Raw genomic sequence first — 72089 nt, forward strand, 5'->3', positions numbered from 1 at the left:
GAGATCTCAGGGGTCCAGGTCAGTGGAGAGTGCTGGTCTTCCCATGGGGTTGGCCTCCTCCTCAGCTTTATCCATCTTTTCCCCAATTCAACCACAGATGTCCCCATTTTCTGTCCATTAGTTGGATGCTTGTATCTGCATGTGACTCTTTCAGATGCTTGTTGGGGCTCTCAGATGGCTGCCATGCTGGACTCCTGTGTGCAAGTACACCACAGCATTAATAACAGTCTCAGGTCTCCCCTTGAGCTGGATCCCAATATGGGTATGTTACTGGACCTGCTTTCTCTCACAGTCTCCATTTTTGTCCTTGCAGAAACAATACTGGGTCAAGGCTTTTGACTGGGATAGCAACCTCATCCCTCCACTTTATGCCCTGTCCTTCCACTGGAGGTAGATTCTGCAACTCCCCCCTCCCCATTGTAGAGCACAATCTCTAAGGTCACTCACTTTGAGTTCTAAGAGTCTCTCATCTCTTTGGTCTCTGGTACATTCTAGAGGGTTCCTGCACCTCCTACCTCTTGAGGGTGCCTGGTACCTTTCTTTCTGCTGGTTCTCAGGGCTTTAGTCCTATTTCCCTAATGCAATATCTGATCATGTTCCCCCTTCCCATCCCTGTTCTGATTTTCATCCAGGTCCCTCCCTCCCTCTGCTCCCTGTGATTGATTGCTTCTCACTTCCAAGTGGGACTGAGGTACCCTCACTTGAATCTTTTGGCTTGTTAACTTTATTGAGTTCTGTGGATTGTGTCTTGTTTATTGTGTACTTTTTTGTCTAAAATACACTTGCTACTGAGTAAATATCATGCATGTCCTTTTGGGTCTGAGTTGCGTCACTGAGGATGATATTTTCTAATTCCATCCATTTGCCTGCAAAACTCATGATGCCCTTATCCTCAATAGCTAAGTATTATTCCATTGTGTACATGAGTCACATTTTCTGTATCCATTCTTCTGTTGTGGAACACCTGGGTTGTTTCCAGCTTCTGGCTATCACAAATAAGGCTGATATGAACATGTGGCACACATGACAACGTGGCCTGTTGGTCATCTTTTGAATATATGCCCAAAAGTGGAATAGCTGGATCTTCATATATATATATGTATATGTATATATATATATATATATATATATATATATATATATATATATATATTGAATTTTCAGAGGAAGCTCTAGATTGATTTCCAATCTGCTGGTATTCAGTGTTCTACCAGTTTACAATCCTACCAGCAATGGAGGAGTGTTCCTAATTCTCCACACCCTTGACAACATCTTCTGTCATCTGAGTTTTTGACCTTAGCCATTCTGATTGGTGTAAGGTAGAATCTCATGGTTGTTTTGATTTGCATTTCCCTGATGACTAAGGATGTTAAACATTTCTGTAGGTGCTTCTCAGCCATTTGCGATTTCTCAGTTGAGAATTCTTTGTTTAGCTCTGTACCTCATTTTAATAGGGTTATTTGGTTCTCTGGAGCCTAATTCTTGGAATTCTTTATATATTTTGGATATTAGTCCTCTGATAAATGTGGGGTTAGTGAAGATTTTTCCCAATCTGTAGGTTGCTGATTTTTCTTATTGAATATGTCCTTTGCCTTACCAAAGTTCTCCAGTTTCATGAGGTCCCATTTATCAGTTCTTGATCATAGAGCCTGAAGCCTTAAAGTTCTGTTTAGGAAATTTCTCCCTGTGCCAATGTGTTCAAGGCTCTTTGCCACTCTCTTTTCTATTAGATTCAGTGTATCTGGTTTTATGTTGAGGTCTCTGATCCACTTGGCCTTGAGCTTTGTGCAAGGTGACAAATATGTATCTATTTTCATTTTTCTACATATAGACTGCCAGTTAGGCCAGCACCATTTATTGAAGATGCTTTCTTTTTTCCATTGTATATTTTTGGCTTCTTTATCAAAGAACAAGTTTCTGTAAGTGTGTGGTTTTTTCTGGGTCTTCAGTTGTATTCCATTGATCAACCTGTCTGTCTCTGTACCAATACCATGAAGTTTTTATTACTATTTATTTATATATATTATAATAATATATTATTATATTAGTATATATTATATAATATGTTATTTTAATAATATATACTATATTATTTATATACTCTGTAGTATAGCTTGAGATCAGGGATGGTGATTTTTCCAGTAGTTCCTTTATTTTCAATATATATCTGTAAGACCTGGAGGAGTCTTAACTTACTGAAGAGACCCCCTGAGTGGACCATGAAGAGATGGGAATCCGATGCAAACCACAAGAGGAATATTTACTTAATATTCAGTATGCTGAGGTCACCCTGCACATGGAGAGAGAATGACCCATGGAGTCTATGCAGTGGACCTTTTATACAGTCCTCAGGGCAGCCACCATTAGGTTCAATGTGATTGGCAGAATAGTGTTAACTTTAAACAGATTGTTTTCTAGGTTTGGAGGTAAGTGGCCAATGGGACACTCCTTTGAAATGTGTCCCTACACTTAGGTTGGTCTCTCCATACCCCACCTCGTGGTATGAAGAATGTAAGTTAGCCTCTGACCTTTTTAAAGTTTCTGAATTAATCTTTTATCCTTTCCTTTCCTTTGTGCATGCTTCAATCCTGAAACAATTGCTGGAATTCTGATAGCTCATACTCCTGATCTTCTGTATCTAGTTCTTTGCATCTCTGCCATAAGATCATTAGCTGTACTGTGCCTTTGTGTTTCTTAACAATAGTAACCAAGCAGTCTAAAATGTAGGGTCCAAAGGTCAACAAGATTAGGAGAACAATTAAGAGTCCTAACAGGGTAGATATGTAGGTGATTAAATAAGGGAAGGAGTTAGACCAACCCTGACTCTATTTTTTCTCTTTTCTGCTTGGCTAGCCCTTTCTTCACCTTAGCCATTGACTATTTAAGAACTCTGGAATGGTCTATATAAAAGCAACAGCACTCAACTAAGGCAGCACATAGCCCTCCTATTCTGTAGTACTATTTCTGATAATGAAGTCAGTGATTCTTGAAGGTGACTGATGGGAGTTTCTATGTTCTACATCTAAATCAATGGCTGTCCTTGGACTGTCATAATTTTCCCCTATAAGATCATAGTGGAAGTACTGGTGCTTGCCCCAGCCGTTCCCAATTCCAACAGAAAGGAGACAGTAAGTGCTGTAACAGGTTTGGCGAATGGGCACATAGGATGGGGGAAAGGAAACAGAATCCAAGGGCACCACCAAGCAGTCATAATCAAGGTCAAGTGATTTTGAGATTGAGCAGATTATCTATCTTCTGTACCATCCAGCAGGGGTCTCTGGAGAGCCAGGAATCTTCAGGTTTCACATGGGAAGCATACACCCAGGCCATAGTACTGTTTACCTTGAGGTCTGTGGGAGTGACTTGTAGAGCCAGGAAGGGTCCCTTCCATCAGGGCCTGTTACCTGAAGTTTTCCTACACACATCCAGTCACCAGTCTGGAAGTAGTGTGAGGAGTCTCTGGCATCCCTGGAGCAGTTAAGGCAGACAGTTTGGGCCAAATCTCATGTTGTGGAATACCTTTTAGGAGGGCCCAGTGGACACCAAAGGAGTAGGGGTACCAAACAGGATCTCAAAAGGGGTCAGGTTAAAAATGGTAGGGGCTGTTCTTGGCTCAGAACAGGGCCAAGGGGAGTGGCACCATACAGCCTGAGCCAGTCTCCAAGGTCAATTTAATTAAGGTCTCTCATATAGTTTTATTTTCTTTAACTGCTCTGATCTCTGGGGACAGTATGCCCAATAGTGCTTCTAATTAGTCCCCAATATCTCTGCTAATCCCTGACTTACCTTAAGAGACAAAAGTAGGACCATTGTCTGATCCAATTACCTTGGGCACTTACCTATGAAAATTTCTTCTAGTATCTTCTTTAGCTACCATGGCAACTGTTTTCTGCTTGGTAGGAAAAGCCCCACCCCATCTACACAAAGTATCTACAAACACTAGAAGATATTTGTAACCGTATTTTCCTGCCGTAATTTTTATAAAATCTCTCAGTATACTCTAGACAATCTCTTCTAGGTCTTTTGCCCTGTTTACTCTTTGCTGCATAAGCATTCACTTACTGGCATACACTGTTCTATTATTTCTCTGGCCTAAAACCTGAATCATAAATGTATACTTTAGGTCCCTTAACTACCTGGACAAGCTTTTTATTCCCTAAATGAGTCTATTTGTATATTTGGCCTAGTAAGTCTTTGCTTACTTTCTGGGAAGTATAATTCTTTCTTCTTGTGTATGCCTTCCCTTGGTAATAGTTGGTAGGGTGGCTAGCAATCTGAGTCCTTTTTTCCTCTAGCATATCTTAAGTGAGGCAATCTCCTAATTCAGTCTCATTTCCCAGTGGGTGTCTCTTGCAGGCCCAAAACCAGTATAGGCTCCTGCATAGCCACCTCTGGAGCTACTTAATCTACCTTGTTATTGTCTGCTGAGTCTTTGCCCTTATGACATCCTGGTCAGTGAATAATATGCACAGTTGCTGGCTACATTAGGTCATCCAAGAGGTCCAAGATTTCTCTGATATGAGCAGTCCTCTCTCTTGGCATATAGCCCTGTGGACATGGGCTGTGGCAGAGGCATACTTACTATCCACATAGATGTTAATTTTCTTCCTGGCTCCAAGTTCCAAGGCCTTGGTGAGGGCAATTAGCTCCACTTTCTGTGTTGAGTGCCAGGGGTGGATGTTCTGACTGGTGACATTTGTGCTGTCCACCAGAGCAGAACCTGCTCGGTCTGACCTTCATGGAGAAAACTGGTCTCGTTTGTAGCTTCGACTTTTGGCAGAAGTCAGTCTCTCTTTTTGGGACAGCTAGCTAAGGCCCATTGAGCAGGAAGTGTATCTGGGTCCTCATTTTGGAGAGTATGTCTTGCTCCAACAGAGGGTAGGGACAGTTTGGGGGTGACCCTAAATGAATGAGCTACATATCTCATCCCTAGGTTCACTGTTCTTGGGTACTCAGTGAATACATTTTGGTGACAGTGTCTTCTTGGGCCCAAGATGTTTTTTTGGAAACAGGCCAGTGGCTCGGAGGACTGAGTGTTGAGCCCTTGTGTCCACTGAGAACTGAGTGGGTTTCCCCTCCAGTCACAGAGTTACTCTGGGTTGGGGGAGGTGGTCAGAACTCCATCTCCCCTTGTCACTGTCTTCACCCAGTGGCCTCTACTTTTAGTATGAGCACTGGTTCTTTTCTGTCTCTCTTTTCTGCTTTTTTAACTACTATATTCAGGACTCTCTGCAGCTTCCTTCTCTGTTATTTTTTCTTTTTCTTTTCTTTTTTGTTCCCTTTTTTGTTCTTTCTCCTGCAATGTTAAACTTTCTCAGCACTAAATCATTCTATAGACTTTGTTAGCAACCTGTACTAAATCTCTCTACAGACATTCTCAGCAATCTGCACTAAATCTCTCAATGGCTTATATTTTCTCTAGCTTCTGAATCTTTTTCCTGATATCTCTCCTAGTCTGGTATATAAAAGTCTTTATCCCATTAATTTTATATTCCTTGTCTCTAGGGTCATAGGTTGTATATTGGTTGTATGCCTCTTGATCAGCTCTAGAAAGGGTGTGGTCTCTGTTTAACCTCACATACCTTGGTCAAATTTTTGGGTTGCCATGCAGTCCCCTTGAGGCCTGTCCATGGAATATGGTGGTGGACCTTCAGGTGCCCCTTACCTTTTGCCATATTAAAGTCTCAATCAGGTCTAGTCAGGGAAAGCCCACTGTTCATGACAGCCTGGTCAATTGATAGCACCCCAAAGTCTAAGGGGGTATTCTTTTTAGATTCCTGTATTATAAATAAAACAATCTCAAAGAGATTAATCAGTCTCTTGGGAAATACATCCTTAGTGAGAGAGCCACTGTAGTATCAGGAGAAGTAGTCTCAGGTCTCCTCCTGCTCTGCTCACGCAGTCCTCTCTTCCTCCCTCTTTCTAGCTCTTTCTCTTCTCTCTCCTCTAATCACTGGCATCTCACTGCCTCACTGTTAATGGACAGGAAATCTTGTAACATTTCACAATTTCTGCTTAATATAAACTCTCTCTAAATATAAACTGAATATAACTATTACCATTTTGTAAATTATAAAGTATAGATAGACCAAAACCCAGTCTATTATCTCTGTCAATCAAACAAAACCTTTGGCATCTGTACTATCTTAGAAGACTATAAGAATTAACACCTGACTCATGTGGCTACAAATTTTATGTCATCTGAAAACCATCTATTTAAATCTATATCAGCTTTCTCAAAGTTAAACAGCTTGGGATTTTCTGAAACTAACCATCTTTAACCTCGTCAGAAATCTGAGAGTGACTAATATTAACTGAAAATATATAGGAAGCTTAAAACAGGTTCTAAGACTTAGTCAAATGATAGAGACGACTAAACACCTGAACAGTTTATACTTCAAAACTTTGAGGCATTGGTCTTTAGCCTTCTAACCCATGAACTTCTGACAGACATAAGAGAAACAGGAATATTAAATACTTGCCTGCTCTGTCTCGGCAGATTTAAGCTGTCCTAAGCCTGTATGTGTGTCCTTTCTTTGGACAGTATTTGTAGATGAAGAGAGACAACTTTTGCCTAGTGGCTGTCTTGCTACAGCTGGAATAACTCACAGATGCGCAATCTCTTCTTTGAATCTAAAACAGTGACGCTGTCAGGAGCAGACTAGTTTCAACAAATGATATGAATACCATAAAATATCATGTTCTGTGGAGTTCTGACACCTTTGAAGACTATCTATCTAAAGCATCTCTGAATTGTTAAGCCTTGACAACTATCAGCTGTTTTGATTAAAATCTTGAAAACACCCTAACAATAAACTCGGAGCCTTTATTTGTTATTTTGCCCTAAACTCACAGGTTTAAACATCTCAGACATGTTATAATAACAGCAAAAAAAAAAAAGGACTGGGTCTAATCTTTGTATTTTTAAATTTGCAGTATCAAAAGAAGAAATTTATACCAATGAAAACCTTGATTTTGTATCAAAATAAACCCCATACCAAATAAGAATTTATGACTTGAACTTAATAACAATTACAAAGATTTTTAACCAAACAAAATTATGTCTATATAGTCAATTCTATTTCTCCCCTGTTCTAAATACGATCCTTTCTATAGTCTCTAGAAAGACAACTTAATAATAACAACCCTCTCTAGCCCCAAATTCCAGGGAAATGAGTTGATGACTCTTCATAACTTCTTCAAGCTGAATACAGGCATTGAAATATAAAGGGGGGTGGGGAAGGGTAGAAAATCAGGACCAATCAGTCTCTGATGTCTGTGATTTGACTGAAGTCTAGGACATCAGGATTTCCATGTCAGTTTTGCATTTCTGACAAGGAAATTTACCAAGACTGTATTTTCTGTAATATATAAATCTCAAAACAAATTTTAGTATCACAAATACAGATTTTTTTTCGTTAGATATTCTGTCATCTAGTCCTCCAGAGGTCTCTTATTTCTGATCTAAATAGCTCTGGAAGATGTTCAGAGACTAATCACCCTTTTTAATAACATAAGATAAAACCTTTTCTCAAATCAGCCTATCCCGAGCCAGTAACCAGAAAAACCTTTATTTTGACTCTCTTCCAGAGGAATATTAACACAAAACTTAACATCATACCCATCATGAAAATCAAGACAATCTAAAACAAATGAAATAAACTATCTTTATTTTAACTTAACACAATTGATTTACTTTTCCATCTGTACCCACTTATAATCAGGTAGCTAGTCCAAGCAAGATTTAAACCCAGAATTCCCACAGTGCCCAAGTTAGGTAGAATTTGAAGATCTTGCTAAGACCTATATTTCCCACCAGGGGTACTCAGTATTCTCAGTCTTTGTTTCAACTTGGAATGCTTAAGTCATGTGACCCGATTTTGGCCCTCTTAGTAGATTTTTCTAGATAACTATAAAACCTTTTTTTTCCTACTGTGTTTATCACCTACAAGTCAAAGGTCCTTACCGGTAGGTCATTTGGAGAAGCAGGGAGTAACTAACTTGCTTTTCAGTCTGTCTCATATCCAAACAATGCCATCAGTCTAAGCCCCAAAACACAGAATGAGATTCCAAGAGACACAGAGAAAACCATCAGCACACAGACAGCCTTACACTGCCACGGGCCGGCAGTCACAGTTCACCCCTTGTGCTCTTGCCCATGTGACAGGAACCAGAAAACAGAAAACAGATCATAGCAAGACTCAGCTCCTGCCAATTACTCTTTTCCCATTTCTAGAAGGAGCAGAGCTTTCTTGGCTCTCTCCTGGGGCCTGGAGCATCCTCCAGTCTCCAGCGGTCTCAAGCTTTAGCAAGTCTGCCAGTCGAGCTCACTGCACCAGATACTGTAGGCTCTCCAAGCTTCCAGCCTCCCAGATGCCTCCAAGCACACAGAAAGTTCAGACAGGCTTCTGGACTCAGACATTGACAAACAGTGAAACAGACAGAAATCAAACTGTGGTACCTGCTTGTGACCTCTGATTCACTACTCCAGCATGTTCCCACAGGAGGTCAGGTTCCCGGCCAATGCACCAAATGTAAGAAAGACTCTTGGGAGTGGTAACTTACTGGAGAGACCCCCTGAGTGGACCATGCAGAGATGGGGATTGATGCAAACTGCAAGAGGAATTTTTATTTAATATCCAGCATGCTGGTGTCACCCTGCACATGGAGAGAGAATGACCTTTGCAGTTCATGCAGCAGACCTTTTATACAGTCCTCAGGGCAGCTGCTATTAGGTAAAATGTGATTGGCCGAACAGTGTTACCTTTAAACAGGTTGGTCTCTAGGGGATGAGGTAAGTGGCCAACAGATTGTCCTTCAGAATATATTCCCCCACCCTTAGGTAGGTCTCCCCCCTTTTGGTCTGAGGAATGTAATTTAGACTCTGACCTTTTTAAAGTTTCTAAATTACCCCTTTCATATCTATTTTAATTAAGCCATTAAAATATGAGAAATTAATATCATAACATGACTATGCAGCATCTCATAATTTTCTGTATTTAATGTACCTTGTTTTCTTTTTTCATTGAAATGTTGATATGGTTTTACTTGATAGTTTAATATGAATATTTTCATTTGGGTAGACACTATAAAGCATCTTCAAACCCTAATAATTTTACCACATCTCAGTGGGGACAACAGTTGGAATCTGAGTTTAGCTTTCAGGTATCTAAGTGGCTTCCAGACAAATTGTTGATATTAATTTCAATATATAATTATGTTAAAGAAAGAATTTAAAGTATATACTGGAAATCAATCCATTTCCCAGTATTTGTCCACCATAGATATATTTGTATATAGTTTTTCCGAAAGACTGATAAAGTGTACCATTGAGTATATCCCTTATATCATTTTCAGTGCCTAAATCACTTTAGTAATTATCATGGAAATTATAAACACAGAACATAGAAGAGAAAATCAAGAGACTTAAATACATACTAGTCTGGAGAAAATGTTTCATATTTATAAGGTCAGGTTCTTACAGATATTTTCTCACATGTGAATTTGGGGAAGATTTTAAGGATGGTAGATTTTTTATAGAAATTGAATATACAAATAGAGATTGTAGAAGCAGGTCCTGTTTGTTCCATTCTAAACTTACAACTTAGGGCCACGAGTGTGATGATCTAAATAACTACTCAGTAAAGGTACTTATAAAAGAAAGTTAATGATATCACTTCCCTCATGTTATTGTGTTTATATACAGGATACATTTAGAGTGAAGATGGCACACAATCATGTAAATTTTTGTTGGCTACATGAATTTTGAAAAAGAAAGATTTCTTGATATCTGTAGGAATTATGTACTAGTAATAATTATTAGAATAGTTTTAAATACTTCCAGACAGCTTCCAAATTATACACAAGTGTACAAATGAGATTCAGAATAGCCAAATAAGATATTAACTTAAGTGTCATGTGGTAGACACTGAAAGTAACATGAATAAATGAACTATTTTTAAGATCTTCAAAGAACAGATTCTATGGAAAATATTTGCTTTTTAGAGGGCCTCTTTTACATCTTTCTTTTTCAGAATATAAATGAAGCGATTCAGGATGGAGATCACCACTCTGTAGAACAGATACCACTCTGTTCTACTTAGTTGAGTAGCTGGACTTGGGCATCAAATAAATGAAAGCAATCATTCTACACTAGACCCTGACTGCAATAATGCTAGACGTGCAGGAGGACAATGCATTATGAAAGCTGTCATTGGAGCACATCTTCAGAATGGTGATGAGGATATAAATATAGGAGGTAGCTAAGACAAAAACGGATTCTACAATGATGGATCCAGCAGAGATGGATGGGATGATTGCAACAATGGAGACATCTGAGTTAAACATGTTCAAAATAAGGAGAAGTCACAGGAGAGATCTATCTGATTTCTGTATTTGATACACAGAAGTACAGACTTAAGAACAGGTAAGCTTTCAAGCACTCACACTGCCAGCTACACTAGAAGCCCAATTAAAGAGGGGGCAGATTTGTGAGACTTATGTTTGGTGTAGTTTAGGGGTAGGAAAATGGCCAAATAGAGGTCATGTTAGGTAACACAAAGCACTCTGCTGTACCAAAAGGTACCACAGAACAGACTGGAGCTTCATCATCATGCACAGGGAGTGCTGTTCCATGTACAATAAATACCATCAGCATTATTGATGTAATTGCTTTGGAATAAGTAGGGTTCAAAAGGCAGATGGCTAAGAAACAAGAGAATGATGCTGAGGAGCTGGTACAATTTCTTACTAAATTGATTATACTAGTAAAGTGACAATGTGTATTCCAAAAAAAGACACAAAGATGATGACAAAGCATAAGATTGTCTGTTAACCAGAAAAGGATGAACTCTGCCAAGGTTGTGTGAATTCTAGGCTCCATCTCTTGTGTGCTCCATCTCTGTTGAGGAAAATGATAAATTCATTTGTTTAATATACTCATTACATATGTTCAGAGTTGTAGAGAAATTTTCCTCAGTATCAATCAGGTGTTTTTGCTGAGCCCTGTATGGCAATGGTGGGGATGGAGTAACATGCCTGGGAAAGAGCCTTAGTGTAAGCTTCCATGAGTATTGAGAGCTGCTCTGGGCATAAGGCTTGTTTGTGTAATAATGTACATATTTTCACATTCCTCCAAGGAATATCCTGTTAAGGTTAATGGCTGTATAATAATCTAAGACATCAGGAGTCCAGTAGCTGAAGGTGTGATTAATGTCTCAGCAAAATGGTAAATATTGGGACCTTCAGAACAACAATTAAGGCTATTGGAAAGAGCTCTAAATACATGTATTGAAAATAGATATAACTGCTCAACTATGCAAAAGGATGCAATAAGAATTATGAGAGACTTCATGAATCTAATGGAACAAAGGAAGCTACACTATGAGGCAACATGTCAGAAAGATACAAGGGCAGTCAGATACCTAAATTCAAAGTCAGTGTAGGACAGAGCAAGGTTAGGCCCAAGTGTCATAGAAATGGTAATTTTAGGGCAGAATTCCACCCAACTAGCTCATTGTCTGTGTTTAACAAAGGCAGACAGATCTCTAAATTCTTTCCCATTGTTAAGAAAAAAGTGTCATGCTTGCTGACTCCTTAAAAGTAAAGGGTTTGGATCATGGAATAGTGATTCATAAGATAATCAAAAGAAACCTGCAGTATATGCCTGGACTGATAGGTAAAATCAAAGACTAAACTGGTGTTCTACAGGAGATAAGCTATCTAGAGAATTTTTTAGGATATATAAGAGAGAACTGGGAGTTCTGATACCACCAGGTTCCCAGGTCCACAAATGCTCCCTGGATCAGATATTGTGCTCCAGACCCTATCCTCCTCACCCACACCCAGAGACAATCTGACCACCTCTCCTTAGAAGCGTTCTGGGAGAAACAGAATCCCTGACCCCAAATTGTATTACAGGGCAATAGTGATACAAACCACATGGTATAGATACAGGTTGGTAGATCAATGGAATATAATTAAAGACCCAGAAATAAACCCACATACCCATGGTCACCTGATCTTTGACAAAGAAGCTAAAACCTTCCAGTGGAAAAAAGACAGCATTTTTAATGACTGGTGCTGGATCAACTGATGATTAACATGTAGAAGATTGCAAATTGATCCATTCTTATCTTCTTGTACAAAGCTCAAGTCCAGGTGGATCAAGGACCTCCACATAAAACCAGATACACTGAAACTAAGAGATGAGAAAATGGGGAAGAGCCTCAACACGTTGGCACAGAGGAAATTTTATGGGACAGAACATCAATGTCTCTGGCTCTAAGATGACTATAGGCAAATGTACATCATAAAATTGAAAAGTTTCTTTAGGACAAAAGACACTGTCAATAGGACAAAACAGCAATCCACAGGTTTGGAAAAGGTCTTTACCAACCCTACATCTGAACAAAGTCAACACATTGTATTTAATAAGAGATACATAGACAATTGAACAGTATAGTATATTTTCTATGGGCATTTTATATGGAGAGGTATTTAAACACACTTAGAATTCTTTGCTTTTTCAGTTCCTAAATTATTAAAAACTTTAAATCCTGAATTAGAGCTCAGGAATGGCATGAATGACAATGAAATACAAATGATTAAGTTGCCCTCATGTAGGCAATTACCTCAGCTGGGTATACAGTATGCATTTCTTTCCTGAAATAAAGTATACTAGGAAGAGAGATTATTCACCCAACCCTTTTAGCATCCAGGTAGATGCTGATGGTGGATAAAAAGATCAAAGTTTGATGCTGTCAGAGTATATGCCAGAAATACAGTCAACTGGTATCAAAGATAAGGACATCAGACAAGATCATAACACTGTTCCCCTCATCCTGATCTATATTAAGCAAACCGAGCTAATCTTTATAAGGCCTTGGAAATAGAAGGATGAGCATCCATCCCATGGCAACAGGACTATACAGGATGAAGAGATCAAATAGCTCATGAAAATTAATTGTGGACTAAAGATGAGGTAAAGGCTGCCATGCATGCTACTTTAGTAAATATCTATCCAGTAGCAGAGCAATTTAGAGAATTGACATGAGATCTTTCCATACAGTATTAGATCATAACAACATTTCTTTCATTTTGCTTTATATTTTTCATTATTTTTGTTTGTTTGTACCTTCTTAGCTGCCCATGCTTTATAAATAAATGAACATGTACTTGGAATGCATGATGGCATCATTTAGAGGTCCTGTCCACCATTTGTAGAAAGTTTATTGTATAAGGTTGAGTTTTCCATTTCTTACACATGTGTAAATTCATTGGAAAAAGTAAAGATGAGGTAAGGAGTTTAGACAAAGTCACCAGGCAGGAGTAGAAAATGGAATCCCAGAAGCCAAATAAATGCAAGCTAGTACAACTACCCTGAAAACCAGTCTGGCAGTTCCTCAGAAAAGTAGACATTGTACTTCCTGAGGACCTAGATATACCATTCCTGGGCATATAACCAGAAGATTATCTAACATGTAATAAGGACACATGCTCCACTATGTTCATAGCAGCCTTATTTAGAAGCTGGAAAGAACCAGGATGTCCCTTAACAGAGTGATGAATACAGTAAATGTGGTATATTTATACAATGGAGTACTAGTCAGCAATTAAAGACATTGAATTCATGAAACTCTTAGATAAATGGATGGAACTAGAAAATATCATCCTTAGTGAGGTAGCCCAATCACAAAAGAACACATGTGGTATGTACTCCTTGATAAGTAGATTTTATTCCAGATGCTTGGAATACCCAAGATATAATCCAGAGACCACACCAAGCTTAAGAAGGAAGACCAAAGTGTAGATACTTTGGTACTTCTTACATAGAGTACAAAATACCCATGTGAGGAAATACAGAGACAATATGTAGAGCAGAGAGTGAAGGAAAGATCATCCAGAAATTGCCCCACCTGGGGATCCTTCCCATATACAGTTACCAAACACAGACACTATTGTGATTTCCAACAAGTGCTTATTGGCAGGAACCTAATAAAGCTGTTTACAGAGAGGCCATGCCAGTGTGTGACAAATACAGAGGGGTATTCCTACCCTCTGTATCCACGTGGATGTCCTCACTCCCCACACCACTTGACCTCCAAACTCCATGGGTCCTCCAGTCTCTTGAGGGTTAGATGAATCATCTCTGAATGAGTAGGGACAAGGCATTCCTCTATTATATGTGTATTTGGTTCCTCATATCAGCTGGTATATGCTGCCTGTTTGGTGATCCAGTGTTTGAGAGATCTTGGGGACTCAGTTTAATTGAGACTGTTGTCCCTCCTACAGAATTGCCTTTCCCCTCACCTTCTTTCAGCATTCCCTGAGCCAGCAACAGGGGTCAGCTGTTTGTATCTTTTGGTTGGGTGCAAATATCTACATCTGACTCTTTCATCCGCTTGATGAATCAATCTTCAGAGTGTGGTCATGCTAGGTCCCTTTTTGTGGGCCCTCCATAACCTCAGTAATAGTGTCAGACCTTGGGAACTTCCCATGAGCTGGATCCCACTTTGAGCCCGTCTCTGGAACTTCTTTTACTTGGGCTCCTCTCCATTTCCATCCCTGCAATTTTTTCAGACAGGAACAATTATGGGTCAGAGTTGTGACTGTGGGATGCTCCCTCCCTCATTTGATGCCCTGTTTTCTTGCTGAAGGTGGGTTTTATAAGTTCCCTCTTTCTACTGATGGGCATTTCATCTAAGGGTCTTACCTTTGAGGCCTGAGAGTCTCTCACCTACCAGGTCTCTGGTGCATCCTGGAGGATCCTCCCAACTTCCTATCTTCTGAGGTGGCCTGTTTCCATTCTTTCTGCTGGCCCTCAAGGCCTTAGTCCTTTCCACTCACTCAATACCAGATCAGGTTCCCTTCTCTACTCCACTCCATCCTCCCCCAGTCTACTTTTCCTCCCAGGTCCCTTCCTCCATCCCCACTTGTTATTGCTTTGTTCTCCCTCCACTGTGAGACTTGGGCACTTCAGCTTTTTGATCCTTTTGAGTTCTGTGGACTGTATCTTGGGTCCTCTGTAGTTTTTTTTCTTTACTAACATTCACTTTTTAATGAGTACATATCATGCATGTCCTTTTGGGTCTGAGTTACCTGACTCAGGATGATATTTTTTAGTTCCATCCATTTGCCCGTGTAACTCAGAATGTCCTTGTTCTTAATAGCCAATTAGTATTCCATTGTGAAAATAAAGCACATTTTCTGTATCCATTTGTCTGTCATGGGACATCTGGGCAGTTTCCAGCTTCTTACTATCACAAATAAGGCTGTTATGAACATAGTGGAAAACATGCATACTCCCATGGCATGGTGGGGCATCTTTTGGGTATAGTCCCAAGAGTGGTATAGCTGGGTCTTCAGGATCTATTTCCAATTTTCTGAGGGACCTCCAGACTGATTTCCAGAGTGGTTGTACCAGTTTGCAATCCCACCAGCAGTGGAAGTGTGTTCCTCTTTCTCCACATCCTCTCCAACACATGTTGTCACCTTGGGGTTTGATCTTAGCTGTTCTGATTGGTGTAAGGTGGAACCTCAGGGTTGTTTTGATTTGCATTTCTCTGATCACTAAGGACTTTGAACATTTCTTTAGGTGCCTCTGAGCCATTCCAGATTCCTCAGTTGTGCAATCTCAGTTTAGTTCTATACCCCATTTTTTATTGCATTGTTTGATTTTTTGGTGGTTAACTTCTTGGGATCATTATATATTTTATATAATTGTGGGGCTAGTGAAGAATTTTTCCCAGTCTGTAGGATGCAGATTTGTTTTATTGACTATTTCCTTTTCCTTACAAAAGCCTTCCTGTTTCATGAGGTCCCATTTATCAATTCTTGATCTTAGAGCATGAGCCATTGGAGTTCTGTTTAGGAAATTTCCCGCTGTGCCAATGAGTTCTAGGCTCTTTCCCACTTCCTCTTCTAATATATTCAGTGTATCTGGTTTTATGTTGAGGTCTTTGATCCACTTGAACTTGAGCTTTGTGCAAGGTGACAAATATGGGTCTATTTTCATTTTTCTACATACAGACAGCCAGTTAGACAAACACCATTTATTGAAGATGCCTTTTTTCCCAATGTATATTTTTGGCTTCTTTGTCAAAGATCAAGTGTCCATAAGTGTGTGGCTTTATTCCTCAGTCTTCAATTTTATTTCATTGATTAATGTGCCTGTCTCTATACAAATATGATGCAGTTTTTAATCACTATTGCTCTGTAGTAAAGCTTGAAGTCAGGGATGGTGATTTTTTGTTAAGAATTGTTTTCACTATTCTGGGATTTTTTTCTCTAATAACCTCTCAAGTATTTAACTGAGAAGTGTCTAATACTCAGTTTATGTGGTGTTGGGGAACTAGCAGCTGACTATAAGTATTTAAGGCAAGGACTATATCAATTGGGTTATTTTAATAAGCTAGTATCTTATCTTAGATTAATAATTTGTTTATACACATATGCACATACATTCATACATGCAGTTTTCTTTGTGTATGGGAGAGTAAGTAGAGGTTGAAATTAAACTTCTTTTCTAAATATATTCATGGGCCATATTGGATGCTAGATTTTATAGTGTGGATGGCTGACACCAAGGAGTCTTCATGAATAGCTATGAGAAAATCATTCATTCATCCATTTCTTTCAAAGATATTTGTTGAATATTTTTTGTATTCTAGAAATGGGGTGAACACTTTAGATAGGCTAAGGAAAGTGAAACTCTTAGGAAATTTAGACTTCAGTGAAGGAGCCACAAGAAAATAAATAGCCAACATGGAAAGTAGTATAGAAGAAGGATTGCACTGATAAATTACTCAGGAGCAATAGATACCATGCCATTGTAGAACTGAGACTGGCATTCACCATCATGCTATTGAAATTAATATCCGGCATATTGATTCCCCCTGAAAGACAGTTCCTTTAATTTGAGGTCATATGGACTAGCGAAGCAGTACTTCTGCTCCACAGTCTCCTGACAGTTACTTTTGAGATGCAAGAGGAAGCTACATTCCATGCTCTCATTTGTAATTAATTTGGTATTTTATGACACTTTTTCCAAGTATATTTTTTTAAATAAAAAATATGATTACATCACATCCCTCTCTTCTTTTTCCTCCCTCTGACAACTTCAGTGCCTTCCTTTTTTTTCAAACTGACCATCTGTTTCTCTTTTATTTTTGTTTTTAGTTATATTTAAGTGTATAAGTATGTAAATACAATACATACCAGCAGCCTGAATGACCAGGAAGCAAATTATACCTGATATTAAAAACATAACCAGATATCAAGTTATTCATCTTAGAGGACAACTTCCTACTGGACCTTTGCTAGAGCAGCATATATCCTAATTGCTTTCTAAAGATTATCTTTATAAATGCCAGAGAGCTGCCCCTCATCTCACTTTGGTAGCACAACAAAGAAGGCCCTGGCAGCAAAAACATGGGTGAGCTGCACTCAATCATGAGAGCAGGAGAACTGGTGCTCCCTCTTCCTGGCATGAGATTGCTGGGGCAGTGCTGGAGAGCTTACCCTGCTGGTATGGGTGTGAGAGACGTGGCAGACTGCCTAGGTTAGCTACCACCCAGGCCCAGATCAAGGGTTTGATTTGGCTTACCTACTCCAACATCTAACATATTTATATATGAACTGTTGCAGCAAGTGAAGGGACCATTTCTGTAGATTCAAAACTACAGGACTTCCATGAGACAAGGAAACAACAGGATAGCCAAAAAGAGTTTCAGTGAGAATCTAGTATTGACAGTGTAGCAGAAACCAGAGTCTTTAAACCAGATGAATGACTCATTGCAATGAACATTTGCAAATAAAAATATGTGGACTGTTTGAGACAATGTGACACACTAAAGCTTCTGCACTGTATGTATGTGTGTGCATGCATGCATTCGTGTGTGTGTGTGTGTGTGTGTGTGTGCGCGTGGATTGCAGGGATCTTGCAAGGATGAAAATTAATATGAAGAATGGGTAGAGGAGTGAGTGGGTTTGGAGTACATGATATAAAATTCACAATCAATAAAATGTTAAAAAATTGAGAAGTCATCTTGGTGGATTTTGTCATAAGAGGAGAATTTATTGTCCTTCTATATCTCTTATGATTATTTTTGGTTTGATCTCTATTTTGTTAGGTATTAAAGTAGCTACAACCGGTTACTTCTTAGGTCAGTTTGCTTGAAATATCTTACCATCCCTTTACCCTAAGGTACGTCTCTCCTAGATGTTAAGGTGTATTTTTTATGTGACAGGAATGATCCTATTTCCCCATCCATTCTCTGTCTTTTTTGTGAAGTGAGAACTTTAAGATCTACCAATGATCAATTATTTGTTAATTTCTGTTATTTTGTTTTTCCTGTTGCTGCTGCTTCTGATGGTGGTGGTGATGTACATGTGCTTCTCTTCTTTTGATATTTCTTGTATAATATTATGCATTTTCTGTGTTTTCATGGTTGCAGTTAACCTCTTTGGCTTGGCCGTTTCCTTCTAGCACCTCTGTATGGCTGGATTTGTAGAGCAATATTGCTTCATTGTAGAGTATCCTGCTTCTTCCATCCACAGTGATTGAAAATATTCCAGGACATTGTAGTCTTGTCTGGCATTTGTGGTATTTTAGAATCTTCAGAACATCTTTCTAGACATTTAAGAGTCTCCACTGACAAATCAGATCTAATTCTAATTGTTCTGCATTTATATGTTACTTGCTCTTCATCCTTACAGCTTTTAATATTCTTTCTGTAAACTTTGTGTTTTGATTATTGTGTGCAGAGTGAAAGTTCTATTCTGATAATAATCAGTATATTGGGTGTTTTATGCATTTTATGCCTCTATAAGCCTCTCTTTCATTTGGTTATGAAATATTTTCTGCCATAATTTTGATGACAACAATTTTTGGGTCTATGAACTGGGTTTCTTCTCTTGCTTCCATTCCTATTATTCTTAGACTTAAAGTTTTCATACTGTTCTAGATTTCCTGGATTTTTTTCACATTTTTTTGAGTTATAATGGTAAAAACGTGCCTTTGTTTCTCAGATATGGCTTAACTACACACACAGTGTTACTAAGCCAGTTTGAAATTCATTTTGCAGCATTGACAAAGCAGAGGAATAGTCAGGGCACTCCTCAAATATTTCAACCAATAGAGATTTTCTTCAGTTGTTTTTGATGTTTGGAGTGTCATTTTGGATTGTTCCATATGACAGATAGTTTAGACTTGGGCAAGGATCAGTAACACCCATCCTTGTTGTTATGGCCTTGATAATATGGCCTGGCTTGGTAACAGTCTTCTGAGCAGTCAGCTTTTGGAATGCTGTTTGTGTCTTCCATGTGGATCCTATAGGATTCTTCTGGATGGTCCTTTCAAATTGCTTATGGTGGGTTAATGGATATGGAAGCAGACACATATGGAGAGCTGCAGCATGGATGTTTTACTTCTCACTAATAATCACATTGGGCAAATTCTTATTTATTCTTGGAGGACTTTCAGAGGCTTTAATAAGAAACTGGCATCTTTTCTTGGCACTGGGCTTCAGGTCCATCCCACCCCACTCTCCCCAGCCAGGAAAGGTCAGATTCAAATACTTTGGCTTATTGGCCTGGATAGCCCCTCTCTTCTCTTTTTAAGAACTCTTTAATGACATCATCGCCAGCAAAAGTTTCCTTTATCATTTGCTTTTGGTCTCTTGCCACTTCATTTTCCAATTTCTCTACTGTTGTTAGAAGTGCCAATGACCTCACAGAAGGACTTCTTGTAGTCAGAAGTTTCTGTACACTGATCATTTGCTCCTTCTTATTCTTCCCCTTGATCTGCTTATGTGGGTTCTTCCTCATCTGCTCCCTTTCTACTGAAGGTCTAGGAAGCTCCTTATTTGGAAGACAGTTCTCTTTACTTGGATCTTCTAGGTCCTCCAGAATTTGTACTACCTCTGGGCTCTGAAGCCACACAGCCAGTCATAGGGATGAATGTTTCCTACCTCATAAAGATGCTCAGCATGATCAGTATGACTGAGTTGGAGTATCCTAATGTCTACAAAGGCCAAATGGCTGAGGTAAAGGTACGTGGGCCGGTGAAGCTGGGGGCTGCTTTTGATTAGCATAATTATGCTTTCATTGACAAGTAAGGTGAAAGAGTCAATTATAAGAAACAGCAAGTGGCAGGAACTGTCTTACATTCCCTATTAACCCCACCCTAATTGAACTCTATTATATATTTTTAGGTCCCATCTATGTCAAGGATATTGAACAGTGTTGTAAATAGCAGAAGAAATCAAGGGCATAGTGCAGTGGAAAGACTTTTATCTCAAAGTTCACTGTCTATCATTGAGGTAGAAACTCAAAGATAGAAACTGGAGTCAGGAACTGAAACAGTGACTATGAATGAACAGTGCTTACTAGTTTCCTCTCCATGGCTTTCTTAGTTGCTTTCTTATAACACACAAGACCATCTACCCAGAAGTGACACCATCCACAATGAGCTGGACCTCCCCCCAAGTATCTTTAAACAGAAATGCTTTACACAAGTATTCACAGGCCAGTCTGATGGAGGCATTTTCTCAAAAGCTAATCCCTATTCCCAGATAACTATAGCTGATTTCAAGTTGACAAAAAATTCTAAGCACTCAAAATTCACTGTCACTCAGCTACAGGATCATAGCAGAGCTAATTTCCCCAGTTTATTTCCTGACCTAAAATAGAAAGTAAAATAGTGTAAGATAGCTCCCCAACCCATAGAGCCACTGAAACTTGATTAGCAGGTGGGTGTTGTAACTTCTTCATTTGTGTTTATATAAATTATGACAAATGTTGCCCAATGAGTGTCTCTTGGGATACAGCCACAATTTCACTATTCTTTTGTTGTTGTTTTGTTTTGTTTTTTTCAAGACAGGGTTTCTCTGAATAGCCCTGGCTGTCCTGGAACTTACTCTGTAGACCAGGCTGGCCTCAACTCAGAAATCCAGCTGGCTCTTCCTCCCAAGTGCTAGGATTAAAGGTATGCACCACCACTGCTTGGCTCACTATTTCTTCTTAATATCTTTGGTATCTGTGTCTTCCAGGCATTTGGAAGCTCTTCAATATCATTAGTAAATGAAACCATAAAATTCATGAGACCCATTGCTGTGTTATTCCAGTAGTTCTGAGGTACCCAAATACTTCCTCTCCTCTCCTTTGTTAATGTCCCATAATTCATTTTTGAAATAATGTGTACAAAAACTCTTTACTACAATTCTCACTCATTTTAAAAGAATGACAGCGTAATACAATCAAGCATGATAATTCAGTTGTGGAGGCCTCCATATTTATAATTTAAAGAGCTTACTAAGAACAATCTGTAACCTCAGAGCTGATACTAGATCCTATCTAGCTGGTAATTTGAACTATGATGATGGAATTTCATCAATTTTTAAGACACAGTAAATATTGTAGATTATTTGGAGGTTTGGAGAATTAAAGTAATTTCTTTATATTTATATGGCTATGATTGATGTATAAAGACTAAATTAGAATAGAGTAAGGACAGAAGAAAACCTTTTTATAGTTGTCTAGGTTTGCCCATATAAAAAATATGCACACAGGTAAACACATATAAACATACTCATATATGCAGACATTTGAAAACATAATGCAAAAGGTATTTGAAATGATTGGGTTTTGAGATATAAAAACAAAAAGCACATCATATTGGCATATAAAGACACATATCAACTGAAGAAATCATGTTGAAGACCTAGGCATGAATTCACATATATCACATATGTATATATGATTTTTGATGAAGCTACAAGTATTGGGAAAACATGCATCTTCAGCAAATGATGTTGATCATCCTGAATGTCTGCATATAGAGAAATACAAATAGATTCATTTTTATGACACTTCAAAAAAAATCTCCAAATAATTCAAAGATTTTAATATAAAATCAGACACAATGAATCTGATAAAAGAGAAGGTGGGGGATACCCTAGAATGCATTGATACAGGAGACAACTTACTGAATAAAATACTGGTGGTGACTGCACAAATGTCAACAATTAATAGGTACCCAGAAAAGTTAAAATGTTTCTGTAAGGCAAAGGATACCATCAATCAGACAATAATTTAATCTATGGAATTGGAAAATACTATTTTTTAATCAACCTCACATGTGATAAATGTTTAATGTACAAAGTCTATAAAGAACTAAGGAAACTAAAGATCAACAAGACAAAAAGTACAACTTAAAAATGTGGTGCATATCTAAACAGAAACTTCTCAATAGAGAAATCCCAATAAACATGTAAAGAAATGTTCACCACACGTAGCTATCGGAAGAATGCAAATGAAAACTACTTTGAGATTCTACTTTACACCTATCAGAATGATTAAGATCAGTAATATAAGTGATAACTTATGCTACCAGTGATATGGAACAAGGGGAATACTCCCCTATTGCTTATGGGAATTCAAATTTGTACAACCACCATATAAATCAATTTGGCAGCTCCTTAGGCAGATGGGAATAGATCTACCTAGAGGTGGGTTTCAGTTCTCCTTGGAGGTCTTTGACTACTGCTCCACAGGGCTCAGAAAGGAGAATGGGCAAGCAGGGTTCTCACAGCTGTGAGTGTGATGCAAAGACTTCCAAAAAGGTCTATTTTATTGCTCCAGTTGTAGCATATATAAGTGTTTTTTATGGGTATTAGTGGAAAGAGCTAATTGGTCACAACACAGTACTTAATTACCATACAAACAGATGAAAGAGTCACATTCATGTGGTGAATCATGAGACACTTGCAGGAAGCTCTGTGCAGAGTTATCCTCTAAATAAGGTCAGGTATCTGTACTCAGAGATATTCTCCAAACAATGTTGGGTAGATAAAAGGAAGTCCCACTGAGAAAAGGAGTCCACAATTTTACTTTGAGCTTAGGGTGCTAATTAGAGATTAATGTTAGATTTGAAAACTGTTCAGTAACCTAACTTTACATATGAAGCACTAGAATTATAATAGGAACCCCTGGTCAAATAAATTCAGTTTACTCTGTATATTTACTCTGTACAGTGCCCTGTGCACTACATGTTAAGACCAACAATAAAATACAGAGAATGTGTTCATTTGGGAGATGTAACAAGTCAGTTTGTTGTTATCAATAAGAGGCCCTCTTTTATGGACATGTGTCATCCAGAATATCAGTTACTTGAATACATTTGACCAATTTTTATAGTAAGAAATAAGATTTCTTTCAATACCTTGGAAGATATAATAAGAACTCATACTAAAATTACAAGTAGGAAGACCAATGATAAATGTATTAAATACTTTAAACACTTAATAAACCAATGCTTTACTATCATTACATTGTACTATCAGTCTAATCATTAGGCACTGTTTGATTACTATTTACCATATTATTAGGATAATCAAATCCTCACCAAATCCTTTCCTAACATGAAGATGCTCTCTAACTGGAGCAAAATGGAAGGAAATAATGTGAGTGCCTGCGGAGATAAAAGGGATGAATATTCAAACTCAAACATTATTTAATCCAGATTCACCCATTCCAGGCCTATATTTGTTTTTTCCATGGTGCTAAGATTCTGTGATGTTCGAGAATTTTGCCAATAAACAAAATCTACACTTCTATGAGACATTTCTTATGAAACCATCAGCCTATGTTTAGAGATTCCCCTCTAAAAATAAAAACCTTGGGGATGGAAACTTTTGTCTGGGATCTTTATTTTTATATATGGTTGATGTCTTCATGATGATAATTTATGTAGAATGAATCCTCTTTGCTTCTACATTCAATTGATTCTGGGGTCTTCTTCAGTGATTCTTGCACTCAATATTTGGGGGCTCATACAGTGTGATTGCTGAGGACCCCCCAACATGATAGCAGAGCATTTTTAGGGTCACAATCAGTTCTACAGATATCAGTGAATTGAAGCCCTCTGTGTTTTGTTTTTTGTCTTATCTTGCACAGAGCATGCTCTGTTCAGTGTAGAATGAGCTTTTTTATTTATCCTTTTCTGTTTCTTTGTCTGACACAACTAAGAAGCTACCAGAGGCAAGGCAGAAATGCCACAGACTTCCTGCTGGCCAATTGGTTCCATGGGCACTTTAGAACTCCCTATGAGAGATTTGAAAAGCTACCATTTGTATGCTATGCACAAGATTTTGGTAGAGTCTAACTGGATGGACCGTTGTAGTAGGCCATGCTTGAAGGCAGGAGAAACCAACATTGCCTGAGCCTTCCCAGTGTCAGTGGGAGTTAGAGAACTCTAGCCAAACCCAGGGTTTGGTGGAAACCAGTGGGTTTTTCCTGATAGACTGAACTAGAGAGGTTCTCATCAGTCTCATCTGATTTCCTTTTATACCTCCTATAGGCTTACTGTGTGTTTTAAGTGTGTGTAAATTATTTGTTCTCCCCTATAACTTTGAGAGACACCATGCTGCAGCCATCACCACTCCACTGGACCTAGTCCAATGACACTTCAAGGTGTTCAGATACCTGGTAGAGTATCAAAGCTTAACTTTACTTAGTTGAGTAAACTAACCATCTTTTGTAGGAAAGAATGGCCAGCAGTTCTTCCAGCTCTTGGTTTGTTAACTCCTCGATGTCGAACATCTGGATCCCTTTGGTGGGACAACTTGGTCTGGAGAAAAATGATTAAAACTGCATCTGCTGATTGTTCACCCCTTTGACTTAGTTTTAACTCATTTCAAGGATTTTTAGAAGGGAAAAAAGAATGTGATTAGGGACAACAAAAACTGATAAAGTGGAGCTGCCCTTGGAGCCCTGCTCTCTGTCTGGATCAAGGTGACAGCAAGACAGAGGCTCTGTGCAAGATGCTATTAAAAGGTCCATCAGCTTCTCAGATGCCCTAATAAGTAATCAGCATGGTACATTTTGCTACAAAACACTATGCCCATGAGAATTGGATTCAATAGGTAGCAAGAGCACTTGCTTAAAATACAGCTAAAAAATTAAAGAAAAAATTGTCTGTTTTAAAGGTATACATGTATGTCCACTTCATGTTATTTCTGATCAGTCCAAAATAAATAAGGTTACTTTATTTTGCATGTCTTAGTTATAAAATATTAATTTATGATATATGGTTAATAATCTATACTACATTAATAAAATGATAGTCTAAAACAACTCAGGGTTAAAACTATTCTGGACTAGAACATATGGTATGAACCAGCCAGTATCTGGAGATAATTTTGAGCTGGGATAATATGTTATTTAAATTCCTGTCCTTAAAATTAGACTTATAAAAGAGAGGACTTAAAAATCATCACCAGAAATAGTGACAAGTACAATAAAGACACTGTCATAAGAACAGGAGAGCTCAAATAAAGGAGCAAAATCACAGAAAAAGTGATTGATTCTATTGGATCTACAGATGTAAAAAGAAAAGAATGAAAGGGTGAAAGAAGAAGCATTAAGAAAACTGCTTACATATGCTACTACTAGCACCTGGACACAGACTTGTGTAGGGCATCTTGGTTGAATAAAGCAGTGGGCTACAGCTTGCCAAGGTGATCATAAGACATGACAGCTAGAGCAAAGCAATCAACTGTTCCAAACAAAGCACCTGAGCCAAGCTGGATGCCACATCCTAGGGTTGTACTGGTATTTTTCTCCACCAGGAATTTGACAAGCATATTGGGTGTGACAGAAGAAGAGAAGCCTATGTCAGCAGAAGGGAAGTGGCTGAGAAAAAAGTACATGAGGTGATGAAGCTTGGAAGAGACTCTGAAGAGAAAGATGGTGCTGAGTTTGCCAAACAGTCACTAGATAGATGCACAGGATGATGGTGAAAAAAAATGACTCTAAGAACTGGATCATCTGTTAAGCCCAATAAAGTGAACTCTGTCACTGAAATGTGGTTCCCATCCTCAAGAAGAGCCATGTAACAGTGTAGCTGCTGCTATATCTAGAGTGAGATGGAGACAATATAGAAAGACATTTACATTTATAGATCATTTTCATTAACATGAACATGAGGTTATTACAGTTAAGAATATCATTTAAAGAGAATGTAACACTTATTCTCATAACATTTTAAACAACTCTCTTATACATATATTTATGCATAATTAATATGTATTAATATCATTTTATTTATTTATGCATGTTTTCTTCAGCTCAGTTCATTGTAATTTTTATTGAAATTAAATTTATTTTCTCATATAATACATTCTGACCATCCTTTTTGCTACTTTTGTACCTCCTGGGTTCCCCACTCACAAAGGCACACCTTCCTTGTCCCCCAGATCAACTCCCCTTCTGTTTTTCTTTAAAAAGATGCAGGCGTCCAAGAAACAACAAACACACATGAGTAAAACAAGATAGTGCAAGAAAAGACAGAAGATTTCATATTGATGCTGGACAAGGAAGTAGGAAGAAAAGAGTCTCAAGGCAGGGACTAAAGTCAGAGACACACATGCTTTTACTATTACCATTCCATCCAAATCTCCAAGCTACTAGATGTAGCATTCAGAGGCCAGTTGCAGATGCATGCAGGCCTCATGCTTGTTCCTTCAGTCTCTGTGAGCCAATATGTAGCCTGCTTATGTGATTATAAACACCATCACTATAAACCTTCCTTTATATTTCTTGGTTTTTAAATTACACATGGTAAATATACCCATGTGGTTTTTAATCTGATTTCTTCATATTTTTCCAAGTTCTAATAAGAAAACTTGTCTCAATGTAGCCATGCTTCACTAACAGACAACATGAACTATAAAATAAGCAACCTGATCTTTTATGTATTAAACAAATAGCAGCAAATATACCCTACTATATATGGTGCAAATTTGTATGTGCTCTCAATTACATTATGATTCTTTCATTGATCATAGTTACTTAAAAGTTGGATCAAATACAGCTGGTCTGCAGTTCACATCCTCATTATAAACTTCTTCTGTAGTATTAAGCCATTTACTGTAATGAGCCACCCTTTGTTCTTCTCTGTTACAAGATGGCGCTGGCCACATGCAGCTCCCTGGTGGTAAATCACTTGAGTACATGCGCAGTGTGCTGTATTCCTTATCTCACTTACATGCTAATGAAGAACTCACTGAGTTCACCTATGAGGAAATAGCTGGTTATCTCCCTGGGCAGACGAGGCTATCTAGGCTTTATAAGGTCAGGCTGGGAGAGAGCCTGGGGCCGCCAAAAGAAGAAATAAGCTTAATTCAAGGTTTCCCGAATAAACCATTAAAGGAAGAAACTCCCTGGTGTTGCATCCTCTTTGCTGGCGAGGGTGGATGCGACATTTTTTGGTGGCCTGTACGGGGAGTATTCAGAACCTTTTTATGGTCGGGGGTAATAACAGCGCGCTGGTAAGTACCCGGTAGGGGGGTTAATTAAATTAAAAAATTCCCGGAATATGGGAGGTATTAAGATCCCGGAAATGGGACAAGACAGCTCTCGGTATTAAGAGGCTATAAAGATCCCAGTAATGAATGGGACAAGGCAGCTCTTGGTATTAAGAGACTATGAAGTTCCCGGTATTTGGGGCAAGTTTTAAATTATAAAAGAAAAATTAATCGGTAATAGAGGCCATGGGAGTCTCCGGTCTGTAGTACAAATGGACAAACGGTGAGTGTGGCTAGTTAGCCCCGCCCTGCAAATTAAGGCAGAGTGGGGGGGGGAGGTCGCAGTGGAACAAAAGGAAAGAGGATTTGCATAGTAACGAACTAAACTTAACTCCACAGTTAAGAACCGTGGGAATTACAAAAAAGTTCACGACCCTGCGTAAAAAGCAGCGAGCTTGGGAGAGCAGTTTAGATTCTGCGATTTATTACACAATAGCAGTGATAGAGGAAACTTGTTAGGATAGAGACTTCTGCATCCAATTTGTCTGGCTCTGCACTGAGTTATCTTAGAGATGGAAGATTCCCACAGCGAAGAAGAAATTCAGGCTCTAGTGAGCAAGTTAGAGGGGCAATACTAAAAAGAAAAAAGAGATTCAAAGACAAAAGGCAGATTCCTGCCAAGGCAGCAGAGTGCCACTCCCCTATGCTAGCCCTGCCTCCTTACTAGGAAGGCATTTCTTCAGTGCACCCTTCCCCCCTCCCACTCCCGCACTTTGTGGTCGTTCCTTTTGCCCAGAAGTCTAGGGGTGGGCCCGTGTGGGCCCCTCTCTCTGGGTGTTAATAGCCCTCTTAAAGGAGCTACAAGATTTAAAAGGAAATTTTAAAAAGTACTTTAAATCTTCCACGGAAGGCTGGATCACACCTAGCGAATTTATGTAGCCTACCCGAGCTAAATTCTCTGGAGGAAACTTTATTCTTTAAAAGTCATAGACAGTTAAAATGACCGGACAATGAAATTCCTGGGTTCTCCTCCCCTCCTACCTCTCTCCACATGGTCATGGCCAGGATACCATGTCTCACATTTTTTAAACTTCTTTCTCTTTTTATAAACTTAATATGGGTTAAAAAAGCAAGACACTATACAATAACTATCAGTGGTTGCCACTATCTCTTTCCTTCCTTCTCTGGCAGAACTCCCAGAAGAAAAAGAAGACAAGGAGTTAACTCTTAAACAAGAGAAAAAGCAGGTTTCAAAAAAGCAGTCTTTCCATGTACAGGACATGTTATCAAATAGTATACTACTACTACTACTACTACTACTACTACTACTACTACTACTACTGGTTAAAAGCTAATTTCAAAACTCTCCAAGAAACAGAAGAAAATGGGAGACGTCCCATTTTCTCTTTGAATCCTAATGGAGATATTCTTAGTTCTGGTTAAGGTATTTAGATCTTTCTGGGACATCAAATTCCATTTCTGTCTGTGGCCTATCTTTGGTGCACCAAACTTGTCTATATGTGTGTCAATTCATGTTGTCTATTGTTTGAGTGGCTGAATGATTGTTGTGTTTATGTTATGTGTTGAAAAGAAAGATAAAATGGTAAAAAAAAAAAGGGGGGGCATTATCTACTGGCAGTCCTGCCAGTCTGCAATTTACACAGAAGAAGATGATTAAAGGTGCTTCATATTCTTAACTATGAGTTAAACATAGCTGGAGAAAAAAAGCTACTTTTAAGAGGCCAACAACCTCAAACTTAATGGTTAATTCTCCTGGAAAAATTTCTACCATGGTGATGGTTGGGTTCAAGGTGTTTTATTCCCCTAAAATTACAGCTAGAAAAATATATATGTACTTGGTTTAAATTAATGAGATTTGTGTAATCGCTTCATTTTTATTTTTAATTGGTCTTAAAGGTATAAATGTTTTACATGCCTTGACTATAGAGTATTGACTCATAAGTTATTGGACATGATTTAAAAAATATAATGATGGTAACAAAAGGAAGGTTAAAACTGACAATTTAGGGTTAAAGCTATCTTAAGCAACACGTGGAATGACAGAAGCCAAGAAATACAGCTCTCTAAGGTATTTCTAAATTGACATAATGTTTTATGTGATTCTTATCCTAGAACTCAGACTTATAAAAAATAAGACTTAAAGTAATGTCTCTTCAATAAGTTACACTGTCACACAATCAAACACACAAGCTGATAGACAAACTTTGCAATATGAAAATAATGTGTTTGCTATTATTTTAAGGAGAAAAGATTGTTTAAAACTGGGTTTTGCTTTTAAAAAATTGTAGTTATGCTTTGATATTACAGGTTCCTTTTGTTATTTGACCTTCATACAGTGGGGTCTGGTTACAGGCTACTCCTTGCAAGATTGATGGGTGTAGGTCTGGCCTTATCTTACAGGTTTCACCTAGAGAGTTCTGGCCAAAAGAACATTTTTAACAGATTCACTCAGATGTGGTTTAAAATAAAGTTTTTAACTTAGATCTATAAAAAATTAATAAGGCAATATAGAAATTATAAAGGCATTAAAATTCGGCCTTGGATTCACCCCGAATATTAACACAGGAGGCTAGAGTAGCCCTCAAGTGAATAGAATAAGGGTTACAAGACACAATATTGTTTCGCTGCAAAAAAAGAGAGAAAATTGATTGACGGGCAGTGGCGCCGGCAGCGGCAGCAGTGGCAGCCCAGCAGTAGCTGGTCCAGCTGAAGGGCCATCAGCAGTGGAGCCAGGGCGACACAGGGACCAGTTAGGCCCTGTGCCCACGACCACTGCTCTTTGCTGACCAGCCGGGCGGCAAGCAGCTGCAGTTGTGCTGCGAGGCCACTTCAGAACTCGGCCTCCCACCAGTCAGGAGAGGTGCATCCATCTTGGTTCCGGACTCCGGGGATTGGACAGACTGAGGTACACAACATAATCTGAGGCCAACACCGTGGTGGTCTGAGCCCGACGGGCGTTGGCCTGCACCCAGGCCCTGGGCTGGTCGGGGGGGGGGCACCGGGGTGCCAACCCAGCCAGGGTTTTTTTAGCCCAGGCCTGCGCGCGCGCCGCTGCCATTTTGCCTGCAGGACGACAGAGAGCTCTGGCGGGCAGACCTGTAACAGGCATAGCCTGAGGCTAACAAAGCGGGGGTCCAGGCCCCAAAAGGCACAGGACTGACCCCAAGAACTGGGTGGCTTGGTGGGCCATCTGTGGGTCAACCCGCCATCCTAGTCACCTGGCATACCCAATTAACAGTCATAGCCCTAGGGGAACTTTGCTCGGACCTTGGCCTCCCAGGCTTTTGCCTGGACTCAGGGACTGGGCGGCCAGGCTAACCTTGTGTGTGACAGCCCGGTTGGTGGATCGGCTGCCCAGCGGAGTGAGCGGAACACAGGGGAGATCACAGCAGCATACACCATCAGCACTCCCTGGGTGTGCACACGGGCTCCATCTGCTCCACAGACACAATCTAGGGCAAGGCCTCAGGCAGAAGCCCTCAGCTCTACTCCCTCCGCTTCCGGATTCAGATCAGCCTGGGTGGCAGCACCACATCTCCAAGTCCTGCAAGTGGCTAGCTGGGCTTCCGGGAGGCCAGCTGGGAGAAGTCAGTGTGCTCCAGTGAATCCAGCGGGCCCCAGCGGGAGCCTTCGGGTGCCTGTTTTGGGATCTGAACAGCCTGGGCAGCAGCACCCTGTCTACAAGCAGTGCAGGAGGTAAGCTGTGCACCAGAGGCCAACGGGGAAGGGCCAGCTTGCACTGGTGAGTTCAGCACTGACAAGACAAACTAACACCAGTGAGCACTAGATAACAAAAGGCAAACGCAGGAACGTCACTAACAGAAATCAAGGCAATATGGCAACATCTGAACCCAATTCTCCTCTACCAACATGTCCTGGATACCCCATCACACCAGTAAAACAAGATTTGGATTTAAAATCACTGGTCATGATGCTGGTACAGGAACACATGAAGGACATACTTAAAGAAATTCAGGAGAAAATGGATCAAAAGTTAGAAGCCCTTGCAAGGGAAACACAAAAATCATTGAAAGAAATCTAGGAGAATACAAAAGCCAACAAGGAGGAAATGCAAAAAACACTTAAAGAAATACAGGAGAACTTTGGTCAACAGGCTGAGGTCATGAAAGACGAAACACAAAAATCTCTTAAAGAAATACAGGAGAACTTTGGTCAACAGGCTGAGGTCATGAAAAAGGAAACACAAAAATCTCTTAAAGAATTACAGGAAAACACAAACATGCAAGTGAAGGAGCTAAGCAAAACCATCCAGGATCTAAAATCAGAAGTAGAAACAACTAAGAAAACTCAAAGGGAGACAACTTTGGAGATAGAAAGCCTTGGGAAGAAATCGGGGGACAGAGATGCAAATATCAACAACAGAATACAAGAGATAGAAGAAAGAATCTCAGATGCTGAAGATTCCATAGAAACCATGGACTCAACAGTTAAAGAAAATGCAAAATGCAAAAAGGTTGTAACCCAAAATATCCAGGAAATCCAGGACACAATGAGAAGACCAAACCTAAAGATTATAGGCATAGATGAGAGTGAAGATTTACAACTTAAAGGGTCAGCAAATATCTTCAATAAAATTATGGAAGAAAACTTCCCTAACCTAAAGAGAGAGATGCCCATGAATATACAAGAAGCCTACAGAACTCCAAACAGACTGGACCAGAACAGAAATACTTCCCGTCACATAATAATCAAAACACCAAATGTTCTAAACAAAGAAAGAATACTAAAGGCAGTAAGAGAAAAAGGCCAAGTAACATATAAAGGAAGACCTATCAGAATCACAGCAGACTTTTCACCTGAGACTATGAAGGCTAGAAGGTCCTGGGCAGATCTCATGCAGACTCTAAGAGAACACAAATGCCAACCAAAACTACTATATCCAGCAAAACTCTCAATCACCATAGATGGAGAAACTAAGATATTTCATGACAAAACCAAGTTTACCCAATATCTATCCACAAACCCGGCCCTAAAAAGGATAATAGGAGGACAACACCAATGCAAGGAGGGAAACTTCACCCTGGAAAAAGCAAGATAGTAACCTTTCATCAAACCCAAAAGAAGTTAAGCATTCAAATTTAAAAAATAACGTCAAAAATGATAGGAGGTAACAATCACTATTCCTTAATATCTCTTAACATCAATGGACTTAATGCCCCAATAAAAAAGACACAGACTAACTGACTGGATACGTAAACAGGACCCTACATTTTGCTGCTTACAGGAAACACACCTCAGGGTCAAAGACAAACACTACCTCAGAGTAAAAGGCTGGAAGACAATTTTACAAGCAAATGGTCTCAGGAAACAAGCTGGAGTAGCCATCTTAATATCAGATAAAATTGACTTTCAACCCAAAGTCATCAAAAGGGACCCTGAGGGACACTTCTTGCTGGTCAAAGGAAAAATACAAAAAGAAGAACTGTCAATCCTGAACATCTATGCCCCAAATGCAAGGGTACCCTCTTTCGTAAAAGAAACTTTATTAAAACTAAAAGCACACATTGCACCTAACACAATAATTGTGGGTGACTTCAACACTGCACTTTCCTCAATGGACCGATCAGGAAAACAGAAACTAAACAGGGACACAATGAAACTAATTGAAGCTTTGGACCAATTAGATTTAACAGATATATATAGAACATTCTATCCTAAAACAAAAGAATATACCTTTTTCTCAGCACCTCATGGTACCTTCTCCAAAATCGACCATATAATTGGTCACAAGACAGACCTCAACAAATATAAGAAGATAGAACTAATTCCATGCCTCCTATCTGATCACTATGGAGTAAAAGTGGTCTTCAATAGCAACAGAAACAACAGAAAACCCACATACACGTGGAAACTGAACAATACTCTACTCAATGATACCTTGGTCAAGGAAGAAAAAAGAAAGAAATTAAAGACTTTTTAGAACATAATGAAAATGAAAACACAACATACCCAAATCTATGGGACACAATGAAAGCAGTGCTAAGAGGAAAACTCATAGCCCTGAGTGCCTCCAAAAAGAAAATGGAGAGAGCATACATTACCAGCTTAATGACACACCTGAAAGCCCTAGAACAAAAAGAAGCTATTTCGCCCAGGAGGAGTAGAATGCAGGAAATCATCAAACTCAGGGCCGAAATCAATCAAGTAGAAACAAAGAGAACCATACAAAAAATCAACAAAACCAGGAGCTGGTTCTTTGAGAAAATCAACAAGATAGATAAACCCTTAGCCAGACTGACCAAAGGGCACAGAGAAAGTATCCAAATTAACAAACTTAGAAATGAAAAGGAAGATATAACAACGGAAACTGAGGAAATCCAAAAAATCATCAGATCCTACTACAAGAGCCTGTACTCAACACAACTGGAGAATCTGGAGGAAATGGACAATTTCCTTGACAGATACCAAATACCAAAATTAAATCAGGACCAACTAGACCATCTAAACAGTCCCATAATGCCTAAAGAAATAGAAGGAGTCATAGAAAGTCTTCCAACCAAAAAAAGCACAGGACCAGATGGCTTCAGTGCAGAATTCTACCAGACCTTCAAAGAAGAGTTAACACCAATACTCTTCAAACTATTCCACAAAATAGAAACAGAAGGAACACTACCCAATCCCTTCTACGAAGCCACAATTACGCTGATACCAAAGCCACAAAAAGATCCAACAAAGAAAGAGAACTTCAGACCAATTTCCCTTATGAACATCGATGCAAAAATACTCAATAAAATTCTTGCCAACCGAATCCAAGAACACATCAAAATGATCATACACCATGATCAAGTAGGCTTTATCCCAGGAATGCAGGGTTGGTTCAATATACGGAAATCCATCAATACAATACACTACATAAACAAACTCAAAGAACAAAACCACATGGTCATTTCATTGGATGCTGAAAAAGCATTTGACAAAATTCAGCATCCCTTCATGCTTAAAGTCTTGGAGAGAACAGGAATTCAAGGCCCATACCTAAACATAGTAAAAGCAATATACAGCAAACCGGTAGCCAGCATCAAACTAAATGGAGAGAAACTTGAAGCAATCCCACTGAAATCAGGGACCAGACAAGGCTGCCCCCTTTCTCCTTATCTTTTCAATATTGTACTTGAGGTACTAGCTCGGGCAATTCGACAACATAAGGAGGTCAAAGGGATACAAATTGGAAAGGAAGAAGTCAAACTATCATTATTTGCAGATGACATGATCGTCTACCTAAGTGACCCAAAGAACTCCACTAGAGAGCTCCTACAGCTGATAAACAACTTCAGCAAAGTGGCAGGTTATAAAATCAACTCCAGCAAATCAGTGGCCTTCCTATACTCAAAGGATAAGCAGGCTGAGAAAGAAATTAGGGAAATGACCCCCTTCCCAATAGCCACAAACAGTATAAAGTATCTTGGGGTGACTCTTACCAAACATGTGAAAGATCTGTATGACAAGAACTTCAAGACTCTGAAGAAGGAAATGGAAGAAGACCTCAAAAAATGGGAAAACCTCCCATGCTCATGAATCGGTAGAATCAATATAGTTAAAATGGCCATTTTGCCTAAAGCACTATACAGATTCAATGCAATACCCATCAAAATCCGAACTCAATTCTTCACAGAGTTAGAAAGAGCAATTATCAAATTCATCTGGAACAACAAAAAACCCAGGATAGCTAAAACTATTCTCAGCAACAAAAGAAAATCTGGGGGAATCAGTATCCCTGACCTCAAGCAATAATACAGAGCAATAGTGTTAAAAACTGCATGGTATTGGTACAGTGACAGGCAGGAGGATAAATGGAACAGGATTGAAGATCCAGAAATGAACCCACACACCTATGGCCACTTGATCCTCGACAAAGAGGCTGAAAACATCCAATGGAAAAAAGATAGCCTTTTCAACAAATGGTGCTGGTTCAACTGGAGGTCAGCATGCAGAAGAATGCGAATTGATCCATCCTTGTCTCCTTGTACTAAGCTCAACTCCAAATGGATCAAGGACCTCCACATAAAGCCAGACACTCTGAAGCTAATAGAAAAGAAACTGGGGAAGACCCTTGAGGACATTGGTACAGGGAGAAAGTTTCTGAACAGAACACCAATAGCGTATGCTCTAAGAGCAAGAATTGACAAATGGGACCTCATAAAATTACAAAGTTTCTGTAAGGCAAAGGACACCATCAAGAGGACAAATCGGCAACCAACAAATTGGGAAAAGATTTTCACCAATCCTACATCAGATAGAGGGCTAATATCCAATATATATAAAGAACTCAATAAGTTAGACTCCAGAAAACCAAACAACCCTATTAAAAAATGGGGTACAGAGTTAAACAAAGAATTCTCACCTGAAGAACTTCGGATGGCGGAGAAGCATCTTAAAAAATGGTCATCTTCATTAGTCATTAGGGAAATGCAAATCAAAACAACCCTAAGATTTCATCTTACACCAGTCAGAATGGCTAAGATTAAAAATTCAGGAGACAGCAGGTGTTGGAGAGGGTGTGGAGAAAGAGGAACACTCCTCCACTGCTGGTGGGGTTGCAAATTGGTACAACCACTCTGGAAATCAGTCTGGCGGTTCCTCCGAAAACTGGGCACCTCACTTCCAGAAGATCCTGCTATACCCCTCCTGGGCATATACCCAGAAGACTCCCCACCATGTAATAAGGATACATGTTCTACTATGTTCATAGCAGCCCTATTTATAATTGCCAGATTCTGGAAAGAACCCAGGTATCCCTCAACAGAAGAGTGGATGCAAAAAATGTGGTATATCTACACAATGGAGTACTATTCAGCCATTAGAAACAATGAATTCATGAAATTCTTAGGCAAATGGATGGAGCTAGAGAATATCATACTAAGTGAGGTAACCCAGACTCAAAAGGTGAGTCATGGTATGCACTCACTATTAAGTGGATATTAACCTAGAAAACTGGAATACCCAAAACATAATCCACACATCAAATGAGGTACAAGAAGAAAGGAGGAGTGGCCCCTGGTTCTGGAAAGACTCAGTGAAACAGTACTCAGCAAAACCAGAACGGGGAAATGGGAAGGGGTGGATGGGCGGACAGGGGAAGAGAAGGGGGCTTACGGGACTTTCGGGGAGTGGGGGGGCTAGAAAAGGGGAAGTCATTTGAAATGTAAATAAATTATATCGAATAAAAAAAATCAGAAAAAAAAGAGAGAAAATTGCTTTATACATTTTGTAACTGCACAAGCACCCTTGCCGGGTGCCCCCAATATATTTACAGACGGATCTAAAACAGGCTATGGAGCTTATATGATCAAGCACATTGACACATATGATTTTGTGTCAATATCAGCCTGGCTCCCCACAGGTGGTTGAATTACAAATTGTGTTAGAAGTTTTCAAAAAATGTTCCTTTCCATTTAATTTACTTTCGGATTCTTCTTATGTGGTAAATGCTGTTAAGATATTAGAAGTAGCTGGCTCCATAAAACCTACTAGTACGGTAAGTCATCTTATGAAGGAATTACAGAAAATTATCTGTTCCATGGATTCAAAATTTTTTATACAACATATTAAAGCCCATTCTGGTCTGCCAGGCCTGCTGAGTAAGGGCAATGACCTTGTTGATTGATGCACCAGCATGTAATATGCCTTCCTGGCCTCATCCCTGGAAGCTGCATGAAAATTTCATCAACAATTTCATGTTTCAGCTAGGACATTACAACAAAAATTTCATCTTTCCCATGCAGATGCACAACAGATTGTGCTGGCATGCCAACAATGTATAGTTTTTCACCATCCCCCGGGTCTAAGAGTTAATCCAAAAGGCCTATTGCCCCTAAAATTATGGCTGATGGATGTGACTCATATATCTGAGTTTGGAACCTTAAAGTATGTTCATGTCTCTGTGGATACATGCTCTGGTATTATCCATGCTACTGCAATGAGTAGAGAGAAGGCTGACAATGTGATTAGACATTGCCTTGAAACATGCACTGCCTGGGGGCAGCCTTGTCAGTTAAAAACAGATAATGGTCCAGCTTATACTGCTCAGTCGTTCCAGTCTTTCTACAAACAAATAAATGTACAGTTAAATCATGGCCTTCCCCATAACCCCCAAGGTCAGGGCATTATAGAGCGTGCCCACTACACCTTAAGAGAATGCTTAATAAAACAAAAAGGGGGAATTGGCTATGGTGGCACCCCTAAGGACGGCATAGCATTTGCCCTCTTCTGGTGTGTCTGAAGACAGCTACAATATACTTATCTATAATTTAATCTTTAAAAAGGTGCCTGGACAGGACCCTTTGGGACAAGACACATAAAGTGTGTATCCCAAAGAGGGTATATAGAAACATTCAGATATATAAACACGTTTATTATTCATATCATCAAAAAGGTTATGGCTTAAAAAACAATTTTACATTTTTATATACATCAAATTATAAAGATTTGTTCTTGATGTACCACATAATGATGTTGATTCTAAAGGACTTAATTAACTTTTACAGATAATTGATACTCATATCTCTAATTTAAAAAATCAAAATATGTGCATATAACTATGATTCATTTTGGGGCATCATTTTCATAAATGGCTCTTCTGAAGGAAGAGCTAGATATCTTATTTATAATCAACAGGTGGCTATAAAAACACATGGGCTCAGCTCAGTTAGCAGAGCTGACAATGATCAACTTATAAATTATACTTTTAATCCTTTTACAATTTGACAAAGGGCTCATGCCCTGAGTAATCTGTCATCTAGCGTTGCTCATGCAATTGATGTGCAAGTGAACCTTTATGGTCAACTGAAAGGAGGCTTAATGGTTATAAATCAAAGAATTGATTTAGTACAAGAACAAATTGAGATCTTGTGGCAGCTAGCCCAATTGGGATGTCAGTGGAAGTATTCTAGTTTATGCACTACCAACATTCAATATGAAAATTTTACAAGAGCTGCGAATTTGTCTAAACAAATGTCTAAGTATCTTTTAGGAAATTTGACTGGTGAATTTGATGCCCTGATGGACCAACTTCGTATGGCCATCGTGACCGTGAATTCCACTCGAGTGGATGTGTCTTTGGCTGAAGGACTGTCATCATGGATCAGTTCAGTGGTGTATCACCTGAAAGAGTGGGCGGGACTTAGAGTCCTTGCTGTTCTCATGATTTTAATAGCATTTGCTTGCCTGTGGTGTATCTGTAGGATAGGTTTGTCCAACAGAGACAGGCCGCTATGATAGTGCAGGCACTCACAGCTATTAAAGCTGGACAGTTCCCACAGGCCTGGCTGACAGCCTTAAATACTCTCGCCTGATAGCGTGTTTTAATATAAAAAAGGGGGAACAAACGGGAGCGCAGAATGCATGGCCATGGTATGATTGGATCTTGTCAAATTGCAAAAATGCTTTTACCTCACTAACTCCTCTTGCTCGCATTAAGGGAGAAGAATTTTTTCTTTATAATATATTTGCTGTTAGGAACATTAACAGAAGGGCAGTCAGACTTCTTAATATAACCATAAACTCACTTTTGCAAAACATAATTTATTCCTCTGCCCCGGTTTGCCTCAAACCACCCTTTTTTTTTCTTATTCGTACCGATGTGCCTGGTGATCGCCTAAATTGTAACAGTATCCATACACAATGCTATCTATCGGAATGTTGGGATGGTGGCAATGATACTGCCTTGGTAGTTCACCTACCCATGTTTGTGCCCATTCAAGTTATAGAAGACCCAGACACTTTTCCTGTAGGACAATTGTTCCATGTCAAGAGAGATTTTGGTATTAATGCTGCCATTATTACAGCCATTACTATATCTGCAGCAACCGCTGCTACTGCTGCAGTTGCCATGGCATCTCAAGTGCAGACTACAGAGGTAGTGAATAGTATAGTTGAGTGGTCTGCATGAGCCTTACAGACTCAAAATCAATATAATTCCCATTTAGAAGCTGGAATATGACTTTTGAATCAGAGAGTAAATATTCTACAAGAAGAAACTGATGCACTTGTAACAATGGTGCAGGTATCTTGTGTTAAACATACCCCAGGATTGTATATTACTCCCCTCCAGGTAAATATGACAGCTCTAAAAGAAAGTCAGTACAATATCAGTGAATTCCTTAAAGGAAATTGGTCTCTTGAGGGAGAATTATTAACCAAACAGCTTGTATTTCAGATAGCTTCGCTTAATGCCACAAGACTGAAGCCAATCACCGTGGAGGACCTGACCTCGTGGATCTCCAGTGCCTTTTCTTGGATCAAAGAGTGGGCTGGGTTGTTAGCTATAGCCGCCCTTATGTGCTTAGTAGCCTTCGTCTGCCTTTGGTGCTTCTGCCGTATTAGACGAGATCGTGCAGTTCATAGAGCCGTAGTTTATCAGGCTCTTGCAGCTATGGACGCTCAGGAAGACGTCTCTGTGTGGCTGGCTTCTCTAAAATCTTAGAAGCCTTCGCTCCAGGGTACACTGAGCATATAGTACTGTACATACTATACTGTCTGGAATCCAATGATACCCAAAGACAGGCAACATCTTGGCGCTTGGATCAACCTATGACATGGGGCCCGATGGGCGATAGGGTAACCCTTTGAGGGGTAAGACCAAGTCGTGGCAGAGATGACCTAAGTCAGGGGTCATTGGTCAGCAGGATGCCAGTGACCCGATTAGCCCTGACTTGGGATGGCTTCTATTAAAACAAAAAAGGGTGATATGTAGTGAGCTACCCTTTGTTCTTCTCTGTTACAAGATGGTGCTGGCCACATGCAGCTCCCTGGTGGTAAATCACTTGAGTACATGCGCAGTGTGCTGTATTCCTTATCTCACTTACATGCTAATGAAAAACTCACTGAGTTCCCCTATGAGGAAACGGTTGGTTATCTCCCTGGGCAGACGAGGCTATCTAGGCTTTATAAGGTCAGGCTGGGAGAGAGCCCGGGGCCGCCAAAAGAAGAAATAAGCTTAATTCAAGGTTTCCCGAATAAACCATTAAAGGAAGAAACTCCCTGGTGTTGTGTCCTCTTTGCTGGCAAGGGTGGACGCGACAATTTACCAATTATCAAACTATATATTCTCAACGAAATAATAAACATGATTAATACTACTTCTTACAAATCAAAGACCTCTATGTTAAATTCTATTTCATATCCTGGTACGTTAGTGAACAATCAGTAAAAATTAGTCATGATTATATAATTGTGGTATTGTATAATTTGATTTCTTGTGTTATTCATAAGTTTTCTTGTTTTACCCAGGCTCATCCAACAGAAGACTACATGTACTCTTATCTCAGGATTTTTAACATTATTTCTTCTATTTGTCTAAATTATCTGGTGCTTGTAAAGACCATTGAGTCACCAAGGAAAGCATGTATTTCTAGAAGACAATACCAGTAGTATGCCATCAAAGCACTTCAAAGATAGGGACTTCATCTGCTTGTGTAGTATCTATAACATTACAGATAATATTGAATACTGGGACATCAAAGACTTTTTAGAATTTAATGAAAATGAAGGCACAACATACCCAAATTTATGGGACACAATGAAAGCACTGCTAGGAGGAAAACTCATATCCCTGAGTGCCTCCAAAAAGAAGCTGGAGAGAGCATACACTAGCAGTTTAACAGCACACCAGAAAGCGCTGGAACATAAAGAAGCAAATTCACCCAGGAAGAGTAGAAGACAGGAAATCAATCAAGTGGAAACAAAAACAAGCATACAAAGAATCAACAAAACCAGGAGATGGTTCTTTGAGAAAATCAACAAGATAGATAAACACTTAGCCAGACTAACCAAAGGGCACAGAGACAGTATCCAAATTAACAACATTAGAAATGAAAAGGGAGATAAAACAATAGAAATGGAGGAAATTCAAAAAATCATCAGATCCTACTACTAAAATCTATGCACAACACAACTGGAAAATCTGGATGAAATAGACAATTTCCTAGACAGTTACCAAATACCAAAATTAAAATTAAATCAGGATCAAATAGATCATCTAAATAGTCCCATAACCACCAAGGAAATAGAAGGGGACATAGAAACTCTAATGAACAAAAAAAAAAAAAAAAAAAAAAAGCACAGGACCAGATGGTTTTAGTGCAGAATTATATCAGACCTTCAAAGAAGACCTAACACCAAAACTCTTCATATTATTTCACAAAATAGAAACAGAAGGAATAATACCGAACTCAAAGCCACAATTATGCTGATAACAAAACCGCACAAAGATCAAAGGAGAACTACAGACCAATATCCCTTATGAATATTGACACAAAATACTCGATAAAATTCTTGCCAATCGATTCCAAGAAAACATCAAAATGATCATTTACCATGATCAAGTAGGGTATATCCAAGTGATGCAGGGATGGTTCAATATATGGGAATCCATCAATGCAATCTACTACATAAACAAACTCAAAGTAAAACAACCACATGGCCATTTCATTACATGCTGAAAAAGCATTTGACAAAATTCAGCATCCTTTCATGATAAAAGTCTTGGAAAGGACAGGAATTCAAGGCCCATAACTAAACATAGTAAAAGCAATATACAGCAAACTGGTAGCCAACATCAAACTAAATGGTGAGAAACTTGAAGCAATCCCACTAAAATCAGGGACTAGACAAGGCTGCCCCCTCTCTCCATATCTTTTCTTTTCTTTTTTTTTTATTGATATATTTTTTTATTTACATTTCAAATGATTTCCCCTTTTCTGTGTCCCCACTCCCCGCAAGTCCCATAAGCCCTCTTCCATCCCCCTGTTCTTCCATCCACCCCTTACCACTTCCCTGTTCTGGAATTCCCCTATACTCTTGCACTGAGTCTTTCCAGAACCAGGGGCCACTCCTCCATTCTTTTTGGACATCATTTAATTTGTGGATTATGTCCTGGGTATTCAAAGTTTCTAGGCTAATATCCACTTATCAGTGAGTGCATACCATGATTGATCTTTTGAGACTGGGTTACCTCATTTAGTATGATCTTCTCCAGCTCCATCCATTTGTCTAAGAATTTCATGAATTCATTGTTTCTAGTGGCTGAATAGTACTCCATTGTGTAAATATACCACATTTTTTGTATCCATAGTAGCCAGAAGCTGGAAAGAACCTAGGTACCCTTCAACGGAGAAATCTTTTCAATACAGTACTGGAGGTACTAGCGATAGCAATTAGACAACATAAAGAGATCAAGGGGATACAAATTGGAAAGGAAGAAGTCAAACTATCACTATTTGTAGATGATATGATACTATACTTAAGTGACACAAAAACTCTACCAGAGAACTCCTACAGCTGATAAACAACTTCAGCAAAGTGGCTTGTTTGAAAATCAACTCAAGCAAATCCATAACCTTCCTATACCCAACAGATAAGCAGGCTGAGAAAGAAATTTTGGAAATGACACCCTTCACAATAGCCACAAACAATATAAAGTACCTTGGAGTGACTTTAATGAACCAAGTGAAAGATCTGTATGACAAGAACTTTAGGTCTCTGAAGAAGGAAATCAAAGAAGAACTCAGAAAATGGAAAAATCTTCCATGCCCATGGATTGGTGGGATTAAGATAGTTAAAATGGCCATCTTGCCAAAAGCAATATACAGATTTAATGCAATCCTCATCAAAATCTCAACTCAGTTTTTCATAGAGTTAGAAAGAGCAATTGTCAAATTCATCTGGAATAACAAAAAACCCAGGATAGCTAAAACTATTCTAAATAGTAAAAGAACTTCTGGGGGAATCAGTATCCCAGACCTCAAGCAGTACTACAGAGCAATAGTGTTAAAAACTACATGGTAGAGTGCCAGGCAAGTAGATCAATGGAATATGATTGAAGACCCAGAAATAAACCCACACACCCACGGTCACTTGATCTTCGACAAAGTAGCTGAAACCATCCAGTCGAAAAAAGATAGCCTTTTCCTTTTTTTTTAATTCGATATATTTTGTTTTATTTACATTTCAAATTATTTCTCCTTTCCTGGCTCTCCACTCCCCGAAAGTCCCATAAGCCCTCTTCCCTCCCCCTGTTCCCCCATCCAGCACTTCCCACTTCCCTGTTTTGGTATTGGCCTATACTGCTGCACTGAGCTTCTCTAGAACCAGGGGCCACTCTGTTCGTCTTGGACATCATTTCGTATGTGGATTATGTCTCGGATATTCCAAATTTCTAGGCTAATATCCACTTACCAGTGAGTGCATACCAAGATTGATCTTTTGAGACTGAGTAACCTCACTTAGTATAATGCTCTCCAGCTCCATCCATTTGTCTAAGAATTTCATGAATTCATTGTTTCTAATGGCTGAATAGTACTCCATTGTGTATACATTTTTTTTTATCTATTCCTCTGTTGAGGGACATCTGGATTCTTTCCAGCTTCTGGCTATTATAAATAGGACTGCTATCAACATAGTGGAGGATGTATCCTTATTACATGCTGGGGAATCATCTGGGTATATGCCCAGAAGTAGTAGCAGTGTTCTCTGGAATGTTATGCCCCGTTTTCTGAGGAACCTTAAGACTGATTTCCAGAGTGGTTGTACCAATTTGCAACCCCACCAGCAGTGGAGGAGTGTTCCTCTTTCTCCACATCCTTGCCAACACCTGCTATCTCGTGAGATTTTAATCTTACCCATTCTGACTGGTGTGAGGTGAAATCTCAGGGTTGTTTTGATTTGCATTTCCCTAATGGCTGAACAGAACAACAATAGCTTATGCTCTAAGATCAAGAATTGACATATGGGACCTCATAAAATTACAAAGTTTCTGTAAGGCAAAGAGTATCATCCATAGGACAAATCAGCAACCAACAAATTGGGAAAAGATCTTCACCAACCCTACATCTGACAGAGGGTTAATATCCAATATGTAAAAAATATTCAAGAATTTAGACCTCAGAAAACCAAATAACCCTATTAAAAATGGGGTACAGAGCTAAACAAAGAATTTTCACCTGAACAACTTCAATTGGCTGAGAAGCATCTTAAAAAGATAGCCTTTTCAACAAATGGTGCTGGCTCAACTGGAGGTCAGTACGCAAAAGAATGAGAATTGATCCATTCTTATCTCCTTGTACTAAACTCAACTCCAAGTGGATTAAGGACCTCCACGTAAAACCAGACACACTGAAACTAATAGAAAAGAAACTGGGGAAGACCCTTAAGGACATGGGCAAAGGGGAAAAGTTTCTGAACATATCACCAATAGCTTATGCTCTAAGATCAAGAATTGACAAATGGGACCTCATAAAATTACAAAGTTTATGCAAAGGACACTGTCAAGTAGACAAAATAGCAAACAACAAATTGAGAAAGGATCTTCACCAACCCTACATCCGACAGAGGGCTAATATCCAATATATACAAAGAACTCAAGACGTTAGACTCCAGAGAGCCAAATATCCCTATTAAAAATTGGGTACAGAGCTAAACAAAGAATTTTCACCTGAAGAACTTTGAATGGCTGAGAATTACCTTTGAAAATGTTCAGCATCACTAGTCATTAGGGAAATGCAAATCAAAACAACCCTGAGATTTCACCTCACACCAGTGAGAATAGCTAAGATTAAAAACTCAGGAGACAGCAGGTGTTGGTGAGGGTGTGGAGAAAGAGGAACACTCCTCCACTGCTGTTGGGAATGCAAGTTGGTACAACCACTCTGGAGATCAGTCTGGCGGTTTCTCAGAAAACTGGGCATAACACTTCCCGAGGACACTGCAATGCCACCCAGAAGATTCCCCAGCATGCAATAAAGACACATACTCCACTATGTTCATAGCAGCCCAATTTATAATAGTCAGAAGCTGGACAGAACCCAGATGCCCCTCAATGGAAGAATGGATGCAGAAAATGTGGCATATTTGCACAATGGAATAATACTCAGCAATTAAAAGCAATGAATTCACGAAATTCTTTGGCAAATGGTTGGATCTGGAAAATAACATCCTAAGTGAGGTAACCCAGTCACAAAAGAACACACATGGAATGCAGTCACTGATTAGTGGATATTAGCTCAGAAGCTCTGAGTACCCAAGACACAATTCACATATCAAATGACTCCCAAGAAGAAGGAAGTAGAGTTCCCTGGTCCTGGAAAAGCTTGATCCAGCATTGTAGGGGAGTGCCAGGACAGAGAAGTAGGAGGGAGTAGATCAGAGAATGGGTGGAGGGAAGAGGGCTTATGGGACTTTTGGGGAGTGGGGGAACTGGCTAAGGGAAAATCATTTGCAATGTAAACAAAGAATATAGAAAAAAAAAGATAAAGGCCAAACAGTAAACCAGATTTGCACATAAATCTCAAAAGTTAACTTTTCCATCCAGTATTCATTGCAAAGTAATAAGGTCAAGGTCACTTTGCTTTTGTAGCTGCACAATTATCGTGTGGTATCATTGTTTGTCATTGAGTAAGTCCCTGATGAGACTCTGGATTCATGTGTGAATTCAAGTCACTGAGTATCATTATCTCATTCCCAGTCAATTTCGCACAAACACAACTACTTTTCAAGGAGTTTGCAGTCTCTAGCGGTATTTTCCTCTTATGTAAGAATTAACATGCTTCATTTGTCAATTATTTAAAGAATATGTTAAAATTTGTCAGGTTAAATATTAGTTTTAAGTTTGTTTTCTAGTTCATGTTACAGTAAGCTAAACAATAACTACAAGATGAGTAACTTTACCTTCTTTCATTTAATGCTTGTTTAGTTTATAACTGCTTTGTTATACATGAAGTAATATACTCTTCAAATTTCCCTGAATCTTCTATGAGGTAAAATAGATCTAGAAAGGTAGTTGTTTTCTATGTTTATCTTAGCGTTGTTCCACGCTGCTTTTGAAACATTCACTTGTTTTCAGGAGCTTCCTTCCCACTGGAAAATTTTTATTTTAGTCCTCAACTCTGAGAGACAGCAGTTATAATCTGGGGAATGAGCACCTTTGTTTAAAATGTAATTTGACAATCATATCACATGAACTTAAAAGAACAACAGCAGTTTCTTCTTCGGTGGGGTCTATGCATTCATCTGTTATTAATCTTTAGATTGGCTCATAGTGACCATATGTCAGAAAGTAGTTGGTTGCCTGCATACCTTTCCTGTCCTATTGAAGCATTGGGTACATATTGCCTGGCTTAGTGGTACTACTGTAACTACCAGGAACCATAGTTCACCAGTACTACATAAATAAAACTTTCTTTCAGCACCTTTATCATGTAGTTGTTGTTTACTCTTTTTTATTAGATATTTGCTTTATTTACCTTTTAAATATTATTCTCTTTCCTCTTTTCCTCATTGAAAACCCTCTTAGCACCTTTTATGGTAACTTGTAGTAATACAAAATCTAATCAGAAAGGAGCAATCATCAAGTCATGTACCAGCCTAATATCAGCATGTTGTGCACCCAAACAAATGTCTTCAGAGATAGGAACTTATCCAGCTCTTATGCACAACACAATGCACAGCAACAGTCTTTAAGTTTGTAGTGCTTTGGGTGCTCTTCAAGTGCCATAACTCTTATATAGCTCAAATCATTTGCTGGGATTTTCACCAAACAATCTTTTGGCTTCTTGGAGTTCCCTATTCTACTCATGCCCCATGCCTCTGTATAAACTCCTAAACTCATCTTTACTTTTCCAATGAACTTATATATGTGTAAGAAATAGAAAAGTGAACCTTATGGAATAGAATTTCTACAAATGGTGGACAGGACTTGTAAATGTGGCCATCATTTATGCAAAGTCTGTGCTCATTGATTTATAAATTGTGGGCAGCTAAGAAGGTACAAACAAACAAATAAATAAATAAAAAAATAAAAAGCAAGCAAGCAAGAAATGCTGTCATGGTCTAATACCGTATGGAGAGATCTCATGACAGTTCTGTAAATTGCACTGAATTGATATTTTCTAAAGTAGCATACATGGCAGTCCTTTCCTCATGTTTAATCCACAATTAATTTTCGTGCACTGTTTAGTCTCTTCATCCTGTATGGTGCTGCTGCCATGGGACTGATGCTGATCGTCCTATCTCCAAGGCTTCCTATTTCAAGTAAGATTAGATCAGCTTGCTTAATATGGCTCAGGCTCAAGGGTAGATGATCAGTGTTATAATCTTGCCTGATGTCCTTGTCTTTGGGACCAGTTGACTGTACTTCTGACATATACTATGACAGAATCAAACCTTTGGTATTTTCATCTACCATCAGCATCTACCTGAATGCTTAGTATACTTAGTTGCAGGGAAAAAAATGCATACTGTATACCCAGCTGAGGTAATTGTCTACCTGAGGGTAACTTAATAAATTGTATTTCATTGTCAATAATGCAATTCCTGAGCTGTACTTCAAGATTTAAATATTTTTTTTATTTTTTATATTCTTTATTTATATTTCAAATGATTTCCTCTTACCTGGATCTCTCCCTCCCCAAAAGTTCCATAAGCCCTCTTCCCTCCCCCTGTTTCCCAATGAACCAACTCCTACTTCCCTGTCCCTGTATTCCCCTACACTACTGTATTGAGTCTGTCCAGGACCAGGGGCTTCTCCCTCCTTCTTCTTGGGTATAATTTAATATGAATTGTTCCTTGGGTATTCTGAGCTTCTGGGCTAATATCTGCTTATCAGTGAGTGCATACCATGTGTATTCTTTTGTGATCAGGTTACCTCACTCAGGATGACATTCTCCAGTTCCACCAACTTGCCTAAGAGTTTCGTGAATTCATTGTTCTTAATAGCTGAGTAGTATTCCATAGTGTAAATATACCATATTTTCAGTATCCATTCCCCAGTTGAGGGATATCTGGATTCTTTACAGGTTCTGCCTACTTTAAATAGGGCTGCTGTGAACATAGTAGAGCATGTGTTCTTAGTACAAGCTGGGAAATCCTCTGGGTATATGCCCAGGAGTGGTATAATGGGGTACTCCAGTAGTATCATGCCCAGTTTTCTGAGGAACTGCCAGATTGATTTCCAGAGTGCTTGTACCAGCTTGTAATCACACCAGCAGTGGAGTATTGCTCTTTCTCCACATCCTCACCAGCACCTGTTTTCTCCTAAGTTTTTGATCTTAGCCATTCTGACTAGTGTGAGGTGAAATCTCCAGTTTCTTTGATTTGCATTTCCCTGATGACTAAAGATGTTGAACATTTCTTTAGGTACTTCTCAGTCCATAGTGATCTGATAGGAGGCATGGGATTATTTCGATCTTCTTATATTTGTTGAGGTCTGTCTTGTGACCAATTATATGGTTGATTTTGGAGACGGTACCATGAGGTGCTGAGAAAAAGGTATATTCTTTTGCTTTAGGGTGAAATGTTTTATATATATATGCTAGATCTAATTGGTCCAAAGCTTCAATTAGTTTCACTGTGTCCCTGTTTAGTTTCTGTTTTCCTGATCGGTCCATTGAGGAAAGTGCAGTGTTGAAGTCACTCACAATTATTGTGTTAGGTGCAATGTGTGCTTTGAGCTTTAATAAAGTTTCTTTTATGAATGAGGGTGCCCTTGCATTTGGAGCATAGATGTTCAGGATTGAGAATTCTTCCTTTGACCAGCAAGAAATGTCCCTCAGTGTCTCTTTTGATGACTTTAGGTTGAAAGTCAATTTTATCTGATATTAGAATGGGTACTCCGTCTTGTTTCCTGAGACCATTTGCTTGTAAAATTGTCTTCCAGCCTTTTATTCTAAGGTAGTGTTTGTCTTTGATACTGAGGTGTATTTCTTGTATGCAGCAAAATGTAGGATTCTGTTTATGTATCCAGTCCATTAGTCTATGTCTTTTTATTGGGGAATTGAGTCCATTGATGTTAAGAGATATTAAGGAATAGTGATTATTACTTCCTGTCATTTTTTTATTCGATATATTTTTTATTTACATTTCAAATGATTTCCCCTTTTCTGGACCCCCACTCCCCAAAAGTCCCATTAGCCCCCATCCCTCCCCCTGTTTTCCCATCCAACCCTCCCCATTTCCCTGTTCTGGTTTTGTTCTATACTGTTTCACTGAGACTTTCTAGAAAAAGGGGCCACTCCTCCATTCTTCTTGTACCTCATTTGATGTGTGGATTATGTTTTGGGTATTCCAGTTTTCTAGGTTAACACCCACTTACTAGTGAGTGCATACCATGATTCATCTTTTGCGTCTGGGTTACCTCAATTAGTATGATGTTCTCCAGCTCCATCCATTTGCATAAGAATTTCATGAATTCATTGTTTCTAATGGCTGAATAGTACTCCATTGTGTATATGGACCACATTTTTTGCATCCACTCTTCTGTTGAGGTATACCTGGGTTCTTTCCAACTTCTGGCAATTATAAATAGGGCTGCTATGAACATAATGGAGCATATATCCTTATTACATGCTGGGGAATCCTCTGGGTATATGCCTAGGAGTGGTATAGCAGGATATTTCAGATGTGATGTGACCAGTTTTCTGAGGAACTGCCAGACTGATTTCCAGAGTGGTTGTACCAATTTGCAACCCAAACAGCAGTGGAGAAGTGCTCCTCTTTCTCCACATCCTCGCCAACATCTGCTGTCCCCTGAATTTTTAATCTTAGTCATTCTGACTGGTGTAAGGTAAAATCTCAGGGTTGTTTTGATTTACATTTCCCTAATGACTAATGAAGTTGAGCATTTTTTTAAGATGCTTCTTGGCCATCCGAAGTTCTTCAGGTGAAAATTCTTTGTTTAACTCTGTACTCCATTTTTTAATGGGGTTATTTGTTTTTCTGGAGTCTAACTTCTTGAGTTCTTTATATATATTGGATATTAGTCCTCTATCTGATGTAGGGTTGGTGAAGATCTTTTCCCAATTTGTTGGTTACCAATTTGCCCTTTTGATGATGTCCTTTGTCTTACAGAAACTTTGTAATTTTATGAGGTCCCATTTTGCTGCCACTTTGCTGAAGTTGTTTATAAGCTGTTCTCTAGTAGAGTTTTTTGGGTCACTTAGGTAGACTATCATATCATCTGCAAATAATGATAGTTTGACTTCTTCCTTTCCAATTTGTATCCCTTTGACCTCCTTATGTATGCCCGAGCTAGTACCTCAAGTACAATATTGAAAAGATAAGGAAATAGGGGGCAGCCCTGCCTAGTCCCTGATTTTAGTGGGATTGCTGCAAGTTTCTCTCCATTTAGTTTGATGCTGGCTACCGGTTTGCTGTATATTGCTTTAACGATGTTTAGGTATGGGCCTTGAATTCCTGTTCTTTCCAAGACGTTAAGCATGAAAGGATGCTGAATTTTGTCAAATGCTTTTTCAGCATCCAATGAAATGACCATGGGGTTTTTTTGTTTTAGTTTGTTGATGTAGTGGATTGCATTGATGGATTTCCGTATATTGAACCAACCCTGCATCCCTGGGAAAAAGCCTACTTGATCATGGTGGATTATCGTTTTGATGTGTTCGTGGATTCGGTTAGCAAGAATTTTATTGAGTATTTTTGCATCAATGTTCATAAGGGAAATTGTTCTGAAGTTTTCTTTCTTTGTTGGAACTTTGTGTGGTTTTGGTATCAGCGTAATTGTGGCTTTGTAGAACGAATTTGGTAGTGTTCCTTCTGTTTCTATTTTGTGGAATAGTTTGAAGAGTATTGGTGTTAGGTCTTCTTTGAAGGTCTGATAGAATTCTGCACTGAAACCATCTGGTCCTATGCTTTTTTTGGTTGGAAGACTTTCTATGATCCCTTCAATTTCTTTAGGGGTTATGGGACTATTTAGATGATCTATATGGTCCTGATTTAATTTTGGTATTTGGTATCTGTCAAGGAAATTGTCCATTTCCTCCAGATTCTCCAGTTGTGTTGAGTATAGGGTTTTGTAGTGGGATCTGATGATTTTTTGGATTTCCTCAGTTTCTGTTGTAATATCTCCCTTTTCGTTTCTAATTTTGTTAATTTGGATACTTTCTCTGTGCCCTTTGGTCAGTCTGGCTAAGGGTTTATCTATCTTGCTGATTTTCTCAAAGAACCAGCTCCTGATTCTTTGAATGGTTCTCTTTGTTTCCACTTGATTGATTTCAGCCCTGAGTTTGATGATTTCCTGTCTTCTACTCCTCCTTGGTAAAATAGCTTCTTTTTGTTCCAGGTCTTTCAGGTGTGTCCTTAAGCTTCTAGTGTATGCTCTCTCCATTTTCTTTTTGGAGGCAGTCATGGCTATGAGTTTTCCTCTTAGCACTGCTTTCATTGTGTCCCAAAGATTTGGGTATGTTGTGCCTTCATTTTCATTATATTCTAAAAAGTCTCTGATTTCTTTCTTTATTTCTTCTTTGGCCAAGGTGTCATTGAGCAGAGTATTGTTCAGCCTCTATGTGTATGTGGGCTTTCTGTTGTTTTTTGTTGCTATTGAAAACCACTCTTACACCATAGTGATCTGATAGGAGGCATGGGATTAGTTCGATCTTCTTGTATTTGTTGTCTTGTGACCAATTATATGGTCGATTTTGGAGGAGGTACCATGAGGTGCTGAGAAAAAGGTATATTCTTTTGCTTTAGGGTAAAATGTTCTATAAATATCAGTCAAATCCAATTGGTCCAAAGCTTCAATTAGTTTTACTGTGTCCCTGCTAAGTTTCTGTTTTCCTGACCGGTCCATTGAGGAGAGTGGAGTGTTGAAGTCCCCCACAATTATTGTGTTAGGTGAAATGTGTGCTTTGAGCTTTAGTAAAGTTTCTTTTACGAATGAGGGTGCCCTTGCATTTGGTGCATAGATGTTCAGAACTGAAAGTTCTTCTTGGTGGATTTTTCCTTTTACCAGCAAAAGTGTCCCTCAGTGTCTCTTTTGATGACTTTAGGTTGAGAGTCAATTTTATCTGATATTAGAATGGCTACTCCTGCTCGTTTCCTGAGACCATTGGCTTGTAAAATTGTCTTCCAGCCTTTTACTCTAAGGTAGTTTTTATCATTGACCCTGGGGTGTGTTTCCTGCATTCCGCAAAATGTAAGGTCCTGTTTCCTTATCCAGTCTGTTAGTCTATGTCTTTTTATTGGGGGATTGAGTCCATTGATATTAAGAGATATTAAGGAATAGTGACTATTACTTCCTGTCATTTTTGATGTTATTTTTATATTTGAGTGGTTATCTTCTTTTGGGTTTGATGAAGGAAGGTTACTATCTTGCTTTTTCCAGGGTGTAGTTTCCCTGCTTGCATTGGAGTTTTCCTCCTATTATTCTTTGCAGAGCTGGGTTTGTGGAAAGATATTGTGTAAATTTGGTTTTCTCATGGAATGTCTTGGTTTCTCCATCTATTGTGATTGAGAGTTTTGCTGGATATATTAATCTTGGCTGACATTTGTGTTCTCTTAGAGTCTGCATGAGATCTGCCCAGGATCTTCTAGCTTTCATGGTCTCTGGTGTGAAGTCTGGCGTGATTCTGATAGGTCTTCCTGTATATGTTACTTGGCCTTTTTCTCTTACTGCCTTTAATATTCTTTCTTTGTTTAGTGCATTTGGGGTTTTAATTATTATGTGGCGAGTGTTATTTCTGCTCAGATCCAGTATGTTTGGAGTTCTGTAGGCTTCTTGTATATTCACAGGCATCTCTCTCTTTAAGTTGGGAAATTTTTCTTCCATAATGTCGTTGAAGATATTTGCTGGCCCTTTCTGTTGTAAATCTTCACTCTCATCTATACCTATAATCCTTAGGTTTGGTTTTCTCATTGTATCCTGGATTTCCTGGATGTTCTGGGATACCAGCTTTTTGCATTTTACATTTTCTTTGACTGTTGAGCCAATGGTTTCTATGGTATATTCAGCCTCTGAAATTCTTTCTTCCATCTCTTGTATTCTGTTGTTTATATTTGCATCTATGCCCCCTGATTTCTTCTCAAGGTTTTTTATCTCCAAAGTTGTCTCTCTTTGTGATTTCTTAGTTGTTTCTACTTCTGTTTTTAGATCCAGGATGGTTTTGCTCATTTCTATCATTTGTTTGTTTGTATTTTCCTGTAATTCTTTAAGAGATTTTTGTATTTCCTCTTTCATGACTTCTGCCTCTTGACTCAAGTTCTCCTGTATTTCTTTAAGTTTTGTGTGTGTGTGTGTGTGTGTGTGTGTGTGTGTTTCTTCTTTATTGGCTTCTATCTCTTGAGCCTTATTCTCCTGCATTTCTTTAAGTGATTTTTGTGTTTCCATTATAAGGGTTTCTAGCTTATTCATGTTCCCCTGTATTTCTTTAAGAGGTTCATTTATGTCCTTTTTGTGTTTTTCTAACAGCATCATGACCAGTGATTTTCAATCCAAATTTTGTTTCTCTGGTGTGTTGGCATAACCAGGACTTGCTGATGTTGCAGATTTTGGTTCAGATGCTGCTATATTGCCTAGATTTCTGTTAGTAGCATTCCTGCATTTGCCCTTTGTCATCTTGTTCTCTGGAGTTAATTGGTCTTGTTTCTGGGTGGTGTTTGGGCCTCCTGAGGGGCTCTGGCGCTATTTCTGCAACACTATATGGCTGGGTTTCCCCTGTAGCAGATTGCTGATGTGCTGTCCTCCTGTTGGGTGCCCTTGCAGCCCTAGTGTGCTTTGCCTTAGATTGTGTCTGTGAACCAGATGGTGCCCTGTTTGTACCTTCAGGGAGTGCTGAAGTTTGTATGCTGCCGGGACCTTTTCCGTGTGCTGATCACTTTGCTGGGCAGCCGATCTCCCAACTGGGTTAGTGCACCCAAAGCTTGCCTAGCTGCTCAGGCCCTGAGTCTTGGCAAAAGCCTGGGAGGGCAAGATTCGAGCAATGTTCCCCTCGGGCTCTGACTGTTATTTGGTTCTGTCAGGTGGCCAGGATGGTGGGCATGCGTGCGTGCATGCGCACACTCCCTGAAAGTGCTGGGAGAGTCTGCTGGGCTAACAACCTCCTGGGTGTGCTAACACACAGATGGCCCACCGAGCAGCCCAGTTCTTGGGGTCAGTCCAGGGCATGTTGGGGCCTAGACCCCTGCTATGTTAGCCTCAGGCTATGCCTGTTAGCTTGCTTTGCCTGCTAGAGCTCTCTGGCATCCTGTAGGCAAAATGGCAGCGCACGCTGGGCCTGGGCAAAAAACTCCCTGCTTGTTTGGCACCCCATGGCCCCCCGAAAAGTCCAGGGCCTGGGTGCAGGCCAACGTCTGTTGGCCTTAGACCCCCGCGATGTTGGTCTCGGGTTATATTTGCGTACCTCAGTCTGTCTGATCTCTCTGGAGTCCCAGAACCAAGATGGAGGTGAGTCTCTCGTGACTGGTGGGAGGCAGAGTTCTGAAGTGGCTTCTCTGCGGTGAAAGGCACTGTAAATCTGCTGCTGCTTGCAGCCTGGCTGGCCAGTTAGGTCAGTGGTCGTGGGCTCGGGGCCTAAGTGGACCCTCTGTCTCCTTGGTTCCACTGTTGATGGCCCTTCAGCTGGACCAGCCACTGCTGCCGCTGCAGCCCTCTCACAACTTCCTGTCATTTTTGATGTTATCTTTTATATTTGAGTGGTTATCTTCTTTTGGGTTTGATGAAAGAAGGTTACTATCTTGCATTTTCCAGGGTATAGTTTCCCTCCTTATATTGGTGTTTTCCTCCTATTATCCTTTGTAGGTCTGAGTTTGTGGTAAGATATTGGGTAAACTTGGTTTTGTCATGGAATGTCTGGGTTTCTCTATCTATGGTGATTGAGAGTTTTGCTGGGTATAGTAGTTTTGGCTGGCATTTGTGTTCTCTTAGAGTCTGCCTGAGATCTTCCCAGGATCTTCTAGTTTTCATAGTCTCTGGTGAGAAGTCTGGTGTGATTCTGATAGGTCTTCCTTTATATGTTACTTGGCCTCTTTCTCTTATTGCCTTTAATATTCTTTCTTTGTTTAGTACATTTGGTGTTTTGATTATTATGTGATGGGAAGTATTTCTGTTCTGGTCCAGTCTGTTTGGAGTTCTGTAGGCTTCTTGTATATTCATGGGCATCTCTCTCTTTAGATTGGGAAGTTTTCTTCCATAATTTTATTGAAGATATTTGCTGGCCCTTTAAGTTGTAAATCTTCACTCTCATCTATGTCTATAATCCTTAGGTTTGGCCTTCTCATTGCATCCTGGTTTTCTTGGATGTTTTGGGTTACAAGCTTTTTGCATTTGATATTCCTCAGATGAAAATTATTTGTTTAACTCTGTACCACATTTTTAATAGAGTTATGTAGCTCTCTGGACTCTACCTTTTTGAGTTCTTTGTATATCTTGGATAATAGCTGTCTGTCGGATGAAGTGTTGGTAAAGATCTTTTCCCAATTTGTTGGTTGCTGTTTTGTCCTTTTGACAGTGTCCTTTGCCTTACAGAAACTTTGATTTTATGTAATTTTATGAGGTCCCATTTGTCAGTAATTGATCTTAGAGCATAAGCTATTGGTTTTATGTTCAGGAAATTTTCTCCTGCGTCCATGTGCTCAAGGCTTTCCCCCAGTTTCTTTTCTATTAGTTTCAGTATGTCTGGTTTTATGTGGATGTCTTTGATCCATTTGGACTTGAGCTTAATACAAGGAGATAAGAATGGATTGATTTGGTGCTCTGGTGAGCCCAGCAGGCCGCTGCGGGAGCCTTCAGGTGTCTGCATGGGGATCAGAACAGCCTGGGCCACAGCACTCGGTGTCCAGGAAGTGCAATAGACCTGGTGTGTACCCGGAAGCAGACTGGGAGTGCACAGCTTGCTCCAGAGGCACAGAGCTTGGGTTCCAGTCCTGAGGCCTCTGGCAGGAGCCTTCAGATCTCTGCTTCAGGATCCAGAACAGCCTGGGCTGCAACGCCACATTTCCAGGTCTTGCAAGAGGCAAGAGGGGCATCCAGGAGGCCAGCTGGGAGGAGTCAGTGTGCTCTGGTGAGTCCAGCAGGTCCCTGCAGGAGCCTTCAGTTGTCTGCTTCAGGATCTGAACAGCCTGGGCCACAGCACTCAGTCTCCAAGAAGTGCAGGAGACCTGGTGTGCACCTGGAAGCAGACTGGGCACCTGGGACACAGCACCCTGTCTCCAGGCAGTGCAAGAGGTCAGCTGGGCACCAGAGGCCACCTGGGAAGAGGCAGCTTGCACTGGTAAGTCCAGCATTGACAAGATAAACTAGCACCAGTGAGAACTATTTGGCAAAAGGCAAACACAGGAATGTCACTAACAGAAATCAAGGCAATATGGCAGCATCTGAACCCAATTCTCCTTTAACAGCATGTCCTGGATACCCCATCACACCAGTAAAACAAGATTTGGATTTAAAATCACTGGTCATGATGCTGGTACAGGAACACATGAAGGACATACTTAAAGAAATTCAGGAGAAAATGGATCAAAAGTTAGAAGCCCTTACAAGGGAAACACGAAAATCATTGAAAGAAATTCAGGAGAATACAAAAGCCAATAAGGAGGAAACACAAAAATCACTTAATGAAATACAGGAGAACTTTGGTCAACAGGCTGAGGTCATGAAAGAGGAAACAAAAAATCTCTTAAACAATTACAGGAAAGCACAAGTAAGCAAGTGAAGGAGCTAAGCAAAACCATCCAGGATCTAAAATCAGAAGTAGAAACAACTAAGAAAACTCAAAGGGAGACAAATTTGGAGATAGAAAACCTTGGGAAGAAATCAGGGGACATAGATGCAAATATCAACAACAGAATACAAGAGATAGAAGAAAGAATCTCAGATGCTGAAGATACCATAGAAACCATGGACTCAACAGTTAAAGTAAATGCAAAATGCAAAAAGCTTGTAACCCAAAATATCCAGGAAATCCAGGACACAATGAGAAGACCAAACCTAAGGATTATAGGCATAGATGAGAGTGAAGATTTACAACTTAAAGGGCCAGCAAATATCTTCAATAAAACTATGGAAGAAAACTTCCCTAACTTAGAGAGATGCCCATGAATATATAAGAAGCCTACAGAACTCCAAACAGACTGGACCAGAACAGAAATACCTCCCGTCACATAATAATCAAAACACCAATTGTACTAAACAAAGAAAGAATATTAAAGGCAGTAAGAGAAAAAGGCCAAGTAACATATAAAGGAAGACCTATCAGAATCACAGCAGACTTTTCACGTGAGACTATGAAACCTAGAAGATCCTGTTCAGATCTCATGCAGACTCTAAGAGAACACAAATGCTAGCCAAAACTACTATACCCAGCAAAACTCTCATTCACCATAGATGGAGAAACTAAGATATTACATGACAAAACCAAGTTTACCCAATATCTATCCACAAACTCAGCCCTACAAAGGATAATAGGAGGAAAACACCAATACAAGGAGGGAAACTTCACCCTGGAAAATGCAAGATAGTAACCTCTCATCAACTCCAAAAGAAGTTAACCAATCAAATTTAAAAAATAATATCAAAAATGACAGAAAGTAACAATCACTATTCCTTAATATCTCTTAACATCAATGGATTCAATGCCCCAATAAAAAGACATAGACTAACTGACTGGCTATATAAACAGGACCCTACATTTTGCTGCATACAGGAAACATACCTCAGGGTCAAAGACAAACACTACCTTAGAGTAAAAGTCTGGAAGACAATTTTACAAGCAAATGGTCTCAGGAAACAAGCTGGAGTAGCCATTCTAATATCAGATATATTTGACTTTCAACCCAAAGTCATCAAAAGAGACAGTGAGGGACACTTCTTGCTGGCCAAAGGAAAAATACAAAAAGAACTCTCAATCCTGAACATCTATGCTCCAAATGCAAGGGCACCCTCATTCATAAAAGAAACTTTATTAAAGCTCAAAGCACACATTGAACCTAATACAATAATTGTGGGTGACTTCAACACTGCACTTTCCTCAATGGACCAATCAGGAAAACAGAAACTGAACAGGGATACCATGAAACTAATTGAAGCTTTGGACAAATTAGATTTAACAGGTATATATAGAACATTCTATCCTAAAGCAAAAGAATATACCTTTTTCTCATCACCTCATGGTACCTTCTCCAAAATCAACCATATAATTGGTCACAAGACAGACCTCAACAAATATAAGAAGATCAAACTAATCCCCTGCCTCCTATCAGATCACTATGGAGTAAAAGTGGTCTTCAATAGCAACAAAAACAGCAGAAAACCCACATACACATGTGTAGGGAGCTGCTTGCTCCCGCGCCCTTAAAGTGGCCTGGGTTTATGCTTTCAGCCTTACTGCTGGCAGGCTCCCTGTCATAAACAAGTCCTTATTTGGGTGGAGCCTGTTGAGTCTTGTGCCTTCAGTGTGGATACAGCCTATCAGCAATGCCCACGTGGCTAAGCCTGATTGGCTGGCTATTAGTATTTAAGGGCTGGGCTGATTCTCTCTGGGGTAAGAAGAAGAAGTACAGGGATCCTGAGTAAACTCCTTGAAGAAGATCTTCCTGTGTTGTGTCATTCCTTGCCTGCGAGGGTGGTCGAGATAACTGGTGCCGCAACCCCGGAACTCTCCTCATTCAGGGGTTTCGAAGATCAGAACTTCTCGCAGTCAGGGTAGTGCACTGGTAAGTTCCCAAGGTAAGTTGGGACATAAGGGACCGTGAAAAGCGGGTAGCCTGCTCCTCCTTGTAGACAAAGAGGGAGCGAAAAGTTTGCGGAAAGCAAACCGAAAGTAAAAGTAAAGTCCGCGGTCTTGTGGACCAAGGCCTGCTCCTCTCTGTAGACAAAGAGGGAGAGGAAAAGTTTGCGGAAAGCAAACCGAAAGTAAAAGTAAAGTCTGTGGTCTTACGGACAGAGGTTTAAGTTCGCGGATTAGCGACCTAGTGAAAATTAAAGGTTTACAATTTATGGACCCTGCTCTGAGAGCAGTGTCCTACTTTTTTGCCTGCGTTCTTTTTGGGGGAGTCGTGTTCTGGTTTTGCTGACCGACGTGCAAGTAAAAGGAGTTAGAGACTTAATTTTTAAAATGGGGACCTCACAGTCTCATCCAATTTTTCTGGCTCTTCAGGCGCTGCTTTTATCAAAGAATTTAAAGATCAAGAAATCAACCTTAGAGAGATTTCTTAATGAATGTGATACCGTGGCACCCTGGTTCGCTGTTTATGGCAGCCTAACGGTCGCCTGCTGGGATAGGTTAGGGAAGGATCTGGACTTTGCCTGGGATCAGGGCACACGCAAAGGAGGAGTAAGACCTATTTGGAACCTTGTTAGGGGCTGTTTCATAGATCAGAAATGCTGTAAGGCCATAGAGGATGGACAAACTGCCTTAGAAATCTTACAAGAGGAAAGATCAGAAAAGGCAGACTGTGTTAAAAGAAAAGGGGGCATTGGGAAATTTTTACAAGGAAGGACTAGCCCAGTTGTTGCTCAACAAAGACCCGGTTAGCAAGGTCTGGGTTTTTCCTAGGGGCCATTGAGGAGGGTATTCCCATCACATGGAAGACAGAGGAACCTGTGTGGGTTCCTCAATGGCCCCTTTCCTCTGAAAAGCTTGCAGCAGCTCATTCCTTAGTAAGTGAACAGCTCTCCCTTGGGCACATTCAAACCTCAGTATCTCCTTGGAACACACCCATTTTCGTTATATAAAAAAGAAAATAGGAAAATGGAGGCTGCTGCATGACCTCCGCGCTATTAATCAACAAATGCAAGTGATGGGTCCAGTGCAGTGAGGCCTTCCCTTGTTGTCTGCCTTACCTAGCCATTGGCCAGTCATAGTAATCGATATAAAATACTGTTTTCTTTTCAGTCCCTCTCTGCATTAAAGACAGGGAGTAGTTTGCATTTACCATCCCTTCCTGTAATCACGAGGAACCTGATAAGAGGTATGAATGGAAAGTGTTACCCCAGGGCATGGCTAATAGCCCCACTATGTGTCAAGTATTTGTGAGTGCTGTCATCGCTCCTCTAAGAGAGCAATATTCCAGAGTAAGATGTATCCACTACATGGATGATATCCTTCTGAGTAATAAAGATGAGAAGGTTTTGAATCAGGCTTATGAAGAGCTAATAAGATTATTGAGAAGAAAGCAATTGTTTGTTGCCCCTGATAAGGTTCAAAAAAAACCAGTGTAGTCTCTTATTTGGGAGCAAGATTGGATCCTCTTACAGTAGTTCCACAAAAGATTGAAATTAGAAAGGATAATCTCAAGCCACTTAATGACTTTCAGAAGTTGTTGGGTGATATAAACTGGATCCAAAGCTATTTGAAAATACCTAATTATGAATTAAGGCCATTATTCAATCTTTTGGCCAGTGATTCAGCCCTGGATTCTCCTAGACAATTAACTAAGGAGGCTCGAGTGGCCTTGAGGAAGGTAGAGCAAGGACTACAGGATGCAGCACTATATCGTTGCACGGAGGACTTGGATATCATCCTGTGCATTCTGCCTACCTTTTTGCAGCCTACAGGGCTGTTATGGCAGGAAGGACCCTTATTATGGATTCATCCTAAAGCCTCACCAGCAAAATCCATAGAGCATTACCCCACTGCTGTTGCAAAATTGGCCCTTAATGGAATACAACAGTGTGTGCAGTTTTTTGGGAGATATCCAGCCTCCCTGATTATTCCATATACTGCTTTTCAAGTGCAAATATTATGTGGAGCAATTGATGACTGGGCCATATTGTGCTGTAGTTTCCATGGTATTATAGATAATGTTATCCCAAGCATCCTTTGCTTTTCTATTTTAAAGAACATCCTGTTGTGTTTCCAAAAGTAACTACACAAAATCCTTTGTCAGATGCTCCCAATATATTTACAGATGGATCAAAAACTGAATGTGGGGTGTATATGGTAGAACATCAGAAACAAGTCCTGTATCAATTCCAGCCAAATTCTCCACAGGTGGTTGAGTTGCAAATTGTCTTGGAAGTCTTTAAAAAATGCCTTTTTCCCTTCAATTTGCTTTCTGATTCGGCATATGTGGTAAATGCTGTAAAAATTCTAGAGGTGGCCAGACCTATAAAACAAAGCAGTACTGTTTGTCAATTACTGAGAGAGTTACAAAAGATCATTTGGCTGAGAGAGTCAAAATTTTTTATACAACATATTCGAGCTCATACAAGGCTTGCCTGGCCCATTAAGTGAAGGAAATGATCTGGTTGATCGTTGCACTAGAATCGAATGTGCCTTTTTGAGTTCTGTCTTGGAAAATGCCCGAATTTTTCATAAGCAATTTCATGTTCCTTCAAAGACCTTGCAACGAAGGTTTGGATTATCCCGAGCAGATGCCAGACAAATTGTGCTCGAATGTCAACAATGTGCTGTTTATAATCATCCCCCTAGTTTAGGAATTAATCCAAGAGGTTTGATACCTTTAAAAATTTGGCAAATGGATGTTACTCATATTTCTGAATTTGGAACTTTAAAATATGTTCATGTTCCTGTGGATACTTGTTCTGGCATCATTCATGCTACAACCTTGAGTGGAGAGAAGACACGTAACGTTATTACACATTGCCTTGAAGCATGGGCGGCTTGGGGGCAACCTCAACAGCTTAAGACAGACAATGGCTGGAGATGATGAGCGGCAGCAGCAGCAGCAACAGCAGCAGCAGCTGGTCCAGAGGAAGGGCCATCAGCAGTAGAACCAAGCAGACAGGGTCCAGGCAGACCCTGCGCTCATGACCACTGGCCATCGCTGGCCAGCCAGGCTGCAAGCAGTGGTGGATTTACGGTGCCTTTCACCACACAGAAGCCACATCAGAACTCTGCCTCCCGCCAGTCAGTTACAAGGCCTCCATATTGGTTCTCGGTCGCCAGAGAAATCAGACTGAGGTACGCAAATATAACCCCAGACCAACATCGTGGGGGTCTAAGCCCGACGGGCATTGGCCTGCACCCAGGCCCTGGGCTGATCCTGATCGGGGTGCAAACCCGTCCAGGAGGTTGTTTGCCCGGGGCAGGGCACGCACGCCACCACCATTTTGCCTACAGGAAGCCAGAGAGACCTAGCAGGCAAAACCAAACTGCCTAACAGGCATAGCCTGAGGCGGACATAGCAGGGGTCTCAGAGGGTCAGGCCCTGGACTGCCCCCAGGCCCTGGACTGCTCGGTGGGCCATTTGTGTGCCGACCCGGCCGGGAGGTTGTTAACCCAGCACTCTCAGGGAGCACGTGCATGCCACCATCCTAGCCACCTGACAGACCCAATTAACACTCACAGCTGAGGGGAACTTTGCTCGGACATTGGCCTGCCAGGCTTTTGCCTAGACTCAGGGCCTGAGCAGCTAGGCTAGCCTTGTGTGCACCAACCCGGTTGGGAGTTCCGCTGCCCAGCAGAGTGATCAGCACACAGAAAAGGTCCCTGCAGCATACAGCCTCAGCACTCCCTGAAGGAGCAAACGGGCACCATCTGGTTCACAGACACAATCTGGGGCAAAGAACACTAGGGCTGTAAGGGCACCCAAGAGGAAGACAGCACATCAGCAAACTGCAACAGGGGAAACCCTGCCATCCAGTGTTGCAGAAATAGCCCTAGAGCCTCTCAGGAGGCTGAAACACCAGCCAGAGACAAGACCAATTAGCTCCAGAGAACAAGATGGCAAAGGGCAAATGCAGGAACACTACTAACAGATATCTAAGCAATATGGCAGCATCTGAACCAAACTTTGCAACATCAGCAAGTCCTGGTTATGCCAACACACCAGAGAAACAAGATTTGGATTTAAAATCACTGTTCATGATGCTGCTAGAAGAACACAAAAAGGACATGAATGAATCTCTTAAAGAAATACAGGGGAACATGAATAAGCTAGAAACCCTTATAATGGAAACACAAAAATCACTTAAAGAAATGCAGGAGAATAAGGCCTAAGAGATAGAAGCCAACAAAGAAGAAAGGCAAAAAAAAAAAAAAAAAAAAAAAACAAACAAACAAAAAAAAAAAACTTAAAGAAATGCAGGAGAACTTGAGTCAAGAGGCAGAAGTCATGAAAGAGGAAACACAAAAAGAATTACATGAAAACACAAACAAATGATAGAAATGAGCAAAACCATCCTGGATCTGAAAACAGAAGTAGAAACAACTAAGAAATCACAAAGGGAGACAACTTTGGAAATAGAAAACCTTGAGAAGAAATCAGGGGCCATAGTTGCAAATATCAACAACAGAATAAAAGAGATGGAAGAAAGAATCTCAGATGCCAAAGATACCATAGAAACCATTGACTCAACTGTCAAAGAAAATGCAAAATGCAAAAAGATTGTATCCCAGAACATCCAGGAAATTCAGGATACAATGAGAAGACCAAACCTAAGGATTATAGGTATAGATGAGAATGAAGATTTACAACTGAAAGGGCCAGCAAATATCTTCAACAAAATTATGGAAGAAAACTTTCCCAATTTAAAGAGAGAGATGCCTATGAATATACAAGAAGCCTACAGAACTCCAAACAGACTGGACCTGAGCAGAAATACCTCCTGTCACATAATAATCAAAACCCCAAATGCACTAAACAAAGAAAGAATATTAAAGGCAGTAAGAGAGAAAGGCCAAGTAACATATAAAGGAAGACCTATCAGGATCACACCAGACTTCCCATCAGAGACCATGAAAGCTAGAAGATCCTGGGCAGATCTCATGCAGACTCTAAGAGAACACATATATCAGCCAAGACTACTATACCCAGCAAAATTCTCATTCACCATAGATGGAGAAACCAAGATATTCCATGACAAAACCAAATTTACACAATATCTTTCCACAAACCCAGCTCTGCAAAGAATAATAGGAGGAAAACTCCAATACAAGGAGGGAAACTACACCCTGGAAAAAGGAGGATAGTTACCTTCCTTCATCAAATCCAAAAGAAGATAACCACTCAAATATAAAAAGAACATCAAAAATGACAGGAAGTAATAATCACTATCCCCTAATATCTCTTAATATCAATGGTCTCAATTCCGCAATAAAAAGACATAGACTAACCAACTGGATAAGGAAACAGGACCCTACATTTTGCTGTATACAGGAGACACACCTCAGTGTCAAAGATAAAAACTACCTTAGAGTAAAAGGCTGGAAGACAATCTTACAAGCCAATGGTCACAGGAAATGAGCAGGAGTAGCTATTCAAATATCAGATAAAATTGACTTTCAACCTAAAGTCATCAAAAGAGACACTGAAGGACACTTATTGCTGGTCAAAGGAAAAATCCACCAAGAACTTTCAATTCTGAACATCTATGCGCCAAATGCAAGGGAACCCTCATTCATAAAAGAAACTTTACTAAAGCTCAAAGCACACATTGCACCTAACACAATAATTGTGGGGGACTTCAACACTCCACTCTCCTCAATGGGCCGATCGGGAAAACAGAAACTAAACAGGGACACAGTAAAACTAATTGAAGCTTTGGACCAATTGGATTTGACTGATATTTATAGAACATTTCACCCTAAAGCACAAAAATATACCTTTTTCTCAGCACCTCATGGTACCTTCTCCAAAATCGACCATATAATTGGACACAAGGCAGACCTCAACAAATATAAGATGATCGAACTAATCCTATGCCTCCTATCAGATCACTATGGTGTAAGAGTGATTTTCAACAGCAACAAAAACAACAGAAAGCCCAAATACACATGGAGGCTGAATAATACTCTACTCAATGACAACCTGACCAAAGAAGAAATAAAGAAAGAAATCAGAGACTTTTCAGAATTTAATGAAAATGAAGGCACAACATACCCAAATCTTTGGGGCACAATGAAAGCAGTGCCAAGAGGAAAACTCATAGCCCTGAGTGTCTCCAAAAAGAAAATGGAGAGAGCATACACTAGCAGCTTAACGACACATCTAAAAGTCCTGGAACAAAAAGAAGCTAATTCACCCAGTAGGAGTAGAAGACAGGAAATCATCAAACGAAGGGCTGAAATCAATCAATTGGAAACAAAGAGAACCGTACAAAGAATCAATGAATCCAGGAGCTGGTTCTTTGAGAAAATCAACAAGATAGATAAACCCTTAGCCAGACTGACCAAAGGGCACAGAGAAAGTATCAAAATTAACAAACTTGGAAATGAAAAGGGAGATATAACAATGGAAACTGAGGAAATCCAAAAAATCATCAGCTCCTACTACAAGAGCCTATACTCAACACAACTGGAGAATCTGGACGAAATGGACAATTTCCTTGACAGATACCAAATACCAAAATTAAATCAGGACCAAATAGATCATCTAAACAGTCCCATAACGCCTAAAGAAATACAAGGAGCCATAGAAAGTCTTCCAACCAACAAAAGCACAGGACCAGATGGTTTCAGTGCAGAATTCTATCAGACCTTCAAAGAAGACTTAACACCCATACTTTTCAAACTATTCCACAAAATAGAAACAGAAGGAACACTACCCAATTCCTTCTATGAAGCCACAATTATGCTGATACCAAAACCATACAAAGATCCAACAAAGAAAGAGAACTTCAGACCAATTTCCCTTATGAACTTCGATGCAAAAATACTCAATAAAATTCTTGCCAACCGAATCCAAGAACACATCCAAACGATCATCCTCCATGATCAAGTAGGCTTTATACCGGGAATGCAGGGTTGGTTCAATATACGGAAATCCATCAATGCAATCCACTACATAAACAAACTCAAAGAAAAAAACCACATGGTCATTTCACTGGATGCTGAGAAAGCATTTGACAAAATTCAGCATCCTTTTGTGCTTAAAGTCTTGGAAAGAACAGGAATTCAAGGCCCATACCTAAACATAGTAAAAGCAATATACAGCAAACCAGTAGCCAGCATCAAACTAAATGGAGAGGAACTTGAAGCAATCCCACTAAAATCAGGGACTAGACAGGGCTGCCCCCTTTCTCCTTATCTTTTCAATATTGTACTTGAGGTACTTGCTCGGGCAATTTGACAACATAAGGAGGTCAAAGGGATACAAATTGGAAAGGAAGAAGTCAAACTATCATTATTTGCAGATGACATGATAGTCTACCTAAGTGACCAAAAAAACTCCACTAGAGAGCTCCTACAGCTGATAAACAACTTCAGCAAAGTGGCAGGTTATAAAATCAACTCAAGCAAATCAGTGGCCTTCCTATACTCAAAGGAAAAGCAGGCTGAGAAATAAATTAGGGAAATGACCCCCCTCACAATAGCCACAAACAGTATAAAGTATCTTGGGGTGACTCTTACCAAACATGTGAAAGATCTGTATGACAAGAACTTCAAGATTCTGAAGAAGGAAATGGAAGAAGACCTCAAAAAAAATGGGAAAACCTCCCATGCTCATGGATCGGCAGGATCAATATAGTTAAAATGGCCATTTTGCCAAAAGCAATATACAGATTCAATGCAATACCCACCAAAATGCCAACTCAATTCTTCACAGAGTTAGAAAGAGCAATTAACAAATTCATCTGGAATAACAAAAAACCCAGGATAGCTAAAACTATTCTCAGCAACAAAAGAAATTCTGGGGGAATCAGTATCCCTGACCTTAAGCAATACTACAGAGCAATAGTGTTAAAAATTGCATTGGTACAGTGACAGGCAGGCAGATCAATGGAACAGGATTGAAGATCCAGAAATGAATCCACACACCTATGGCCACTTGATCCTCGACAAAGAGGCTGAAAACATCCAATGGAAAAAAAGATAGTCTTTTCAACAAATGGTGCTGGTTCAACTGGAGGTCAGCATGCAGAAGAATGCGAATTGATCCATCCTTGTCTCCTTGTACTAAGCTCAAATCCAAATGGATCAAGGACCTCCATATAAAGCCAGACACTCTGAAGCTAATAGAAAAGAAACTGGGGAAGACCCTTGAGGACATTGGTACAGGGAGAAAGTTTCTGAACAGAACACCAATAGCATATGCTCTAAGATCAAAAATTGACAAATGGGACCTCATAAAATTATAAAGTTTCTGTACCGCAAAGGTCACCATCACAAGGACAAATCGGCAGCCAACAAATTGGGAAAAGATCTTCACCAATCCTACATCAGATAGAGGGCTAATATCTAATATATATAAAGAACTCAAGAAGTTAGACTCCAGGAAACCAAACAACCCTATTAAAAATGGGGTACAGAGTTAAACAAAGAATTCTCACCTGAAGAACTTTGGATGGCGGAGAAGCATCTTAAAAAATGCTCAACTTCATTAGTCATTAGGGAAATGCAAATCAAAACAACCCTAAGATTTCACCTTACACCAGTCAGAATGGCTAAGATTAAAAATTCAGGAGACAGCAGGTGTTGGAGAGGATGTGGAGAAAGAGGAACACTCCTTCACTGCTGGTGGGGTTGCAAATTGGTACAACCACTCTGGAAAGCAGTCTGGTTCTTCCTCTGAAACCTGGGCACCTCACTTCCAGAAGATCCTGCTATACCACTCCTGGGCATATACCCAGAGGATTCCCCACCATGTAATAAGGATACATGCTGTACTATGTTCATAGCAGCCCTATTTATAATTTCCAGATGCTGGAAAGAATCCAGGTATTCCTCAACAGAAGAGTGGATGCAAAAAATGTGGTATATCTACATAATGGAGTACTATTCAGCCTTTAGAAACAATGAATTCATGAAATTCTTATGCAAATGGATGGAGCTAGAGAACATCATACTAAGTGAGGTAACCCAGACTCAAAAGGTGAATCATGGTATGCCCTCACTAATAATTGGATATTAACCTAGAAAACTGGAATACCCAAAACATAATCCACACATCAAATTAGGGACAAGAAAGGTGGAGTGGCCCCTTGTTTTGGAAAGACTCAGTGAAGCAGTATTCGGCAAAACCAGAACGGGGAAGTGGGAAGGGGTGGGTGGGATGACAGGGGAAGAGAAGGGGGCTTATGGGACTTTCGGGGAGTGGGGGGCTATAAAAGGGAAAATCATTTGAAATGTAAATAAAAAATATGTTGAATAAAAAAAAAAAAAGACAGACAATGGCCCTGCCTATTCAGCTCAGTCTTTTCAATCCTTTTGCAAGCAAATGAATATAATCTTGAATCATGGTCTACCCTATTATCCTCAGGGCCAAGCCATTGTTGAACGTGCTCATCGCACCCTTAAGGAATGTTTAAGAATACAAAAAGAGGGAATTGATTATGGTAGAACACACAAAGAATGACTTTCATTGGCATTATTTATTTTAAATTTTTTGAATCTGGATAATGATGGTTTGGCTGTAGCTGATCGGCACCAATGCCCTAATAATACCTTGAAGGGTTATGTTAAATGGAAGGATGTGCTTACTGGATTATGGCATGGCCCTGATCCAGTGTTGGCGTGGGCGAGAGGTTCTGTTTGTGTGTTTCCTCAGACTCAACAAGATCCACTGTGGGTGCCTTAGCGGCTGACCAGATGCTGCAATAAAAATGAAGATCCTCCTGCTGTTACTGATTCTCAGCGAGACATTGATGCTGGTGTAAATGGAGCCAAGATGGGCAATCTTGTCAGTGTTCCCGAGACCCATGCCGATACGCCATGATGCTAAGCTGTTTCCTTGTCTTTTTAGTTCTAACAAGTCTCTTGATATACCTTATTCACCTTTAGATAGAGGAGGGAATTGTAAATGAAAAGTATGCCCTTGCCATCCTTTTGATAGTACTTTCAATAGTTTGCCTGTGGTGCATCTGCAGGATGAGGTTTATCCACCAAAGACAGGTTGCAATGATGGTACAGGCATTCACAGCCATTGAAGCTGGACAGTCCTCCCAGGCCTGGCTGGCAGCCATGAAGGCCTAATAAGATGCTTTCCACGTTCAGGATGCGAGGCTAAGCACTGCACTCAGGGGCCCATGATTGGAGAGCCCTTGAGGGGAGCATGTTTGACTGCACACAGGTTGGTACCCCAGAACCCATCTCAGAGCAAAACGTACCGGACCGGTTTGATGAAATCCACTGGGCTGATGGCTCAGAAGGGTGTCGAAACAAGGTCCATGAGTCCACCCTATGGGCAAACGATATATCAGAGGTCAAAGCTCTACTCTTGCCTGAATGCGTGTTTAAAAAGAAAAAGAAGGAACTGTAGGGAGCTGCTTGCTCCCGCACCCTTAAAATGCCGTGGGTTTCTTCTTTCCACCTTCCTGCTGGCGGGCTCCCTGTTGTAAACAATCCTTATTTGGGTGGAGCCTGTTGAGTCTTGCGCCTTCCGCATGGATACAGCCTATCAGCAATGCCCACGTGGCTAAGCCTGATTGGCTGGCTATTAGTATTTAAGGGCTGGGCTGATTCTCTCTGGGGTCAGAAGAAGAAGTACAGGGATCCTGAGTAAACTCCTTGAAGAAGATCTTCCTGTGTTGCGTCATTCCTTGCCAGCGAGGGTGGTTGCGACACACATGGAAACTGAACAATATTCTACTCAATGATACCTTGGTCAAGGAAGAAATAAAGAAAGAAATTAAAGACTTTTTAGAACTTAATGAAAATGAAGGCCCAACATACCCAAATCTATGGGACACAATGAAAGCAGTGCTAAGAGGAAAACTCATAACACTGTGTGCCTCCAAAAATAAAATGGAGAGAGCATACACTAACACCTTAATGACACACCTGAAAGCCCTGGAACAAAAAGAAGCTATTTTACCCAGGAGGAGTAGAAGGCAGGAAATCATCAAACTCAGGGCTGAAATCAATCAAGTAGAAACAAAGAGAACCATACAAAGAATCAACAAAACCAGGAACTTGTTCTTTGAGAAAATCAACAAGATAGACAAACCCTTAGCCAGACTAACCAAAGGGCACAGAGACAGTATCCAGATTAACAAACTTAGAAATGAAAAGGGAGATATAACAACAGAAACTGAGGAAATTCAAAAAATCATTAGATCCTACTACAAAAGCCTATACTCAACACAACTGGAGAATCTGGAGGAAATGGACAGTTTCCTAGACAGATATCTGACACCAAAACTAAATCAGGATCAAATAGATCAACTAAACAGTCCCATAACACCTGAAGAAATAAAAAGGATAATAGAAAATCTCACAACCAAAAAAAAAAAAAAAAAAAAAAAAAAAAAAAAAAAAAAAAAAAAAAAAACCACAGGGCCAGATGGCCTCAGTGCAGAATTCTATCAGACCTTCATAGACGACCTAACACCAATACTCTTCAAACTATTCCAAAAAATAGAAACAGAAGGAACTCTACCCAACTCGTTCTATGAAGCCACAATTACGCTGATACCAAAACCACACAAAGATCCAACAAAGAAAGAGAACTTCAGGCCAATTTATTTTATGATTATTGATGCAAAAATACTTAATAAAATTCTTGCCAAACGAATCCAAGAACACATCAAAACGATCATCCACCATGATCAAGGAGGCTTCATCCCAGGGATGCAGGGATGGTTCAATATAAGGAAATCCATCAATGCTATCCACTATATAAACAAACTCAAAGAAAAAAACATATGATCATCTCATTAGATGAAGAAAAAGCATTTGACAAAATTCAGCATCCTTTCATGCTAAAAGTCTTGGAAAGAACAGGAATTCAAGGCCCATACCTAAACATCATTAAAGCAATATACAGCAACCCAGTAGCCAACATCAAACTAAATGGAGAGAAACTTGAAGCATTCCCACTAAAATCAGGGACTAGACAAGGCTGTCCTCTCTCTCCATATCTTTTCAATATTGTACTTGAAGTTCTAGCAAGAGCAATTAGACAACATTAGGAGGTCAAGGGGATACAAATTGGAAAGGAAGAAGTCAAATTATCACTATTTGCAGATGACATGATAGTCTACTTAAGTGACCTGAAAACCTCCACCAGAGAACTCCTACAGCTGATAAACAACTTCAGCAAAGTAGCTGGTTATAAAATCAACTCAAGCAAATCAGTTCCCTTCCTATACTCAAAGGATAAGCAGGCTGAGAAAGAAGTTAGGGAAATGACACCCTTCACAATAGCCATAAACAATATAAAGTATCTTGGTGTGACTCTAACCAAACAAGTGAAAGATCTATATGACAAGAACTTCAGGTCTCTTAAGAAGGAAATCGAAGAAGACCTCAGAAAATGGAAAAAATCTGCCATGCTCATGGATTGGCAGGATTAATATAGTTAAAATGGCCATCTTGCCAAAAGCAATCTAAAGATTCAATGCAATCCCCATCAAAATCCCAACTCAGTTCTCCACAGAGTTAGAAAAAGCAATTCTCAAATTTATCTGGAATAACAAAAAACCAGGATAGCTAAAACTATTCTCAACAACAAATGAAATTCCGGGGGAATCAGTATCCCTGACTTCAAGCAATACTACAGAGCAATAGTATTAAAAACTGCATGGTATTGGCACAGTGACAGACAAGTGGACCAATGGAATAGAATGAAGATCCAGAAATGAACCCACATGCCTATGGTCACTTGATCTTCGACAAAGGAGTCAAAAACATCCAGTGGAAAAAAGATAGCCTTTTCAACAAATGGTGCTGGTTCAATTGGAGGTCAGCATGCAGAAGAATGCGAATTGATCCATTCTTATCTCCATGTACTAAACTTCACTCCAATTGGATCAAGGACCTCCATGTAAAACCAGAAACACTGAAACTAATAGAAAAGAAACTGGGGAAGACCCTAGAGGACATGGGCACAGGGGAAAACGTTCCTGAACAGATCAACACTAGCTTATGCTCTAAGATCAAGAATTGACAAATGGGACCTCATAAAATTACAAAGTTTCTGTAAGGCAAAGGACACTGTTAAAAGGACAAAATGGCAACCATCAAATTGGGAAAGGATATTCACCAACCCCACTTCAGATAGAGGGCTAATATCCAATATATACAAAGAACACAAGAAGTTGGACCTCAGGGAACCAAATAACCCTATTAAAAATGGGGTACAGATCTAAACAAAGAATTCTCATGAATTCTCATCTGAAGAAAT

At 39.8% G+C, this 72089-nt stretch overlaps 1 pseudogene; it reads right to left on the reverse strand.

Moving 5' to 3' along the window:
• Positions 1-10001: 10001 nt before the first annotated feature.
• On the reverse strand, positions 10002-26512 carry LOC127681326 (olfactory receptor 502-like; annotated as a pseudogene).
• Between the last annotated feature and the right edge of the window lie 45577 nt (positions 26513-72089).

The sequence above is a fragment of the Apodemus sylvaticus genome, chromosome 1 (assembly GCF_947179515.1).
Source record: "Apodemus sylvaticus chromosome 1, mApoSyl1.1, whole genome shotgun sequence".
Lineage (NCBI taxonomy): Eukaryota > Metazoa > Chordata > Mammalia > Rodentia > Muridae > Apodemus > Apodemus sylvaticus.